The sequence below is a fragment of the Labrus bergylta genome, chromosome 21, assembly GCF_963930695.1.
Source record: "Labrus bergylta chromosome 21, fLabBer1.1, whole genome shotgun sequence".
Classification (NCBI taxonomy): Eukaryota; Metazoa; Chordata; class Actinopteri; order Labriformes; family Labridae; genus Labrus; species Labrus bergylta.
The window spans coordinates 9,835,034-9,907,122 of NC_089215.1; the positions used below are offsets into that span (position 1 = coordinate 9,835,034).

The following is a 72,089-nucleotide window of genomic DNA, read 5'->3' on the forward strand; positions in this document are numbered from 1 at the left end:
CTATGTTTCATTACTTTTGAATGACAGCATGCAGACGTGGTAATTGATGTACAGGAATGACTTCCTCTGGTGCTCTTGGATACTATGACTTATCTGAGAGTAAGGCTAAATAACTACATAACAAGATTATCAAGATGGAAGACAAATAAACTGTACATAGAATCATTTCATGACATTTTGCGAGAGGATGACAAAACAAAGGCTGTATGGAAAACAGGGAAAACTGAGTAATAAGCCTCTCCTTAATAGCTAGAATAGTAAGACATTTTAGAAAATGCTTAATGAAATAGTTATTTTTGAATCATAGAGATATTCTGACAAGTTGAACGATGTTTTGTGTTCAAAGAGGTAATAATGGTCTTGAAAACCGTAAAATATATTGGGCTGAAAAGTGTTTCGCAATGACAACTTCTCCAAACTGGAGCAGACAGAAGTATTGACAGCATGCAGGGTTATTGATTTAGAAAATGTATTTTGTTTTCTTTAATTTTCTTTCAAAGTAGCTGAATAAACATTCAGCTTACAAGTGTGGACCCGAGGATTTATTTTGGTACAGACACAAATATGAGATTGGCAATAGACCTATAAAGTAAACATGAGGTGTGTGCGTTTGGTATACTGTACACACACTCATAGCTTCGGACAGCCATGTGGAGTGCATGTGCGAGAGGTGGCGTTGCTAGGAGCACCAGGTTGTGTGCAGACACCAGTAACAGAGCAGAGACGACGACGGTGGCGGCGGCGGCAGCAGCGGCAGCAGCAGCAGCAGCAGCAGCAGCAGGCTGGCAGTGGAGAAGAAAGGAGTGGAGCAATGCCAAGAAGATTCCCCCTGAGAGAGAGTAGAAAGAGGGAGAAAGAGACAGACAGACAAACGGAGAGGGCACATTCATATGATCATGTGTTTCCCATTGAATCATATAGGAACAATTTACCAACACAAACATCTCATGGCGACTCTGACTTGGATAAAACTCTAAAACGGTCATTAATAAAGAGGGAAAGAACGAGAACATCATGGCATGGATGCAAGCAAATTGTGATGGAACAGCAGGACGGGGGGGGGGAAGATGGTTTACAAGGTTGACTGGAGGGATGAGGAAGAGAAAGAGAGAGAGCGAGAGATGGAGTCAATCTGTTGGGGCTCATGTCACCCATCCGTCAGATAAACTGTTACCCTATCTCCAACCGGCCCCGACGTCACTTCCTCACCTTTGCGCATAACCCCGCTGTGCCTCACCCTCGTCTTTCCATTTGTTGTCTCCTCTCCCTTCCGTCTCCCTCCCGCGCTCTCTCCCTTCCCTTATTCTGTCTTTTAAAAAAAACGGGGCGTCGTGTGAACACGCTATGCAAATGAGATGGTTATTACCCCACTGCTCATCAAGCCGCGCAGAGGAGACATTAATAGGCTGATGAATATGCATGTGAATTTGTTAATTAAGTTAATTATTCTGCTGAAAATGCATTCGTCTTCCAAGGACATCTTCCCCAGGATTTCAACCTGCTCCACTCATTAGTCATGCGATATTTCATACACAGAGTAAGGAAGAAGAGAGGGAGGCAGACAGTGGGAGGGAGAATGAAGGGCGGTGGGTGGGTGTGTGTGTGGGTGGGTGGGGGCATGGCATTTTTGGAAAGTGGGTGCCATGAACAGTTGGGGTTGTTAAAGAGCGGGGTAAAAATAATGTATTTTAATGTCATCAGTGCTCACAATGGGATGCAGAGTAACAACCCATAATAGCAAACCACATCCTGCTTTTCAGATATGGCACATTATTCCCAAAGAGCTGGAGTTTACACTTTCAGTTTCCTCTATCTTTTTTTCCTGTGCTTGCTTCTACCTCACTGGTTACTTCCCCCTAATTGCTTATTAAAACCCTCTTAAATGAACTTTTTGTGCCAACTTTCCAACACATTAATTAATTGTTGTAGCCAATTAAGTGCCGTTGTGCAAATGAGCCTCATCACAAATGGTCCTATAGGGCCGACCCCTCCTTTCTCTCTCTCTCGGTCTTCCTCCCTCCACCACCCTCCCAGCTAGTCTTCCCAGCTGCCCTTGCACTTCAAGGCACTCGGCTGCCAAAGAAGCAGAAACTGTGTCCTGATAATGCTTCACTGTTTTTCTGGACCGCTTCCAGCCTGCAGGCTCACTGATCTCAAACTTGTATGAGAGGTGAAAAGCAAAAAAAAAAAAAAAAAAGGCTCAGTCTATTCCTTTTGTTTGGCTCATTTATACGAGCCACGGCTTAATAAAACTGCTTGTAAACCAACCGCACAAACCATATAGCAAATCTGTTATTTGTATTGCCTGTTTAATTCGTCTAGCACCCGTGGATTGCCAAGGAGGCATGTATGCATCAAATAGGCTCGGTTTTTTTCACAGCAGGTAAAATGCAAGTTCACCTAGAGAGATGGTGAAAAAGGGGAGGGTAGTCAACTTCAAAGCCCTCAATAAGGTTGCCAAGCTTTTCGCACACCTCAATCTCGTGTTAGAACTGAAACCATGCAGAGGAAATCAAATACATGTGTTTATGGACATTTAATTGTCAACTCAATGATATTTTGATAATAGAAGAAAGGAAAAGGAATTCGAAAGAATAGATTTCTTGGTCATGCGTTTTAAAATGTACTGTATATGTACTGTTATATAACACAGGAGTTTAACTCTTTGTAATATTCCTTGTATGTTTTTAGTCTGAATAAGAAAGAGGGCACCAAGTGAATTGATATCGCTGATAAATTTCTATAATTTCTCATCTGCCGCTTTAGATGAGTCTGGAATGAAAACCTGTGGACTGACAGTCTTCTATAGATAGTACACAAACGTCTTCCTTCGGTGTTGAAAAACGAACTATAATTTTACATTTAAAAAAAAACATTTAAGGGGTTGAAGATGAGACTGATAAATAATATCACAAGAATGCGACGTGATAAAAGAGAAAGAAATGTCTGCCATCGCTGACTCAAGCGAAAGTTTACCGAGTTGAGATTCAACTCCAAACTGGAGAAGACCGAAGCATTGACAGCAGGCTGTTTTATTGATTTGAATGATTGTCTTTTATTTTCTTTCAACACGGAAAAGAATGAACATTTGGCTTATGTGTAGACAGAGACAATAAAGATTGGGATAAAGACGAGTACGATCACACATCTTTCTTATATACTCAAGCGTGTACTGTATTTATCTATGATTGTGTATAGGGTTTATATGTGCGAGTATGCATGTTCCTATCGTACATACAAGTATATGACTAACCAGGTTAACATAAAAATGTAAATATGTAGAGAAGTTTATTTCATTTTAACAGACTTGAATACATTATTTCAAAATATGACAGAAATGTGCCTCTGTTAAACCAAATTGTGCAACATTAACTAGCCTAATATGCTTATTCATATGGAATTATTTTTTTACTTAATGTATGAATCAATATACAATGTATCAATATGTTTCTTTTGAAATAAATGATATTGATAACTTAAGGAAAGATGGACGTTATAGAAATAGCTTCGGGCGCTTCATGGCATTGCCGACAAGATGTTGGTAATGATTGATAAATCATGGAAAGGGATTTGGTCCAGGCAACTGCAATAAGAATATAAAGAGTATTAGTCCACTTGTTTTTCCAGTATGACCGTATTGTGTTATTACAGTAACATCTGTAATTTAACCTCTTTTTTTCCAATCTGTTACATTCACTTTCCCTTTTCATCTAGGGAATAGTGTATATTTTGTGCCAAATTGAATGATTAACTAAAATGCAATGTTTGTTATAATTGATTATGGCTCAAAAATATTCTTAGAAACAAATATTTAATTTGGCCCAAAATGTGCTGGACGAATCAGCGATATTCTGTTCAAGTTTTTCCAAAAAGACTACTAAGAATGTACGGGTCACAGAATGAGCAGATAGTCTTTCTAGTAAATAAGAATCTGTGCTATGTTTCAATACTTAGTTGAAATAAACCTAACATTTACAGGCTGCATAGCGATGTTAACACCAGGCAGTGACACCACTCTCTCAGAACGGGAGCTGAACTTTCTTTTCTTTCCCCAGCGTCTGGCTCCATCCACCCTCCTGCCATTCGGACGTGGCACATATACACCCACCAGGAGGATTAGGAAAGGTTTAGCAACTGTGCCAGCCTCGCTCCCTGTGCCACCCCTTCCCTCGGCACAGAGGGGGGTCCCGCTTGGCATGGCAAGGTGAACTAGCCTCTGATTGATGGGCATGGTTTCAGCCCCGCTACTGTGCTCCCCAAGGCCCGTGCCTCCCTTTTCCCTTTCTCTGACTGCTGTCTTGGCAGCGGTGCCCATCTCCTCTTCAATGCCAGGCAGCCAGCTAAAGCTCCTGGTGGGCACATCAATTACATAGCAGCACCTCCCCTCTTTTCTCATGTCTATCTGTGGGTCTGTCTACTGTCTAAGATGATGCCAATCTGGTCCCTCGCCATCTTCGCTGCTGTCTATACCTATTTGTTGTGTAGTTGTATGTGATTTTATATACCAGGGTCTGAAATATAGCTATCTCTGCAGATATGCACAAATGCACATGTATTCATGCACACACACTCCTGCCCCCTTTCTCAGGCAGGTCATAATGGTTGGTGGGAAAATCCTCCCCAGAGAGCCCTCATTGCCACAGGCTCAGCTGTACAAAAGGCTCAGGTGTGTGTGTGTGTGTGTTTGGCTGTGCAGGCGCATGGCTGCTTATAATGTCTTTATATACTGATTCGTTGTCTATTGTTTTGTAAAGAGTAATTATAAACCAGGGTGTGGAAAGTAAAAATAGAAAAGTAGGAACAATCATCATGTCAAGACCGAAGATTATTCTGTTTCTGAAGTCGATTAACTTGAATATTTCAACCTTCCTTTGGATTTTGGCTGTAAACTGCTCTTGGCAAATCATGAATCATTTACTCGCGGCGATTGTACGCCATCTGGAGTCTCGATCAGATATTGTCTCTTATTTCAAGCTAGAGAATGAATGGGTTTCAATTGGTTTAACGCAATTAATACACTGGATTTTGATTATGTCATGCTAATAAAAAAATGTATTGTATTTTTTTTTTTTTTTTTTTTTTTACGAATATCAGTAAGTGCCAAATCAAACCTGTCTTCACTTGTTTCTTTTAAAAACACTGTCCTGCTAAATTGTTTTCAGTTTTAAAACGTTATAACTACAGAATAGATTATTCACTACATTAAGAAAAAAAAAAAAAAAAAAAACACGTCAGAAATACAAAAAAAAAACAAATTTCCAAAATAAAAGCATTTTCTTGCACCGGTTTGGTTTGGTGGTGTGGAACAATGAGTACGGAAGCCCAGATGGGGGAAGCAGAGAAAGTCGAAGCGGCGAAACCGAAACAGCAAAACCGGGTTACAATGGCGGCGGGGCCTGGTGTTTCTATGCAGAGCGGTAGCCCTGCGAGAGAACTTACTCTCTCTGTTCAACCAGGAGGGACTCAGTCACATGGAGATAGACTAAAACCCGAGGAGATTACAGGTAGGAATCCCGGTATTTAATTTATTTGCTTATTTTTTTAAAAGGTGTAATGGAGAGGCTTCTCGGACAAGACGGCTGAAGCTAACAACGGCTAACCGCTAGCATTTCGCTAACTTTTAAGAAACAGTCAAAACTAATTTCAGGGGCTGCACAAATCTACTCAAAGCTCATTTTCGGCATTGTACAACTTCGCCTCGTTTTGAACAGAAGTGAAAGTCGGGCCACTTACCAAATAGGAGGCAAAAGCTGTGGGACTGAGGCAAATGATTATGACAGATAATGATAACAAAACGTTGTGTGGTGCTTCATTGACATGTTTGTTTCACCAAACAGAGAAAAAAAAAACGCAGGTGAGGCTGATTTTATATTTTTTCCCAGCATGTCACATGACTTGATTGATTAACTTCGCAATGTTTTGTATCAGTTATATTGATGCCCACCCACTAATTCACTTAAAAAACGGTGAAATTAAATCAATCTGTATGAAAACTGGTGCATTAGTTTTAGTAAATTAAGACAGAAATCCGTCCAAAATCTGTTATGATATATTGTGAATAACGCTGACATTAATGCAGAATAGTTAGAATACAATGGATATTTCTGGCTCTTGGTTTCCTTTTATTGTAACCGTGAGATACACACATCTGCACCTGAGAGCAGAACATCTTTCAAGGCAAATATTTACAAAAAATTGATTTATTTCTGGAATAACCTTGTGGGTTAAACTTGTAAAATTCAATACACAGATACAGCTATACACGAGTCCTTTCATAGTGTAATGTATGTTGTCATTTAGTTTAGAGGTGTTGATTCCACTCATTGATCCATTCAGAGGATGTAGTTTGAAGTTGACCCAGTAAAACATCTACTCGTCTGCAGCTGACAAGTAAAACAAACAAGGAAAAAAAAAATCTTTATACAAAAGAGTTATGAGAGTGCATTCGTGTTTACCTTGTAATTTGTTTTGGCCACATGCAAACTTAAACACTGGCGTGTCAGGCATTTATAATCTTCCTTCCCAGGACCTTTTCTTTCTGTCTGGTGAACTGGTTGAAAGGGGCGTTTAAGTTTGCCACTCCCTTTACTTGGAAACAAATTACATAAAGACCTGAAACTTAACGAGCTGGTCTCATTGGATGATTTTAAGAGGATGTTAAATGACTTGGAGGTAGACGAATCTGGCTGTAGATGTTCCGCCTGATATATATTCATGTTTATGGTTTATGTTCACAAATATTTGCTGTTTTAATTTGTTATTTTTTTTGTTTTTTTTATTGTTATGTATCATTATGATATGTTTATGTTAGGCTGCTCTTTGTTTGTCAGAAACTCTGTTAATTGTGCTGCCACCTGTCTTAGCTAGGTAACTCTTGAAAAATAGATTTTTAATGCCAACAAGTTTTTCCCTGGTGAAATAAAACCAAATAGTGGGGGGGGGGGGGGGGTCCTGTGGTTGAAGAATGCATGTTGTTATATTGCGGTGTTGTGGTTTAAGCCTTTTTTGGATTTTCAGATATTTTGAAGATGTTTGAAACATATGACAGTCCAATATATTAATTCATAGTTTTTATGACGCTATACTGTACAAAAGCTCTGAGCCATGCTGATAATCCATCCAAGTTCTGAAAAGTACAGTGAGGACATGGAATCAGTTGTCAGGCTGTGAATATCCTTAACAATTAGGGACCTAACTTCATGCTTGTTTTTATGCTGAACTCATACGTTGTTTTATAGAGGCCGAGAAGCAGAGTCGCATGGCTACTTTGCTGGAGAGGCTTCATGCAAAACACAATGCTTCACGGCCATGGCAGGAGACCTCCAAGGTTGTGCGTCAGGCCATGGTAAGAGAAACATATCTTTAACTGCCTAAGAGTCAAAATTATTTAAGTATCTATTTAAACCAGTGACAGCCTTCAATATAAAAGGTTGCCTTTAGGTTCAGCATGAGCAGAAGTGGGCCTGGTGACTATGTTTTACTGCGTACTCTGTTTAGAAATGAACTGACAAGTCGAAATTCTGCAAGGGCAGATAGTGTGAGAATAATGTGGTCATAGGTTTGCAAGAACAAGTTACCAAAAAGATGCTTTCTTTTTCTATTCCTTCTTTACAAGTAAAAGCTAAGCAACAGTTGAAACAATCATTGATTAAAGAATTGGAATATCTGTAGTTATTCAAGTCTTAGTAATTTCCTCAACAAATTCCACACATTCTCACCTGAACAATGTGTGAGGTATAATACTACTACTATCAATAATGATATTTGCTGAGCATTCTTCTAAACTCAAATTACAGAGTGCTTGTCCCACATGTCAAAGTTTTGTCAGATTAAGGATCTATTTATGATGGACCTTACTCTGCAGTGAAGATAATGAGTTAGTTTTGTACCTGTTTAGTTAAGTGATAACATTTTAAACAAGCAACCTTGAAAAAACACATAGAAACATTCAATACTCATAATGAGTGCCAGCCTTTAGTATTTGACAATCCAAACAATAGATAGAGAACAACAATAGAGAACATTTAATAATTAGATTTTAATACATTTCTTGTAATTAATGACTTAGTTCCACAGTTTTACTTTAATAACATCCCAGAGGGTAGAGTAGTGACCTTTAAATGTCTAAACTATTGTGCTGGCTAAGCAAGTTTAAAAACAAACCTGGAAAGTCAATTCGTGTGGACGAAGCACTTTTATCTCTTTCCATGATTTTCTTATTGTTGTTTTTCTTCACGCTGTGTCTCAGGAGAAACGTGGTGTTATGAACGCAGCAGGTCACCAGCTATTGCTCACCTGCTTGGAGACCCTGCAGAGAGCGCTGAAAGGTGAGACAGTTAACACGAAGGACAGGAACACAAGGGACAGAAGGGCAGCATTTTTCATTACAGTGTTTCCTTTCCATCATGTGGACTGAAATTAACTGTTGAATATTCTAGTTTATGTTAATGAAAAGTGCAAATGTTACTGACATTCCGAACGGGGCAAAATAATAATGTGATGTCCTATAACGTCAACCTTGTCGGTTTAAGTGCACAGTAGAAGCATTGGGAAACATTTATATAACAGTATTTTAATATGATTTTAACATGGGTTCTCTGTCTGCCTTTTTTCAGTCTCATCCTTGCCCTCGATGACAGATCGTCTAGAATCCATCGCCCGGCAAAACATGTGAGTTGCCCTCCTTTTGTCCATGTTTTCTTGATGTAAACCAACTTTGATTTAGGAGGTATCCCTTTAAGACAGGAAGTAGAGACTCGTGGAGGATATAAGGTTGAAGGATTGTTGATAAGATTACTTTTTTTCTGTTTAGAATAAAATGGGGATCTTGTCTTCCTTGTTCATTGTAGACTAGCAGTAACTCATTAATATAAAATTTATATCCTCTTCACCCTCATTTTCTTTCTGTAATTGTCTGAGTAGGCTGGGCTCACACCTCAGTACCTCAGGGACAGAGTGTTACATCACATCAGACATGTTTTATGTGGAGGTGCAGCTGGACACCATTGGGCAGCTAGTGGACGTAAAGGTGGCTCATCAAGGAGAAAACCCCACGGTAAGTTTGTTCTTATTGCTTAAATAACTTCAGCCAAATAAGAGTCAGGTTGATCATTGTGTATTGGGATTTCTATGCTTGTGTACCACAATTTATCCTTTGAGTTGAGTGAAGCTATTTACCTTTCATTCCTTTATGTGATTCTATTCTTGGCCTTTGAAGGAGATAATGCCCCATTAGTGTATTGTAATGTTTGTTTGTTTTCCTGTGTTATTGGCGACAGAGTTGTCCTGAGCTGATTCAGCATCTAAGGTGAGTAAAAACCAAATATTCCACTGAAGGCTCCCATAGTGTCCATAATGTAGATACTTGTGAGAAATATGGTTTTATCCTGAAAGCTGTCTAATCCACCTCTCTCATGCTTCACATCAGGGAGAAGAACTTTGAAGAGTTTTCCAAGCATCTCAAAGGACTGGTAGAACTTTACAAGCTCCCTGGAGACAAGTAAGTACGAATAAGCCAAAAGGAAGGCTGGTTTTAAGTCAGATAAAATGACTTTTCCCACGCAAATTATAGATGGATGTTGCATGTTGAAGCCAATTTCCCTATTTGTTCTTGGTATAAAGTTCTTTGAGGCATCATCAAAGTATATTTCATGTAGAGCACCAGTCTTTTCCAGATTATACATTTTATTAAACACTGGTGCCCCAGATGTATGTCCTTGTTTTGTTTATTTGGAAAGTATTTTCATATAATGTCATTGATTTTATGTGTTCCAGTAAGCTAAAAACCAAGATGTACATTGCGCTGCAGTCTTTGGAGCTTGACCTGACCAAGATGATGCACATGTTTAGGTAAGCTCCTGTGCACTGTTTTTGTGCTGTAAGGGCTTGGCAAAAAGTGGGAGGCCTTTCTTTTCATGTTTTGAGCTTGTGGGGTTGGATTGTAAGAGCTTTAAGAATCAATTTGTTTCTGGCTTGTCATAAGGCCATAATGTGAAAAGAACAGTGAAAGCAACTTGGGGGTCATGTCATTGTCTGATTTGCAGTTTTTATTAGGTGTATGGGAAACAACCCCACAATATCTGGTTTTAAAATACTAAAGCAGAATGTGTGCTTGAACTGTAGTATTAATTATTAATTTTTAGTCTTATTTGAGAATGTATCTTTTTGACTCAATTATTCTTGAATTTGTGATTTTTAGGCTAGCAACTAGTGCTAACTCAGTGGAGACAATCCTTCATGGCAGTGTGGGCTTGCTAACAGCAAGGAGTGGTGGCCATCTTGTAACTCTTCAGTGTTACGTTTCCCCCTATGACATTTTTGAGGAGGGAATGGACACACAGCTCAACTTAACAGATAACAATAGTAAGTGCATAGAGAAAGTGTGTGAATTCATTCAAAGTGAATTGATAATTTGTCAAAGTATTTGACTATAGAGGTCTGACTTCTTACTCTTGTCTCTCTGTGTGGACACTTGGATAATATTTGTAGTTCCACGATCTTTGGGTGTGAGTGTTTCGGTGACAATTGAGGGAACTTCTGCGGTGTATAAGCTCCCCATCGCTCCACTCATCACTGGATCCCACCCATTGGACAACAAGGGGTAAGAGATTTGTAACTTGCTTTTTCAGGTACCTTGTCAAATCCTGCGGGGGTTTTCTTTTATCATGTTTACATTACAAGCATGCAAAAGATAATTGAGATTTATCAAAATATGCTTGGCAGTCTATTTGATATAAACAACTGTCGTATGATTGCCTAGTCTGAGAGTTGAGGCAGCTGATTTTTTTCTTGTCTGTATTTCAGGACACCTTCCTTTTCTAATGTTACCAACTCCAACTGTGTGGACCTGCCAGCTTGTTTTTTCCTAAAGATGAACCGGCCCATGCCTTTCTCACTGTCCTTTATTCAAAGGATGGGCAATGCTACATGTGAGTCAATCTCATAAACACTATATGCTGATGTCAAGTACTTGGAGGAGGATTCTTGTGTTAATTGATGATTTATACTTAAATTTCTTTCCATTTTTTCACAGCCATCCCAGTGTTTGAAAGCTCCCCCAGCCTCTCACCTCTCTACCAGTTAATTGTTCAGAGCCAGCGACAGCTTCTGGAGGAGGGCAGCTCCACACCACTGCTTCCACAAAATATGCATTTCTATTCTGTGAGAAGACATGAAATACCTAAACTCAAAACATCAAAGTTGACTTTCATTGAGTACTTGTATTGAATTTGTTAGTAGATTCGACTTGTGCCAAAGGGTTAATTATTGTCCTGTGGTTACAGCAATGTTGTACATATTTGGTCACCTACTTAACAAAAAAAAAAACCTGCGCTACTTTTGGCTTGTTGTGAGCAACTACAAAAGTCATTAATTCTATCTGTCTTTATTTCCACAGGTGTTGCCTGATCAGCAGCACTGCTACTTTCTGAATGGTGATGCCCCAGTCCAAGACGGTCATTCACTTCAAGGAACACTGGTGTCCAAGATCCCCTTCCGTCACCCAGCACAAGTGCCGACCCTGTTGGATATCATTAGGCACCAAGCAGCTTATAACAACTTGATTGGCAGCTGTGTGAAACGAACTTCCATCAAAGAAGGTATCTGGGTTCTTATTAACTGTTTAAACACAGATACTCTGTTTACCATGCATATTTTTAGTGTAATATATTTTCTGTTTTAGACAGTGCAGGTCTTCTGCAGTTTGAAGTATGTCCTTTGACAGATTCAAGTTTCAGCGTCTCTTTCCAGCATCCAGTTAATGAGTCATTAGTCTGTGGTAAGCACTACATTTATAATATCTTACTAAATCACCATATATAGGTAGTAACAAAAAATATTCTCGAGCAATTGTGATTAATTAATATATTAACTGTGGTATCAGTTGCAATATCTTTCTTTTGCTAATGAGTTTTCTGTCCAATCTGGCCTCCTTCCTGTAGTGGTAATGGAGGTGATTGACTCAAGACAGGTATCCTGCAAACTGTATAAAGGACTTTCAGATGCTCTGATCTGCACTGATGAATTCATAACCAAAGTGGTCCAGAGGTGAGATTGTTTATTCTTCCTGAATTCATGACTTGATGTGCACAGTACTTTTACTAAGTAAATGTTTTCTAAACCTCCTAGATGCATGTCCATCCCAGTGACCATGCGGGCCATTCGAAGGAAAGCAGAGACCATCCAGGCAGACACTCCGGCCCTCTCACTAATTGCTCAAACAGTGGAAATTATGGTGAAGAATAATCTGCCACCCTCTGGTAGTCCAACCTACAACATGGCTACAGGCGAAGGAGCCAACCCTATGGGACTGCCTGGGCTTACTGGGGGCAACACACCCACTGGAGGAGGACCCCCTGGGGGACCCAATTTTGCGGGTTCAATTCCTTCCATATTTGGAATATCCAGACCTGAAAGGCAAAGCCAAGGAGGAGAGTGTCCAACCCAAGGAGGGGTAGTTAGCCAGCAACAGTTGCAGCAACAACAGGCTGGTCAAGGCAACACAGATGACTACAACAAAGTGACCCAGAATCCAATTCTGACAAGTCTGTTACAGATAACTGGTGCGGGTTCCAGTCCCAGCTCCCAGAATGCACCACCACCCCACCAGACGCCACCCCCAACATCCTCCCCTGCCAGCAATACCAAAAATCATCCCATGCTAATGAACTTGTTGAAAGATAACCCTACACAAGATTTTGCAGCACTGTATAGTTCAAGTCCGTTGGAGAGGCAGAATTCTTCATCTGGCTCCCCAAGGACAGAAAGTATGAGCGCTGGAGGTACCTGCCCTACAGGTACAACAAAATTAAAGAAAAAGCGTCTAAGGGGGACTGAAAAAGGTGGCGTGTTGCCAGGTACTGCTGCAGGTACTGGTGGAGGTGCTGGTTTGGGTAAACAGGCATCTTCAATGCCACTACACCACCAGCACCATCAAGTTACACATGAGGACGACTTCCATCGTGAGCTCCTCTCTATGGATGTGGACGCATCTCAGAATTCTATCTTTGATGTTAACCTGGCCGGTGATGGACTAGATACTCCCCATAGTATCACTCCAGCGCCTAGCCAATGTGGAACACCACCCTCTGGCCCTGGCATGCCTTATTCACAGTCTCATGTCCAGTCCCAGCAACAGCATTCACAGAATACCGTACCACCCCGTATGGTCCGTCTCTCTAGCTCTGACAGCATCGGACCTGATATCACAGAAATATTGTCAGATTTGCCAGAGCAGACTGGGAAAGGCAGCCATGGGCAGCACCCCATGGGCAGTGGAGGGGATGATGGAGGCCCATTAGGTACTCCAATCCGTGACTCTTCCAGCTCAGGGCAGGGCAGTGCAGTGTTCGACTCTGCAGACATTTTTAATACCAACAGCAATGAGAATCCTTTCCCTGATCCTGCTGACCTGATTGCTGAGGCAGCCGCAACTGCTGCCACTCCTACCAGTGATTCTTCTTCGACTAACTTCTTTCCTGATGCTGCTGATTTCAACCCTGACCTTCTGACCTCAGGCCAGGGCTTCTCCCAGAACTACTTTGATGACAGCTCCCCAAGTGCAGATGGAGACATGGACCTGGTCAAGAGTTTTGGGGGAAGTAGCCAGCAGAATACCCCATCAGGAACACCGCAGAACCCAACTCCACATGGACAGAGCACCCCAGAGCCCTCACTGAAGGACCCTTTTGATATGGGGATAGTCTTTGGAGGAAACAGTGGTGGTGGTAAACCACTTCTTGGGCAAGCTCCTGATTTAGGAGATGCACATGGTGGAGGTTCTCAGAGCCCACTCATTATGGGTCTTGGTGACTTTAAAAGCACAGAACCCAAGAATAAACAGCAACAGGGACTCGTGCGGCCAAAGGATGAGAATGGTGGAAGCGGAGGGAGCAGTTCTGGGATGGGGGTGGGAAGTAGTTCCACAGAGGGCAAACAGGTCAAACGTAGCAGAACTCCATCCAGTGAGGGAAAGTCCAAAGAAAAGCCTCCTAAACGCAAAAAGCTGGACCCTGATGGGAAATCTCCCTCTCATAGCTCAGGGGGGAGATCATATACACCCCCTAGTGGTGGCTCAGGCTCTGGTGGAAGCATAAGTGGAGGTGGCTCCAAGTCTCCGGGTAGTTCAGGACGGTCACAAACTCCTCCTGGTGGTGCCACACCTCCCATTCCAAAAATCACTATTCAGATTGCAAAGGGGACCATAACTGGGGGAAAAACATCATCCCATAGTGGGTACACATCAAGCAGCTCAGCCTCAAGCAGCACAGGAGGAGCAGGGGGGACCAGTAGCAGCAAAAGCCATCACTCTCACTCATCTTCCTCTGGGAAGATTAAGTCCAAGGAAGGTTCAACAACACAAGGTGGCAGCTCCAAGCCAGGTAGTGCAGGAATAGGAGGTGGACCTTCTCAGTCTAAAGGCTCGTCCCAGGGAATGGGGGTTGGGAAACCAGGATCATCTCCTATCACAAAACATGGACTGTCGGGCCCTGGAGTTAGTGGAGGTGGAATTGGAAGTAATAAAATGAAGCCACAAGGGGGCAAGCCTCCTGGGTCTCTAATGAATCCAAACATAAAGCCCAACATATCCCCTTCGCACTCCCGTTCTGGTAGCTCTGGAGATAAATTGTCCTCCCCTATGAAAATGCAGCAGTCACAGGTCCCAGGAACCCCTCCTTCCTCAAAGGCTAAATCCCCAATGGGCTCTGGAGGTGGCAGCTCTGGAGGGTCAAAGTCTTCATCTGGTGGAGGTATGAGCTCCCAGAAGCCAATGGGTGGGAGCTCCTCCTCTGGTTCCACATCTTCCTCATCATCCTCCAGCTCCTCCTCGTCCTCTGGTTCCATGAACTTCTCAGGAGGCTCCCAGTCTCAGTACGGGGGTGGAGGTGGTGGTGGAGGGCCAGGAGGAGGAAGTGGAGGCAGTGGTGGAGGGAGTGGGGGCGGAGGTGGTGGAAGTCAGAATAATGCGAATAACCCCAACGCTAAAGGGAAGTCTCCCAGCCGCAACAAGAAACCCTCTCTCACAGCAGTTATAGACAAACTGAAGAGTGTTGGTGGGGGAGGGGTCGGGGAGGATGGGTGTGAGGGAGGGCCACCAGTAGGTGGATCTGGTTCAGGATCTGCTCCTGGTGGTGTTGGACCTGGAAATGTTCCGAGCAGTGGACCATCAAACATGGGCCAGTCCAAGCATGCCTCATCTTCTCAAAGTGGGGAGTATAAGCGGGAGAAGTCTGATAAAGAGACAAAGGCCAAAGTTTCTGTGTCAGGGGGCAACAGCGGGGATAAAAAGATGATGGACTCTAAAACAGGAGGGGTGAGTGCGACTGGCCTGGCCAAAATTATCATTAGCAAACCCGATGGTGGCTCACCAAGCATAAAGGCCAAAGTGACCCTTCAGAAAGGAGGGGAAGGATCTGGGGACTCTATGCGGCCCCAGATTTCTAGCCTCAAAGCATCCCCCCTCTTTAGCGGCTCTACTCCCAAACATGACCGCTCCTCCCCGAGCCACAGCCGCTCTCCAGGATACACCCCACTTAACCACGACAGCGAGAGTGAGTCCGGCAGCAGCTCTGTGGCCGAGAAGTCCCACCAGAACAGCCCAAGTTCAGATGATGACCAGGCCATTCGCCCACTTCCCCCCCAGGACTACATGAGCTCCATTCCACTCAGCTCTGGCGAGAAGCACAAGAAACACAAGAAGGAGAAGAAGAAGGCAAAAGAAAGGGAGCGGGAGAGGGACAGAGACCGGGAACGGGACAGGGACAAAGAGAAGAAGAAGTCCTCTATGTCCATAGGGCAGTCCTCGCATCAGATAAAAGCAGACAGCTGGTCTCGGTCGCCCATATCTGCTTCAGATTCATCTTTGTCCATGCTGGGCTCAGAGCGTCCATCCAGGCCTAGTCCAATGTACATGAGAAATGAAGATGATGACCTCATGGACTCTGCACTAACTGGCAACCTTTAATTTCATTAAAAAAAACTTTGTTTACTCTTTTCTTTTACCCCAACTATTTTAACATGCCTTTTAACATACAAAAGAAAAGTGTATTTATTTAACTAGATAAGAAAAATTTGGCATTTTGGTCATCGTTTTTATGTATTTCAAGTACATTTTACTGACTGGATACGTTATTGTTTAATGATATACATGATTGGGATGCCAGTTTTATTTGACGGTGGTTGCTACAGTATCATGTATATAACCCCAAATTTCAAGCATCTTCAACTCTTGTTGAAGTACATGTTAAGGAAAAAAATAAATGTATTGTCCCTCCCATCACGTTAGACTTTATTATCAGTGAATTTCATTTTACTTTTACCTTTCAGACATAAGCTGCTGCTGATGTGAAAATACCATAACTTTATGTTGTCAAAAATATGTATATCATCTGTTATGATAATGGAGTATGGTAAAGCAGGAAGGGTACAATGTAAGGTTGCCTTGTTTTTTCTTAATGAAGGGGTATTTTCTTTTTAGATTTTGATACATTTTTAACTGTCGCTTTGACTTGTAAAAAAGACTGCAATGCTGATGAGGGGAATGATGAAAATGGAGGTAAAGTGAGAGCTGGTAATTTTTTAACTGTTAAAGTTTTGGAAGCTTGGAATAAACATTTCACTTCTTGAAAAATCTCATTGTTGCATTTCTGTTTTTGCTTGTTTATGTAGCAACAGTAGCAGAGGCTCATTTAGATTGTTTTCCCCATGATAATCTAGAGTAAAAGTAATAACCTGTAAACAAGACACGTTTAATATGACTTAATTTCACTTCCAAACTGAGTCTGAATGAATCAGTTAATATGTCAAAAACAGATAACAGTGCAGTTCATTTATCTTTGAGGAAGAGTTAACAGCTAGTCTGGAAACCTACACTAGGTGGCAGCAGTGGTTTAAGCTGTTCAATTACTGACAGCAACTGGTTTGTTATATTTTACACTGAGCTGCTCGCTTCCAGGCATGATGGTTAGAAGTTAAATGAAATGTCAAAGCTTTCACAGGTATTTCAGAAGTAAAAATGTAAAATCAGGACGCAACTAGGGGAGTTGAAAAAGCCAAAGACACTTGAAAGAAACATCTCAAACAAAGGTCACAAGGACAGTTGGCATCAATAAAATAAAACAAAAGGATAAAAATATCACATGCATAAAACAGAGAATTTCTCTGACACAAGGACTTAAATACAACATGTTTATAAAAGGTGACTTCAAACTTAAAGCACAATCACAGCTATTAGAGGCAGGTCAGTCTGTATGCATGTTGTCAAACAACTAAAAGAAGTATCACCCTGGTGGCTGGATTCAATTTGATTAAAAAGCATCAAAATTGTTTATGTTAAGTGGAAGTCTAGAAGATCATTTAAAAGTATGATCTTTTTTAGACAACCCTAATGGCGATATTGTGTATTATTGGCATGCAATTTTTTTAAATACAGTTGCATTTGTAATTTAAATGTATGAAATTTAGAGAGTATTTTTTTCCATTCCTTTTGTATTTTGGTAACATTTTGCAGATACACTTTTCAGTCTTATCTAATCCCTTAAGTAAGCAAATTTGGTGGATAAGTATTACAAAATACACAGAATTCGTTGGAGCACATAGATATTTTCTGCTTCCTGAGAGGGTGACGACTTTTTGTTTTTAGTACATAGACCCCCTTAGTGTAGAGAAAAAAAATGCCAGCAAGCAGCAAATTGTAAATCAATAGAAGTTATTCCTGTTAGGACAAAACAAAAGAAGTAACCTTTGTCACCTTTTTTGTTGCATGTGACACCATCCAAGACCCCAAGGTCCCCAGTCAACTGATCTTCTGACCGATCACCTCCCTTTTCTCCATCTCTGCTGACTGGTCTGGGTTTTTTTTTCCCCAGAAGCTCTACTAAACTGCCAAGCTCACATTAATAAATAGAGTCTCTGTATATTAAAACAATTTTTCATCATGGAGCGAGCTGCTCTGAAATAACATGACAGTCAGCTCAAACTGCTTTGGTATGTCGTCAGCTATGTAAACTTTAATAGGCAGAAGCTTCCTTAGGGCTGCTGTTTAATAGTTTTTTGGAATCGCATTGCAAGCAGGGTCCCATAGACTAGCCACTGAAGAGCCACTTAGCAAGGTCATCTACCCCATTGTTTTGTGTATGTATCAATTTAATTTATGCTGAAAAGTATCATATTCAGCTAAATGTGACACAACATTGGTGCTTAAAGTTTCTTGCATGTCATCACTTACCGTTTTTGTTTACTCTGTCCTTGTAAATACACCAAATTTGTTCCTGCCATTGAGCTCTAGCCTGCCGCTTAAAGGTCTCAGCTTTAAAAACCCTGATTAGTGTTTACCTCACCTTATCTCATAATTGGGGGGTTTGCAGACAGACTAATGACACGTTACTGCTAGAAAAAAATGGTAAAGTATATTTTGCATAATACGTGACCTTTAAACTGCTTATGTAACTTGCATTTAATACCACACTTATCAAACAATTTTGATGTTTGTTTGCTTTTTAAATAAGCTCAACTTACTGGTTCTAAAATATTTTGAACATTGGGGGATCAGGTGCGAGTCAACACCTACCACATCATCAGTGTCTTTTTTTTTTTTCTGCTTGGGGACAACCCAGTCCTAAAACAGTCCAAGAAACAAGCTAAAACACAGCAACCTGCACCAAGATCCAAATTTCAGACTTAATCAATAATTCACACACGTTTTAATTTGCCCTCCTCCTTCAGCTACAGGAGTGGAATGATTTGAGCTTAAAGGGCCTCAGGAGGGGAAAAATACACAAGACAGAAGTGCTCCAAAACATTGATGCAATGTCTTTCACTGTAAACTCTAGTAAACATGGTTTGCAATATATATAGTATGGTTTGATTTGAATACTGTATATCCAGCCTTTAGCCATTAAGGAACCTTCAGTTTTTAAAATGTTTTGATTTTTAGGGTTATAGGCTTCTTTCTCCCCACAAGTACACATTCAGATACCACCAACATCTTCATCACAGTGAGTTCATTCAGTCAGTTAATTTTCGCAACGCTTTCCAACCAATTTGTCAAATTCCAGGAAAATAAAAGAAACTCTGAAACTGCCATGTCCTCTCAGCCAAGCATCTCCCCTCCTTTTCCCTGTCAACCTTTTCAAAGTGCTGATCCAGCTTTTCCTCAGCACGGCTTATTTCTCTATTGTCGACCCTGCCACTCAAATACTATGCCTGGCTTCAAACTCACTCTTATGCTGCCTGGTAAATATCCCCATTATTCCTCTTTCCTCATCCTTTCATCGTGTGCATACCCTGTTATTGTTTCCAAACACAATACTGAGGTCAACTGCATGTTTGAGAAGTTACTAAGCAGTTTCTTATCTGCTCTGCTAATATAAATGTTGCGTTTGAATACCTTCCTTATATTAAGTCCTTTCATTTACACTCAGTTACGTTAAATACTGACATTATAATTGTCTGCCCCACTCTGCCTCAAACAATCTACAGAGTATGTCAATGTTTTTTTCCGCTGTTTTTATTAGCTTTAACATAATTGTTTTAGCGTTCTAGCTGCACAGTTCTAGCAGTCAGTTTGAAACTTTGGTCTAGAATATAAAATATCCCAACGACTGTTCAATGGACTTCATTTAACTTTAAATATCGTGAGCGTTCTTAGGTTATGGACTTCTCTCTAGCACCACCAGCCGGTCAACTTAAAGTTCTTTACATTAATATTGTCACTGCAAAAGCATGTTAGCATGACGATGTTAGCGTTTCACTCCAAGTATAACAGCTTCAGGGCTGCTAGCATCACCGCTTCTCTTATTGTCTTATCATTCAAAAGTCACTTCAGCCACAACATGCCAAGGGTTATCATTAAAATAGCTAAGTCATTTATTTTCTTTTTACAATGTCTCACGTTTCCCTTTTTTTGAAAAAGCTTACCTAAATGCTGGCCAATTATGTACAGCTGATTCTCCTTAGTCCCATGTTATTCAAAGGTCAATTTTTCTTTCCAACGTAGCAATCTGATTGAACAAGTGGCATACCAAGAGTGCTGATATAGACTTAAACAGCACTTGGACTTTTCACTATGCACATCCCTCCGCCTAAGGTGTTCTGAACGAAGTTTGTTAACATTAAAGTAAAAGTTCAGTATCTAGATTGATCAAGCTGGTACCTACTAATCACACAGACCATTAAAACCGAAAAATGTATTTATAGGTCTGCTTTAATACTGTATAAGGGAAATATAGTAAATGGTAAATGGACTCAATCTTATTACTTTTCTAGCTTTCTGTCTTCTCCAAGCCAATACAAATATTCCACCAGACTGTACTGAATATCGGTGTGCTGTGAATATCAGCCTGTGAGCTTGTGCCTCTGATGGTCTGATCCACCTCATTTACTGCCAGTTCCCTCTTTTACTTTCTCGTGTGCCCCTCTTTTAGCTTTCTTTTCTCTTTTTTTTGGAATCACCAATTTTGCACCACAGAGTCTGTTTGAACTCACTGTCCATCTGAGTTCAAAAGGTACAAGTTGGCGATAACAGGATGAAAACCATGCCCGTCTTTTTCATTAGATGGAGTCTCATAACTTCTACAATCACTGAGTTTATGTGGTGTACAGATTAATTTCAGCACGTGAGACATAAAAGAAGCAGACAGCGGGATGGGATTTGCAAATTGCCATCTCCCCTGCACTGCATAAGGAAGAGCAGCAGTTCAGGACTGCTGAGGAGCTTTATGGCATAGAAATAACCTCCCAGCTTATCCTGTTGATAAGCAAGCAAGAGGAGGCGTTTTTTTTGCCAGTTAGTTAAGCTTTATTGCTGCACATAGTTAGCTTGGAAAGCAAATGAAGTAGTGGAGGGGAGAAAAGAAGAAAAAAGGCAGAAGAGGGAGGGAGGAGGAGATGTATTTTCAGCCTGTGTGCTACACCCTGAACTAAGGATATTATTATCATCGCAAGAGATTCTCAGACAAACCCCCAGCTATGCTCTCAGGAGAAAGGCAGCAGGGAGTGCTGCATTTGATCTTTCCTCGAAGGGTTGCTGTCAGAGCAAATTCAGTTTTCCTCATCAGCCAGAGAAATGCAATTGTGTCACTGTGCCAGGATTGTGTCTTTTTGTGTGCATGGTCATGTAGATCAGCAGTATGCTCTGCTATTTCTTTTTCCTTTTTTTTTTTTACTGAGACATGTTCTTTTCTGACAAGAAACAACCACAGCTGAAAGGATTGACACTGAAATTTAATTTAGCCCAACTTTTTCATTACAAGTTTCTGGAAGTGAACCAAGGAAATCAAAATGAATTTGTTGATGTTAAATTGAATTGCTTTTGTCAGTTTATCAGCTGAGTCATTCCTGTTCATTCTTACTGAACTAGAGAGAAAAATGCAAGTATATCCAATCTCCCTTCAGAGCTTTAAATGCTTTGCGGAAGGAGTTTTTAGTTGGGTTTTCATGGCTTTGCAGATCTATTCAAATGCTGTGTTTAGACAAGTTATTCCTAATTGTACCAATCTTAGGAGTTATGATAAAGAAAAGGTGAAGTAAGTGGCTATAACCCTGGAGAAATCATTAGCAACACTCAAGGAGTGAGGGTACACCTCAGTTTTTTATGGTTACTTGTTTTTGACCATTTCTGTAGTTTCCCTTTTGTTTCAACACTCTGATGTTCAAATCACTTTACAATCACAAATGGAACACCAAACGTGACATGAACAAACACTTAGATGCATAGCTGCAGTAATGATGTTTTGTTTTAGCATCTCGTTTTTTTCCTTACATTGCATGACGCCAGCATGACCTCAGCACAAAAAAGATCAACACATCTCCCCAACTGTAAACCACATTGATGATATATAATGTTTGAATTGGCTGATCAAGATACCATTTTATTATTTCACAATTATTTCTTAAATGATGTGATGAAAAACACAATTAAACATTGATTGTGCATGACAGTTCCAAGGTGATCTTAGATGTTCTGATCAGTTCTAATCATTAAAGTTCCTCTGCCTTCCTTTTTTTTTTTTTTTTTTTGCTTCCTCAGCAAATAAGTTTGCTTTAATCTAAAGAAAATTAGCAAATGCGATCAGCTCCATTGTGTATAAAACAGGTTAGTGCACAGTTTTGGGATTTATTTTTATTAACCACATAAAACGGGTTTGGGTAGCTCTGTCAGGTCATTTCATGCTGGTACTAAAACCATAAGCCATGCGGAAATCCTTCATTTCCAGTTTTATTACTTTAAAACTCTCCACTGGCTTTTTTGTCTCGTTGGAGAAAGTCAAGGAACGGAACCTAAATTACAATTACTTCATGTCCCAAAGTGATACAGCATGTCATGTCAAATCACAAGAGATATATTTCATCTGCAGTGAGAATGTGGTGTCCCCATTACATGCGCCACCTACACCAAACGCTGTGTGCAGCATGTTAAACAAAAGGGCTACAGTACCTATCCTAACATTTATGTATTCATTAGGTCTGTGCCTTTCAATCGTTTCTCATATAAGTAGCCATATTTCTGCACCGTGAATTGTCTGTAAGGCTATAACAGATCATTCACCCTTTAATCCCTGTGGGGCCGCAGTGTGAGTCAGCAAATGGCATTGCCAACCCCCTTTTGACAAATCCTACACAAACCCCAATGTCATTCTGGCCATCCACCCTTTCCCTCTTCATTCACGTCACCCTGTCATTCACATAGTAACTGCTGCTAATTATTCTTTTTTCTCCACTCACTGAAAAAACATCACTGTACTGCTCCTGTAGACATATATGAACTTATATTGCTGATTATCATCCCAACATCATCCCAACGTCAGGGTTTTGACGTCAGCCCAATGTTAGGATCTGATGTAAGCTCGACATCATGTGTTTCGACGTTAGCTTTTGGGTTTTGATTTCTGCCCAACGTTGGGTTCTGATGTCAGCTTAACATCCGGTTTTGCCTTAGCCCATTGCAGGATTTGACTTTATCCCAATCTAGGGTTTTCATATCAGACAAAAAACGGGATCTGACATCAGCACGATGTCAGGTTTGATGTCAACTCAATGTCGGGGTATGAAGTCCAAAGTCTGCAGCCTGACGTCAGGTTTTGAAGAAAGCCTAATAACTGTATTTGATCTGATGGCCTTACAAACATTAATAGTCTGTTGCCTAATGTGATAAATTTGAAAGAAATGTAATGATCTTAAATAGTCTAAATTACCAGTTAGTTGCGCATTTCTCCAGTTTTCTCAAATACATCTCCATTTGTTCATTGCCTTCTGCCTTTAAAACTGTTTCTGTTGCATATGAATCTCTCGCTGATATTTTTTCTCCCTGACACCCTTGTACACACATCTTTGTGTGATACCTCACACCTTTATACATTTCATAATTCACAGCCAACCTGGTGGCAAAGGTCTAAAGTCAGCTGTGCATGGGGACTCAGTTTTCACATTGTCATCAGCTTCTATTACAGAGCAAAGTCTTTCTTTATTGTCATAAACATAGAGAAACAAACAAGAAAATTTGAATGTTGGCAACATGGATGCACCACACATGTACAAATCAAGTAGACACAGAAAAGAAAACTGGGCCATGTATTCCATAAGGATCATACTCACGGTGAAAAAGCCTTCAAAGTGATAAATAAAAAACAAGGTTGTCTCGCACATGAGCAAACGTTTGCTTGTTACATCATGAAAGAGATTTGTCTCCCATCAGGAATTAGTAGGTTAACGTTTGACCCAGATACAGCAGGGATCTGTGGATGTTCATTACATCAAACAGTTTAAATTAAGCATATTCATTTAAATAGAAAAGGATCTTTAATTTAATACTTACCTCACCTAATGGTCTTACAATTCTAAGCTAGTTTGTAGCTCTTTATGTTGTCAGGAGAAAACACATATAAGCAGTTTATCCTAATCTTTTCTCTGAGTGTTCATTTTCTCTCTTATCTTTAAATTTCAGTTTCCCTTAAAAAACCGACTGGGCCATAATATCCAGCTTGATTATTTTTGACAACTTAAAAGTGTGCAAAGGCCAATCAATGAACATTCAACTTTTCCTTCAGAGGATGACAGCTACTGTTTGGCTTTGTTGGGTTTTCTAAACCAGCACCAACTTCAGAACTGAGCATAGATCTGGTTCAGTAAAGAGAGTTCAAGTGATGCGTGCTCTGACTGTGCCAAGGTGGAGTTTGGATTTGAAAGATTTGCATCCTTTATCCTGCAGCACACAAGATAACAGGCATCTCCCCTTCATGGTCTTTTTTTTCACAGCAATAAGCTCGAAAGGATATTGAAAATGAGGATAGCCAGATAATCACGATTTGATTTCGGCTCTGTGTTTCAGATGTAAGTGACATGTGGTAATGAACGGAATATGTTTTGTTTTTTGTGGAAGAAATCTACAAAATTATCATCACATTCTAGTAATGTCCAAATCATGATGGAGATTCTCTTTCCTTGTTACAACCTGGAAACTACAGTACGTTATCCAAAGTTCAAATCAATGGCCAACATTTTGGGATCCATCTGAATCCACATACATATTTCCTACCACATTCTCAAACAGTGTGTGATGCCTAACTGGACTGCTGGTGTGATGTGAGCAACATACTAATCTGCAGGTCACGTGATCAAACACAGATTTTTCTGTACAAACTACATCGGATAAACTAGGACACTAGCACCTGGCCAGCAGCCAGTCGCCTTTGCCAACATTTGGTACGCAGAGCATCTGGTGAAGTTTTAGCCTTCCCAATCCTCTTTATGAAAGGAATTTGCAAATTAATCATGGAAATCATTGTCTTTTCACATGCTTTTGAAAATGGGTGGAATCACCGTCCTCTTTAACCTTCGGCAATTAATGCTCGGTGTAAAATGAACAGTCAATACGACTTTATTCTCACAAAATCAACCCAAGACTTGAATCAACTACATGTACAATTTGAAACTTAGAATTTGCAATGTTAATCTATTTTATTTATGAAATAATTCTTGCAAAAAATTATGACTTTAATCTCATAATTTTACAACTTTATTCTCATAAAAGTATCAATAATCTTGTTATTTTACTACTTTAATGTCATCATTTTACAATTTGAATTTCGTAATATTACGACTTTCTTCTCTCACAAGTTTCTTCTCGTAATATTACAACTTAAATCTCTAAAATCTTCCATTTTATTCTTTTATGTGGCCCTAATAGTCCATCGTCGGATGTTCAGGATGTCGAAGTGTAGCATGATTGCTACTTCTGATTCCAAACCCAAAAATTGATCAATTCTGAAAGCTGACTCAAGTTACATTACTTGAGCCTCCCTTGAGCCAAATAGGAGCTTTAATTTCGTCGTACCCTCCAAGTATTGCAAGCAATCTTTGATGTATAAATATTTGCAACCACACCTAACTATTACAAACAACTTTATGCTCAACACTGCTCTATTCAGGCCTTATTAGTCAAAGGTGGATTTTTACACTTACATTCTTATTCTGTTAAAATTGGTGTGATAAAATTTGAGGAAGTATTTGAAACCTAAGATGCATTATCTGAGGTTTGTGAAAATAAAGAAGACTTTATCTATTGCACTTATTCAGTCCTTTTGTTTGCTGCAGCCATTCTGATAAAGTATCTTTGTAATATTTTCTTTTCACATACATTCATCCACCCATATATCCTTTTAGGCAAGTATTGTTGGTCATTTTTTCCACTTAGACTGACAATGTTAGCAATTGACTAATACATTTTATTACTAGATAAAATGATCCTGCTGAATCCTCTTGTATAATGTAGTTTCATAAAATCTTCTGGCACCATGCTGGTTAGATCTTCTGTGTTGTGTTAGATCTCTTCCCTGCACTTCCTTTTGAAGTTGGGAAAAAATGACAGAGATAACATTTGATTTAGCAAGGTCATTTCCTGGTATCATATTCTAATTATGGCCAAGATGACCCTTTCAGAGGAGTGTGTGTGCATAAAATGAGAAAGACTAAAGCATACAGATTGTGCTGGGGCACAAGAGCAATGCACCAAGGTTAACTTACCTGTGTTATGATTTGTTTTTATTGTTCAAAGATTAAGATAATGGTGAAATGAGCAGTATTTGCATGCATAATGAATTGAGATAATTGGTTAAGAGTCTTTTTTTAGAGGCAGCTATAGCAATGATTGCACAAACACCATAAAAAGAAGACAGTCAACTACTAATGGGAACATGTCAGGCTCCATATAAACCACAAACCAAGCTGAGCCTAACCAAGCCACCCCACTGCAATAACAAAAATCTCTGGCCACCCTGCGCTGAGAAACAGCTGACATCAGCTGTCTCACTGGGCTGCCTGCTGCGAGATGGCTCCTCTCTTCACTGGAAACAGATAAGAAACAAAGTTGGCTTGGGTGAGGGCATGATAACGAGCAAACAGTGGGAGAAATTGTAAAGTGGTTTTAAAACGGTAGAGGAGAAGAAGAGGGGGGGGGGAGAAAGTAGGGAATGGAGAGAAAAAGGGTTATGCTAATTTGAGTGGATGGGGAGATTAAATGGAGTCATATCAGGTCATGTGCCTTCCAGAGACGGGACCCTAATCCTGCTCTCTTGTTCCTTACAGCATTATTTGTAAATGAGTCTTTTACAAGTCTTGCATGGAAATGTGTTCCCATTTAATAAGCTGTGTTTGTATTGAACCAGTTTTTATTACTGTCTTGCAGAGTTTTTTGTTTCTCTCAAATGAACAAAGTGTCCTTTGTGTACAGGTTTTAGTATACATGTGTGTAACTGTCTGCATGCGTAACAAAAACAGAATGAGATCGAGGTCAGCGTATCGTTGGTAGAGCAGAAAAAGAAGTTCCCCAGAGCAGTTAATAAAAGATGATGCTGCAAAATAGACACCAACTACTACTCTGACATGGCATGGGAGAACAGAGTACTACTGTTTTGTCTTCATTTTATTTGTCTTCCTCGTGTTTTCCTATGGAAGATTGATGTTGTTTGTAGAGGATTTGTCAGAGGTGGACAGTTATAAAACATGGATGCATAAAACATAACTGGCCAAATGGGCAATGAGAGATTAAAAAGAGAGTAATTTTGTAATGCAAAATAAGCAAAAACAGACCTGTGGCCTACAAACAAAACAATACCATGATAGTGTAAAACATCATGAAATAAGTGTATGTAAAGTTTCAACTGTGAAGACATTCAGTGTGATATAATGTTATGTTATATGCAGTAAGGTCACTTAATTCAAATGTGAAGCTGATTATAGCCCCGCCTGAGACACACATGAGTACACTGAATGGCTGTTGAAGGGCTCTTATTAGCTTTTGCATGCATTTACGCAAAATAACATGTTCTTTCATTTGCATAATGAAATGAGAAGGGCAGGAGCTCTTAAGTGCATAGTCAAGCTGCTCAAAACAGACGATTGTTGCAGACAACCGCCACTAAAAACTAGGACATGGTGTACAGATCTACATTACCTCTGAGAGTATGTCTCTCAACAGAGATAGATAGATAGATAGATAGATAGATAGATCCCTTGCTTTGTGCATTATACCTAAATGTTAGCAAAATCCAGCCCCAAATGCAGAATCTTCAATGGACCTTTACGTATCCAGCATCTGGCCTGTTAATTACAGAGCCACAATTGTCCTGCTGACTTAACTTATCTGCCCGAGCAAGAGCAGAAGTTGTTAGTAGTCTGTGCCATTCCTTTGTTCTGAATTCCTTCTATTCTTAGCCCGATGTTGAGGAGAAAGTATGCCTCATACTGTTCACATGCTGTTAATTCATAAAAGAAACTCGATCAGTGACAGAAATACAACACAAACAGCATGAAACCACACAAGCTTAAATGCATATAGGGCTAATAATTTGGTGTAACACATACAGGCAGACAAGAAAGCAGAGCGGAGCTGTCCTTGGTGCTGAATCAGCCACCCATGCTTGGCTGCGGATGCTCCCAGTGGACTGCTGCTGTCTGGTGGCCTGTGGCTCTCGGCCATTGTGTTACACCCAACACTGTTTGCTTGTTTTACAGTGTGCTGCATTCTATTTTGATCCTCATTTCAGCACTAGTGTGGAAGGTTAATATTTGCTTTCATTCTTTGATCTTATCCATGCATATTTAGTTCTTGGTTTAGTGAAAACCTTTAACTCATGGTTTCAGGTACTGCAGGTAGGAGCCATGATTTCTTTGTACAATTGTCTGCTTGTTCACCAAAGATGAGTAAACCTAAAGAAAATAACGAAAACCCTTGTAAGGAAAATTTGTTACTTGTCTGTGTGCCATTCATTATGAATATGGTCTCTGTGTCTCTAGTATTGGTAGCCTGATCTAAAAAATAAAAAAAAATGCTGCAACAGGGGTCCTAAAAAAGAACTTTAAATTATATGACAATGTCATATTTTTGTTTTCATGATCGTTCATTAAAGTGACTAAAATTTAATTTGAATGCAAAGACTATGCATTAAAATAGTTGTCACTGAAATGAGGGAAGTTTGGCCTAACGTTGTTTGAAATAGACTATCTCATGCAACCTTATGGTATAGCCTACATAGCCTACGTTATGAGTGCATTTTGCCATAGTTATTTCGCCCATGTAAGCCCCCCCCCCAAAGAAAACCCCCCAAAAAACCAACAACATACAATTGATAATTCCCTCATCATGAAAATGAAAGAGGTAAAGGTAAAATGGCGTTTATAAAACTGTAAAAGAAAGCACAAATCAATTTCGATTCTTGAGACCTACCTCCCACCACTTGCAGCGGGGCATAATTTCTCAACCAATCACGTCGCGTTCCATACGTCCCCGTGGTGTATTTTACTGTGATGAACCAATCAGAGCGAGTGTAGCACTTTGCCACGGCGAAATCAAAGTTGTTGTAAGAGCGCGCGCGCGCGCGCGCGCGTGTGTGTGTGTGCACGAGGGGAGAAGAACTGGCCGGCGGACGAGACTGAAGCGAGTCAGCAGAGAGAAGTAGCCTAGACAAACATTTCCACTGACAGTGGCTACTGGATTCTGTACTCCACCGTATCGTCTTTAACAGTCTAACCTGCGCAAATTAAACCACACACCAAGAAGCACCTCGTCCCAGGAATACCGCGGCTTAGTTCAAAGCAGATTCCCAGGTGGACGTTCCCGTTGAAAGATGAGTTGACAGTTCAAACAAGCTCTACCTCCTTGTGAAAGACACTGTAACGATGTGTAAACCTCTGTTGGCGTAGCTTTCTACATTCCTTCTGTCACTGTGGACTTGGCAAATTTGTTTCTGCTCTGCCGTCGAAGAAACATTTTCACAAACGTGATGACGGAAATCAGCGAAAAGGAGAATGAACCGCAACACCTCCACCGACCACATCATGCTACCGTGCCGAGCCAACCTGAATCAAAGGTAACAACAAACCTGTGTTAGACTTGACTATATGGCATTTTCACCATTAAACAGACAACATTACAAAACGGTAAAGGTTTTATGAAGTTCGAGTGCCCTCTATACCCAATGTAACATTTAAATGACTTTCAGCCAAATGTAGGCAAGTCTTTATTAATGCTGAGGACTTATTAAGCCATCTTTAAAATGTTTAAGTTGTTTGTATTGCAGCTGATAATCTGCTGTAGGTGCAGGTCTTGCATAACAACGCTAAGCCGCTTTAACTCCTCTAACTACCTCCTAGATGTCAAAGGCAGAGTTTACGTTAAGGTACAGAATAGACCGTCTTTTCCTTGTACTATGATGATTAATGATGAAGTATAAAAATGGCTTCAGGTCGAGGCAAGTTATGAAAGATGCTCCGAGATAGTGTTTTCTTCACTTGAACCACAACAATGTGTTTATGCAATTAATGGGCGAGTTATAGGTCCAAGCTGAGTTATGAACCTTAACCTTTTCGGGGGCTTTGCAATGGCACTGTCACAAGACACCAAAACAACAACTTACTATTTGCCCCTTGTCCCCTCTTCACCAAACAGTCATCCCTTTCTGGGTAATGTACAATTCAAATTCATTCTAGACAGTAAACATTTCTTCGAACCGAGATGCCCCACTTTGTAAACTAAGTAAACATACATTTAAATCCATCATGGAAGACAAACTGTATGCCTACTGGATCCTAACATACAGACACATATGAAAGAAAGCCTTTGTTTTCTAACCCAGCCACCGGTGTCTCAGACAGTCCTCCTTAAAACATTGATTAATGTCTTATTCGGATCAAGATGTAGGCAAAGTAAAAGTTTACTAAAATTGAAGCACAACCCAAATAATTAAAGTTATGAAGAAAGAGTTTGACTGTCTTTAAGAAAATAAAAACCTCCCTCTTGATGCACTGACTGTGGTTTCGTTCAGGAAACTATTTTCCTGAAGCTCTCAGGACCACTGGAGTCCCTCGGCCCCAGCAGTCGCCTGTTTGAATGCTTGTTAGCGATCAAGACTTGTGTGATCTTGCAGCATATCTAATGAGAGGAATTTGTCGTATCTGGTTGCTCTTTCTCTGTTCTTAGCCAATTTAAACTTACTGACTTGACCTGAATCTCTTCAATTATATTTTTGTAACAATATAAACAAGCTTTCAGTTTGACTTTAACTGCAGCAAATATGAAAACAAATCCCTTTTGATCCGTCATAACAGTGTTGACCTGCAACAAGCATGGCAGGATGGGTCTTTTGTTGTTGTTGTTTCTGTTTGACCACAGACAACACACAATGGATGGTGGGCGTTGAGGTGCTGCGTAAATTTATGAGCCAATCAGCTAGCAGATGTTTGCTGTTTCTTGCGAAGGGCTGGGCCATAATTCACACAAATGGCCATCCAGACAAAACAGAACTGGGAGGAAACAATCCTCCGGGCTGCGTCAGAGGTGGAGCTCTGTGTTTGCCAAGCTCCTTGGCAGCACCGACCACTCCACATCCCGCCAAAGAACAACGGTGGTGGGAAGAAGGAGGGAAAGATTAAGCGTGTGTTACAACCGGGGTCTCTTTCAATTTGGTCTGCTAGAGGGTATTTCTGCAGCGTCATTTGTTTCTCAACATAAATTTCCATACTTTATTTTATTTCTCCATAACTATTTCCCTTTTTTTTAACTTTCCCTCCTCTTCTTTCTTCTCTTTCTCACTTCCTCTAACGTCCCTCTCTGCAGTCTTTCTCATCACATAATCAGCTCTTGCTCCTCTATCCCTCCCTCTTGATTCCCTCTCCACTGTCCCTCAGCTCTCAGAGTATTTATTGCAGTGCTAAGTGGGCACAGCAGCTTCCTAGAGTGCTTCTAATAGAGGCTGTGACAGAGAATGACTAGTTATTCCACCTCCTCCACCTACGGGCAAGGTGATGGCTCCTAAAATATTATTATTCCTCTTTAATCACTTTGAGCACACGCCATTCAAGTGTCTTGCATTTTCCGACGTGCAGCACTGTATAGTGGATGACGAGTAAAGTTAAGGCTGTGTAAAGAAATAGCAATATTCAAAAAGAAGATTAATGTCATGCTCGTGTTGTTTTGCTCAAATTCCAGATAAAACAAGAGTATCTGCTGTCTCGTGACATATCTCTGAGTCATATAGAAAAGGAAGCTGTACATAAAATTTGCAGGAAAATGATTTGATTGGAGGAAAAACTGGCCCTTTATAACAAATATGGAGAAATACAGTAAATCAGAGTTGGATGAGTATCTCTCAAAGAAAGGAAAACAGATGATTGTATGTTCCATGTTGCTGCAGCATTACTGTGAAGCAAAACGTGGTTATTATGGTACTTTGGGGAAACAGAACAATGTTACGTTTTGCTGACATGGTTGTACGTCTATCAATTAATCAATCATCAATGTATCATTATCATGGCTGCTAGCCCATAAGTCAAATTCAACTATCATAGGACAGGACGGCCCTTTGTGATTAAACGTGTCAGTATACCAACTGTTATAGCTGTAATGCCAGAGATTACTTTTCCCCTTAAAGAGGTCTAGGAGGAATGCTCCTCCTTTTGTTCAGTATCCGACAACTAAATTACTGTGTTCACGGTGTCAATAATAGTGTATAAAAGATGAGTACGTTGATTGTGCTAAAGCTGAATTCATCTTTTCCCTGATGAAAACATCTATTCTGCTTGAACCAGACTGTAAATAAGTGATGCATGAAATTTCAGGACAATTGAGGGTTAGTTTATCTTACCATTAAGACTTGAAAAAGAAAGGGAAACATATCTGGCTCTATCCAAAGGCAACAACACTCTCTCCCTCTCATTTGTTTAATCCATAGCTGAAGTCTTAAAAAGCGATTTGCCGATTCTTGGTGCTTATGTGCCGGAATAATTCTTGACTGCCTTTGGAGCCAGACAAACAGCAGAGGAATAATCCATCATATAACCACCATTAACTAGTTCAACCAATATTAAGACTGCCATGTTTGTATGGATTAAATTAATTGCACAAATGTATTGAGCTTAAGAGGTTGTTGTAGGCGGATTTTGTCACCTTTTGACTGAGCCCCGGCTAGCAGCTTCCCCCTGCTTAGTTAGAATGCTAAGCTTTGCTATCTGGATGATAGTTGTTGCTTCCTTTTCGTAATACTTGCCTCAAAGTTGTATTGATCTCCTACACCTTCTGGGAATGAGCGCAAACAAAACCATTTCAAAAACTGTCATCCTATTCCTCTAAACTCTACGCTGTTCATTAGGTGAGGGTGTGAGAGCTGTGCTCGGGATCAGCAGCTTCATAAAGTTTATATTAACAAAATACAACTGGTGTAGCAGTGATAATGCAAAGGTCTGCAGGGTCTCACACAGCCTATTGCTCTCTCAGCAAACACAAGGACGTTATTATGAAGGGAAATAATTGGCAACTGTTTCTCCTGACTTTGCCCTTCAGAATCACTTTCTCACCTATCGCCTCCTTTCTCCTGTTCTAACTTCCTTATCAGGCTGTAAAACTAATTAATTTCATTTTCTCCACCTAAGGGTAGGCATTTCATTTCTCTCTCCATATTGACCATGGCTTGTTGAAATGAAATCCAAAACCTTGCTTTTTTTCCCCACCTGCACATCACCTATCCTCATCACCTATCCTCATCTTTCAGCCTTAATCTCTCCCCTCTCTCTTTTCTCCCCTTTTCTGCATTGTCCACTTCACCCATATCTCTGAGTGACTTGCCGGTGATGGGTAGCCTTAGTGCTTTGGAGGACTGGAGGACAAGAATAGCTCTGCAAGGAATAAGAGAAAAGACAGAAAGGGAAGAAGAGTGAAGTAGAGGTTTGAGGAGGGAAGCAAGAATAAGGACACAAAAACTGTCAAAACAATAAGTTAAGCAAGACTAAACAGAAGAGGCAGGTGTTGTGGAAAACTGGAAACAATATTTTATTTAATTCATTATGGAGGACTTTTGACAGTGCAGACTTTTTCAAATTTAGAATTTCCTGTGTCAAGAGCCAACTAAACTCCTTTAATGAGCTTTTCCTATCAAGTCTGAATCATTCGTATGATTTGAATGTGTTCATGACAAGGCGTGCCGCGTCTCCTTGTGCTTGTATCATCTGTGACACTGTTAGCAGGACAGTACATCACTCTACCGTCTGACTTCTGACAGGCCATGATATGTTTGTGTTTCTGCTGCCAGAATGATTGACAGGCGCTGCTGACCTTTGAAACAAAACTATAGTGTGCACAGGAACGGGTGGCTCAGAGGGAGACAGAGACGAAATGGCAGATACAGGGAGAAACAGAAAACCAACAAAGAATAGGACATCAAGAAAGGATGCAAACCCAGCTCTGTTTTGATTAATGATGAAGTCACTGAATTACTGTCCTTGATTGAGTTCTAAAATGCTGCTGATTCAGCAGAGTCCTCTTTGCAGTGTCAAGCATAGAGCATAGAGGGGACTTGGTGTAGTCCTTTGTTATGCACCGACCTTAGGCTTTCTCTTTTAAAACAGTGAACCTTTGAAGTAACCTTTTTCTAAAAGACAGAGCTGTTGATTTAATGGAGAGTGGGGAAAAATGAAGTTTTATAAATAATAGATAGTTCTGCTCTCCAGTTCTGAAAGACAGACTCTCCGTGAAGAACACTGAAGACAGCAGATGATGATGAAACACTTTCATCAACTTTTCAAAAGCATACCGCACGTTAGTCACTGGCATTGAAATACTTTTCAGTTATTCAAAACAAATATATATTTATTGATGTTGTCTCCAAGTTCAAGACTTTGGTTTTGAGTTGATCTGTCTAACTTGTCATAGTAAAGATCCCCGAAAACACATTAAAGTCGATGAAGAAGATTATTCCTTAAACACATATGATGCACTCCCTCTCTTTGTATTTGAAGAGAAGCACAAGGAATTATAAAGGCAGTTTGGGTTGTACCATAAAAAATACAGTCCAACAACTTGGCTCAATAAAAAAAGAAAACAAGATGCTACTATGTGTTCATCTTACTGGATGGTAATTGTTAAACTGCTGATAGGTCAATTCAAATAAAAAAAAATCACGGCCAATACTTTAGATTTACCAAGTGTTTAATCCAGAGGATTGCAGTTTAATCTCTTTATCCATGTTTAATGTAAATTGATTAAGCTCTATTTGCTAATCAAAGGATGACCAACTTTTAATGGGCACCCCAATGAGTGTTGTTGGTTTACCATTGCGTGAAAATCAAAGAGCCACGGTGGCAGTCACCTAATGCTAACTGCTAAAGCTCCTTGTGGAGTTAAGCCTTTTAAATGTCTGGATTTGGAAATACAAGCTGCTTTTGTTGCACACTCATGCTGGCTGTCGTGAGCTGGCAAACACATTGCTAGCGAGAGACTCACGGATCACTAAAAATCAGCCCTTCAAACAACGGCCGGGTGTTGTTTGAAGCAACACACAGAGCTGTGATTGTGACAATGAGAGGGAGATAGAAAAGAAGTTCACCTTGGTTCACATACAGTTTTTTTTTCTGTATGAAATTTAGTTAGAGTTAAACTGATTATAATGACAGTATCTTATTAGAGAATACAGTGGAAATCATTGGAGAGATATGTATGCAAAAGATGAACCTTAAAACTGTAATGAAAAGATAATGTGTCAAGATCATTTTTTTTTACATGCCTTTTGTTCTTCACTATGTTTTTTTTTTCTCAAAGACAGAACCAAAAATAATATAATAAGTCAAGAGTACATTTTAAATGCTGCTAATTCTTCATGATGCCTTTTAAATCCTTTATAACGCATTTTATGCATAGAGATGACAAGAGCATCTACTGTTAGAGTTGCACTGCTCTGGAAGTTATCACAGCATGTAGCACAAGCTGTAATTGAGGCATTACAACTATCCATTTGCACAAAAGGTTGTTTCAGTAGGTGCACTTTCTACCTAACAGGGTCCAGCTGGAGCATTGCCTAATGAGGTCATCTTTAATTCAAAGCTCGGGTCCCTGCAAGAAAAATGCCAAACTTAATCAGGATCCTGTGCGTAATAGTTTGAATATCACAAGTAGGCGGATATGTCCGGGTAAAAGCTCTGCAGTGGGAATGCACTGTGCAAAAGAGTTGACAGTGCTCACCTGTGTCCCGACTAAAGATTTGTATTGAATAGACTTAGGGTGCACTCACACTGGGCAATTTGTACCGTGCCTAAGCATGCTTCATCCCCAAAGTCTAGTTCATTTGACTAGTGTGAGTGCTCTATTCATGCTCAAGCACGGTGCACGGTACGGCAATCATACTTAAGCACGGGAAAACTGGTTCTAGTGTGAGTGCACCCTAAAACTGGTGGTACCTAAGAGTACTTTCATACTTTACTTAACTTCTACTACACATTGACTTACTGGCATCCTAAGTTATTTACAGGGCTAACATTAAGTTATAAACATGTAAATAACTAGTTGAAAACTCTTAACATAGCAACATCTTGAAAAAAAACAACTGGATTTGATCTTGTGTCATTAAGCAATATGCTGCGTCATGGCCTCTGATGAATAAAATCAGATAGGCAATCTGTATCATTTGGGTTTGGCACTGTTAAAGATATACAGGTTCAACTCTATATAAAACCAACCATCCAAGCCATCGGCTTATAAACCTAATGTAGTTGGTGCTTTGAAGACAACATTTTTACGACTTAAAGCATTAAGTTTTGTGTGTCTGCAGACAGCTTACCAAGGACTGATTCATTGTTGGGCCCAGATGAGATGTGACCAAGCAAAAAATGAATTTTATCTATGTCTAAAAATGTCATTATGGAGTATTATGTGCTGGCACTTTTTGGTCAGAGTTGTAAAGTGGTTGCATGTTTATTTGTCATACATTTTTCCATGTAGTTAGCTACCAAGTTAGTAATTTTACTTGCCGTCTGTGCTAATTGTTCTCCAAAACAACACACTAAGTATAATTGCTGTGCTTTTTTGTTAGATTTTGGAACTTGGGAATTACATAATGACCTGTAAATTATGATACTATGTTTCCTCTTGTCAGGATGGACCAATTGACTACCTTTGTGAGTCTTATTTCTTTTAAGGCTTTATATGCGATTTTTCACACTTAAATATAATAGAAATCAAGTATATCCTCTGAAAATAACTCTGTGAGTAATGACTGTCTACAATGGGTGTAACACCCGAGTTTCACTGTCTGTGATGTTTTATTTTCAGTTTGTTTATAGTGCCGGGACGGCCGGCTGACTCCTCCCCTCGCAAATAAAAGTAGTTTAATTGAGGGACTAGAGAAAAGAAGAATAACATACTGTACTCACTGCTTAACTGTGTTTCTAGATCACGCTCATTTCAGGTACATTTACTTGCAGTGTGAAGATACGAGCATAATAAAGATCGCTAGCATTAGCATGCTAACACAACAATGCACCGCAAGTTGTTTTGGTTTCATGCTGGTGCTCAAGGGCGACATCTGCTAGATCAAAAAATCGCATATAAAGCCTTTAAAACATAAATTTCAAAGGCAGTCTGCCGTCTCCAACCTTTAGTTTAATGCCTAGCTGTGCTCTGACACGCACAGTGGGGAGGAAGAAGAGAAACATGGTGTTCAGTTAGAGAAAGTTTAATCCTCTTTCCTGAAGACTGCACGTTAACGTGCCACACACACAGCTAATATGTGTATGTACTTCATGACATAACATACCCACAAATAACTGCAGTTTGATAGGCTAGCTACAATATTTGTAAATGTTGGACTCTTAGCTGAGATTTGGTCTTTAATTACCTCGGCCCTTTCCAATAGCATCATTTTATTACCTCTGTGCTGTAAAAAATAAAAATATAGCATAAAAGAACATCACAGCAGGATGGGTTTGTGCCTTTTTAAAGGCATCTCTTGTGTGAGTCCTCCCCCCCTCTTCTTAATCATTAATTTATCCGAGCGTACCTCACAACAGTCTATTTTTAGAACCATCCACCAAACATCCCTGTGCTCATTTTTAAATCGCTATAGAACAAGACTGTGAAAACTGCTTTGTCTGTCTGAGGTGTGAAAGAAAAAAGGGACCTCATGCATCCTGGTATGGTGTTTTCTGTCCATCTCTTCTCTACATGTGCTATTTTTACCCATTCTTCCTTCTGTTTTTACCTGCTCCTTTTCCCTTTATTTGTCACTGCAGGCATACTTTACTTTCATTCTTCACTTCATCTTCTTTCTCAAACCACAGTCGGTTCTAGTACACTACACTGCTGGCACTGTGATGAGCTAATTGCTGCCAGTAGTTCAGAGTTTGATGGGTCCCCAGTTCTGAAATCTATAAATAGACTTTTCAAAACGTTACACAGAGACACAAGAGTGCCATGGAGAGACACAGAGATTCGCATTCATCAGAACTGTGCTATTAATTTCTGTTCTGTTTTTAGGGGAGAATGTTAAGTAATATGAGAAGACACAAGACACTATCTGTCTCACACCAGCTGCGATAGTATCATAAATTATGCAAGCCAACACATAAATATAAAAAAAATGGAACAATGAGAGATGGAAGATAATCAGGATGGTGATGCATGTCCAACGTGATGTCTGCTGCTGCTCCAAAATTTGAGATGTAATAACATTTTATCCTTGCCAATAGAATAAAAAGGAAAAACTGGATGAATCTAATGCTACTCTTAATAAAACTGTCTTTATGCGTATGTATGTATTGAAGAGATCAGGTTAAATCGTTGTTTATTGAACAGAATCCTCTCACAGTCATTACATGTTCTTTAGACTGATTATCTTCTTTCTCTCCATTGGCTGTAAAGCAAATTGCCCCTTGGGGATAATAAAGTTTACCTTGACCTTAGACACTTACATTTGTATACATCTGTTAAGCCAATCAGAGTTTTCCTACTATAACTTCTAGAATATTCTTATTATTCAATACTTGCAAACTATAGTGGATAGTTGTGTGCCTATTAGAAGACACAAAGTTGTTTAATAGATCGAATTTCTCCTTAATGAGCAACTGTCAGAATCAGACACTGTGTAAGTATTTGGACAATCGAGATATAAGAACTTTTTTTTTTTAGATTATTGATTGTTTTACACCTAATGCTACAAAGTTATTTTTTATTTTATTTTATTTTGTGTTTTTCAACTGGTGGAGTCCAAAATGCCTCTGGAAATACCTAGACCCCATCAGACTAACAGAATGTGAAACAAAGTGATTGGCTGCTTGAATTTTCACCCTTCATGATTTAGTAGCCAACACAGTTACCATTTGTATGTGTGCATCTAATTTGTTTAATACTGCTTCATAATCCATTCAGAAAGAGCCACCTTAGTAGAAGTGTTATATGTTGCTAAGGATCATTTCTCATTGGAGATATCCTGAACACTTAGATTTGCCCCATATTATACAAATGCCAGCTATTTGACTCAACCAGAGCACCTTGGTTGGAAATGTGTTGAAACAAGAAAATGTAAAATATGCATGTTCCAGAGTAAATTAAATATTTCACTTTCAGATCCCTATGGTTTCATCGATGGTTGTAAATCCCTCACCCTTCAAACTTCCCCCTAGAATAGCTATGTCCCTATCTTCTGGCCATTTAATGTTCTTCAGCCTTTGCCTTAGATGGACTTTAAAAGTGTCCGGAGCAGTTGCCAAATTGCAAATCTACATTGCATCTTTTTAGCTTTAGAGAACCGTCGTAAAACACTCTGTCTGGACTTTAAAGAAGCGGATAAATGGGAACGTGTAAAGGAACTGCTGAATAATAGATGCACCAATGAATTATGTGAAACCATCCAATTTAATTTGTTTAACAAATATTTATTGCTTTCATTAATGCATGTCCGTTGGTGGTAAAGGGTTTTAACGAAAGTTATAACTCATGAAAGTGGATTTTTCTTTAACTTAGCAACTTTAAACCACACTAAGCATTTAACTATCTTTTATGCTTTTATGTTCAGATAAGTCTTTTTTTCACTGTGCAAAAGAGTTGACAGTGCTCACCTGTGTCCCAACTAAAGATTTGTATTGAATAGACTTAGGGTGCACCCACACTGGGCAATTTGTACCGTGCCTAAGCATGCTTCATCCCCAAAGTCTAGTTCATTTGACTAGTGTCTATCTGTTTTATTTCATTATATCTTTCTTAAAACTCAGGGAGATATTTTCAGATATTGATTTTTCAGTCTTGTGTTAGCTGCTTTGTAACTTAAAGAAATTGCTCCTTTTCCTCTGAACCTGTTTAAAGACTTGTCTTCACCACCGAGAAGATTAACAAAGTCAGACAAGTTAAAAAATCTAATAGAGAGGAACATCCATTACTGAATGGGCCACCGGTCGAGCCAAGAAAAGGCTATTAAGGAAAGCATGGACTCAGCTCCCTGTAGAAAACATTTACGAGATGCACTCACTAATGAGTCAGTGGAGAGGACTCTTTTCATCACTCAAACTAATTGGCATCTGTGAATCTGTAGCTTAAAGAAGTAAAAGAGGAACCTGCTCGATGGAATTGATCGAATCTTCTGCAAAGCAGAGGAATGGGTGATGCAGTGAATTTCAAAGCTCAGAGGTGCAATAGACATGATGAGGACGGTACCACATCACATAGGAACATAAAGAAACAGGTATACATAAAACATGCATCATAGTTTGTGGGTTTAGGAATGAAATAAAAACATGAACTTTGAAGCTCAACCCTGTCGTTAACAATGACAGCTAATATGCTCTTTGTAAATGGAAGTGGTAGTCCTCAGTAATGGGAACCTATTATCCTTCTTGCCCTCTTTCTCCAGGCCATTCTCTTGATGTACGAGTCCATAGCTGTTATTATTTCCGTATAGTAGATCCTATCACTCCTAACTCCTGTAATTGATTGTCATTATCAGTTCCCCCTTTGTCGTAGCCAAGAACACCAGATTTGTAAGCATGCAGGAGATGGAGGCATCCGACAGAGCCAAAGATAAACACATTGTTTGCAGTGCATCACCGACTGCGTGAATCGTGAAGATGCAGGCCGCTCGATAAAGCTAATGAAACGTGAATTTTAAGGGGTATTGACGAGCAGGGATTAATGAGGGATGGCGATTTTGTGAACTCAGGAAAAAGCTGAAGATGGAACATCACACACCATGTAGACAGGGCAAGGGCAGTCAGAGGGTAAAGCTAACAGACTGCTGTTTGACAGACTGATTCATTTCAACTATCATTTCACCTCCGGCTGGAATCGTTCTTTTTTTTCATGACAAATTTAATGGCAATTACCATTGTTCATACTTTAAATTGAAACTACTGCTGTAATTATTGTGACAATGAATGAAAAGGATTGATCCGTCAGGTTCTCAGGAAGTAATCAATAATCCCTGTGGGATTTTTATGACATTAGATTCTCAGAAGTAGACAGCAACAACCTTTTTTTTTTTTTTTGCTTTATGAATTGTTCAACATATAACGTTGCTTATTTGTGCCATCAGAACTCTGTTGGTGTGGTTTAGTCAAATTTGAAAGCAATTATGGAGATGGAAATTAGATATTTTGATCGTATAGTCTGATAAATAATCACAGTTTCATGATTAACATGATTATTATGCATTAATGAAATGAAATGAAATGTTTCAAATCCCAACAGATGGTATTTATTGGTGCCTATTAAAACATAAATGACACAGTAATAAAATAATATAGCTAAAAAAATAAATACATACTGACTGATGCAATCATTCTTTGCACGGTATTCTTCTTATTTGTTATTCTAAAAATTACACAAAGTTGGACTTGATTGATCCCCAGGGGGAAATGTTCCTATTCTTGGTTTTAAACTGAAGTGTAATTGTTATTAACTTTCATACATAATCTATTTTTAATAATTAATTTAATCTTACCTTGTCAGCTGAAAAATTGTCTATAATTGTTTTGTGTTAAAAGTTTTGGAGCATTAATTTTAAATATATACCATCTCATGCAGTATTATTAATAACTGAATTGCAGTTAATGGATCCCGTTGTATAGTGCTGGAAGTCCAAGCTCCTGATGTTATTTCAGCTTTTTACACCTGTTATATTAACCTGCATGCTTAATGTTTATTCCACACAGAAGGTTGGGCTTTCAGTGAAATGATTGCTTTACACTGAAAGCCCAACTTTCACAGAGATACCCCCCTGATTGTAAGTGACACATTCATATTTAAAAACAGTTTGACTCAATATATTGTCAAGTAACTTACCACTAATGATATTATGTACTACCTTTACTTTAGGGTAAAGTGCTGTGTGGTGACCTGCAGATGCTTCAGGATGTGTTTGCACATAAGCCACAGCTTTTTTCTCAGTCGGATTTGCAGACAGGGGGTTCTCATTCGTCTTGAATAAGTCCCGGCTGGTCATTCTTGTTGTACCCAATATGCACCCACACTGCCGACTTGGTGTAGCTGAGCCTTTGCAAGTAATTATCCGTGACGGTTTAATCCGCGGGTTAATTGTGTAACAGGTGAACCGCTACATGGCTAATTGCAATTAGCCTGGAAACAAGAGGAAAAAAAATCCCGTCAGACATTTTTCTTAATGTGATTTAAATGTTGTCGAGTCTTGATTTGTGTACATGACATCACGTTTTCTATGTAAGCCCTGCACACTTGTATTTAGTGAGAGGACAGACAAAAACACATTTAAAACAAGACTGGTGTAATAACAAAAATATTTCTTTCTTTTAGAATTTGTTGTGTCTATATGAAAACGTATTCGTCACAGAGTTGTCAAAATTCAAAATGCGACCTTAAACTTCTCACAATTCAGTATACGTGTGTTCTACTCTTACTTTCCTCTGCGTTTTGTGATCATCTAATGAACAGAAACACAGTTTTTTTTAGACGGTTTGTAATTTGATGTGTCTTTTGTTTGTTTTTGTTTTGTGTCTTGCAGTTGCAGCGGTTGAAGCGCTCTCTGTCCTTCAAATCTGTCATGCGCAGCAAAAGCATGGACAACTTTTTCCAGCGCAGCAACGGGGATTCTCGGCCTCCCACAGCCCTCATCACCGTTCCTCCACCTCCACCATCTCCTCCCCCCTTTACCGAATCCCCCCTGGCCTATGAGCGTTCTCCCCCTCAGTCGCCGTCCGTCAGTCCCAACGCCTCATTGTCCTCACACTCACCGTCCATCAGTCCCTCGTTGTCAGTGACCTCAAAAGGCCAGCCAAAGTCTCAGGCCCAGCCGGTCAAGACCCACTGTTTCCAGGAGCATGTCTTCCGTAGACCCACCAGCTGCCAGAGGTGTAAACATATGATCCAAGGTAGGTCAACAACAACATAGCTTTCATGGGAGAGCTGCAGCCCTGTCACACTGAATTGTGTAACATTAACCAGGATCAGAGGCAATAAGTGTTTTCTGAGGGGTGAATTTCCCCAAAATTACAAGAATAAGCAGTTTAATCGGTGTTGGAAAATTCTGAGTAATACAGTCTATTATTTTACAAGTTGCTCCTCACCGATGTGGAAAGAAATCAGTTTAAAATGGCCCAGGCGTAACATATTCTTCAAAGGGTTAGTTCACACAAATCACACATTCTCTCTCTAAGTACTTGCGGTAAGACTGTGGTTTGTGGTTCTCACAGGGTTTAAGATCATTACTCAGGATTATCCACAAATCTTCTTGTGTGACATTTTGCAATGGGTCTATTTCTTTAGAAGCAAATTGTCTTCATTCAAACTATTGACAGTAAGCTTGGTGGTCCAATCTTGTTTCCATGCCTCCTCTGGGGGTTATATAGATTTACCTTGTTGACAATTCTTAGCTGTACAAGTCAGCACTCTTTTTAAGTATTAAGCCAGAGTTTACAACCAGCTTTCCACAATCTGTTTCCAAACATTAAAGCTAAAACATATTCTAACTAAAACTTGAGACATATTAATAAATCAGGTTTTTTTTTGGATCTCTGGTCTAGAATTTATTTCCAACAGTATTTTACATGCTTCTCTGATACCAAAGAAACTGCAGCTCATTCAGAATCTGCTGTAGAAAGAACCTCGGTGTAAAACTGTGGATGACGTCAGCCTGTGTCAGTCCTCTTTCTGCCTGTAAATCAGGATCAATTCAGGATTGTGATGATTGAGTACAGGGGACCCACTTGTGTTCTCTGAATGTTTGATTGCTGGACTGTAATGTGGCCTTCTGACCAGTCTTAAGAACACATTGATCAGTCCAATCCAAGGCCAGGGCATATTCTCTGCTTTCATTGCTGTTGCTCACATCTGTAGATAAGACTTTGCATTATTAAACATGTGCATTAAATGTGATCTGAACGGCACCTTTTATTACAGACATTACAACCCAAAGAAGGCTTTTGAATACCAGTTTTGAAAAAATTAGAATGTTGTCTCCCTTATTTATTCCCTCATTTCTGTTACGCTACCTTTAACACAACTGATAATTGCCATTTTCCGTGGTCTGAACCTGTTTCTGAAATCAGATGTGGTCACAACTGCCTTTTGCCTTCGTCTATAGCTTTGTGTTGCAGTGATTTGTTTGTCTCTGCAGGGAACTCCAAGCAGGGGCTGCGTTGTAAAGCGTGTAAGATGGCTGCCCACCTCTGGTGCTCGTCTGAGCTCTCCCAGCAGCCCTGTAATGGCAAGGTAAGATGTTTTCATAACTAGGTCCTACCTCGAGGAACTTTGAATCTTTTCATGAAACCAACAGTGACACCATAAAGTCAAAACATATGTATTACAACACACATTTCTCTCTCAACACACAAGTGTCTCATCCTTTTCTGGCAGATATAACACCTTCTGTACATACTGTATAAGAGGTCATCTTATGTTCACACCGAGTGAAACTCCCAAAAGTATCTGAAATTAACACCTGGACAGTGAGGAAGCAGCAGGAATATACTGTATCATATAAAATATGTTAAAATTGTGATTTTTGAATACTTTTGGGTTACTCACTTTTTACTAATATGTTATAATAATTCATTCATACAACATTTAATTCACAGATATTTATTTAACCGTTTCTTAAGAATTTTGAGTTCTTAAGTTGTTTATAAAAACCACAAAATGTTATTTTCTGACTCTCTTGACACCTGCCCTTGACATTTGAAATTTAAAATCAGTGCTCTTGTGTTTCTTTGTTCATTTGCTCTAGTTCTCTGTGAGTAACACGGATAACCACTCGCAACAATCTTTCTTACATAGCTAATGACATGTTTCCATATTTGTTTGTGACTGGAAATGCAGGAGCTCTCCACAGGCCAGAAACTAACCAAGAATGCATTGTGTCAGCAGAATTCAACAGCATCTGGATGCTATAATTGTCTCCCTCAGTCAGTTGGCATAGCCTGTAGTCCTGGTAATATGCTTAGCCTCAGAGCCCCCGCCTTGTTTAAAGAGGATAAAGCCATTTTCAAACCAGCAGAGACAAAAAGGTGGAGGTTATAAATGGAATGGGGATTGACCGGGGCTTTGCAAAGTCGACTAAGACAGTTGGAACCGTGTGAAAGGGAAGCAGCACGATACAATTACCTCCTATTTCTAAATGCCACGAGAGGGAAAAGGACTGGTGAGGAAGGCACGGGAGATGTTAAAGTGGCCAGGTCCCAACATTTTTCCACTTGGCCTTTTTGTCCTTCTTCGCTGCATGTGCTGCTGACGTCCTCTCTTCCTCCTTCTCTTCCTCCTTCTCTTCCTCCTTCTCTTCCTCTTCCTCCCTCTTGTCTGGATGCTACATACACTTCCTCCCCTCTCGACTCTGTTGAAAAATCAATATCTCCCTGTACCAGCTGGTCTGGCTAATTCACTGTGAAATTCAGTGTTTTTGAGGCGCACACAATCCCTCGAGGATATGACATGGCAGGCTCTCGACACAGCCTGCAGCAGTGTCCTTTTCGATCACTGCACACTCATCAGAGCAAGGATCGAGCATTTTACTGTATCAGGATGGAGTTTAAGGCCACTTCGTATACATCTACATAAGCCGACATGGGTCCAAAGCTTTTGCTTGCTAATAGATCACCTGTGACGTTTTCCTGTTTTTGCGTTGGTTTCATTATTTTTTACTTTCAGGTTTGGTCATTCCCCATTAACATTTGAATGAACGTATATGTTGGAAAGACAGGAATATAGAGCAGATTTTAGCCAGCAATGTGCTTTTGTGATAAATAATTAGTCTGACGTATCAATCGATTGGGAGGTAAACTGAAGTTTTTAGAGTTAAAAATGGCAGTCTCACTCTTGTAATGTCTTGAGGCCAGACCGAGTAGTTGTTCTGTCTCTGCAGGGAGAGGAGAGCAAAGTGTCTTTTAGCAGCAGCAGCAGGAGGAGCCGGCCACCCAAGTGTAACTAATAATGAATATCAATTCAAGTGCTGCAGGGAGCTGACACATTCACAAAGATGGTGGGCAACCAAGTTCACGCAAGTAATGTACCTTACTGTAACCATCTCAGGTATTTGTACTTTCCCATTATTTTATTTCTAGCTTACCTTATTTTATATCTATATCACATTTATTCAGCTGACACTTTCATCCAAACCCTCTGTGAGTGTGTTCAAGCACAAGATTCAAGAATGATGCAAGTACATCATCTTAAATAAACTGGACTGCTTCAGTGCAAAGCAGGAAATGAATAGAATAAAATTGTTTATTTGATATGTACATTTATTGGTGAGTCTTAACACAAGAGCTTTCACTCTCTTTCCTCTTGAACGACTTCTCCTTTACGTTTCAAAGGGACATAGAACCCAGAGGTGTAGAAATCCTAGCCAAGGCCAGTAGTCCAATATTACTCTTTGTTTGTCAGCTGTTGTCCAAATAATAATGGGCCCTCTCCTTGCCCTCTCTTGACCCCTAGGCCGGGTCTTTGTAACATAACAATGAGTAAGGTCTTTTTACCTGCTCTTTTGTAATGTTAACAGACAAAGAGTAAGGTATTTTACCTGCTTTCTGTAAAGTGTCTTGAGATAACACTTGTTATGAGTTGACGCTATACAAAATAAATTGAATTGAATTGAATTGAATACGTTATACTTGGAAATTGTGCCAGTATTTTCCATAATTGCCACTACAAGGTGAAGAAAACATAACCTCTTTGGCAAAATACTATTTTCTATTCAAGAGCTGCTTTTCCCTATTGTCAAGATTCTCACACTTATCTGAAGATAGCTCTCGCAACACATTGATATTTAGACGTAACAGGTGGAATTAGTCCAATTAGACTCACAGATTTTTTTAATTGAGAAAAAAATAGTGATTCATAATTTTAAGTTTTGGCAAAAATCTGTGATCAACCTATAAAATAGTTAAGTTACTAACACACGACCACTGACTTAACAGTCAATTACAAAAATTGAATCAGACACAGCTTGACAAGTTCATGTAAAGAAGTTAAATCAGAGTGAGGATTGTCAATAGCTGGCATCTATCTGGCTCTCGCTCATTTCTTCAGTGCTCCCAGATTTGTCCAAAGTTTAAATTACAACAATGACAACCATTTGCTTATCGATGTTAATTGAACTTAAAGATGTATTGCAGTTTGATTAAATAAAAAGGCCTGCTGGGCACTGCAGAAAGTAATTGCTTCTGCAGGATAGATTTATACAAAGAGACGCACACACATACTCTCTCTCTCTCTCTCACACACACACACACACACATACACTCTCTCTCTCTCTCTCTCTCTCTCTCTCTCTCTCTCTCTCTCTCTCTCTCTCTCTCTCTCACGCACACACACACACATCCTAATCTGAAATATAGTGTCCTCTGAGCAAAGTGTAAAATTTCTGCTTGCTTGCTCTTTAAAACTTCTATAAATCCAAGACTGTCCAGTCATGCTTCACAGTCACCATTGCAGATTCACTTATGTGTGATAGAGGTTGTTTCTGTCGATTGGCTTTTAAAGGAAGATTTCAAACACTGAGGACATTATTTATCATCATCAATTTCTTAGTATGTTGCTCTGTTTCAATTTGTCAACTGTCAGAGGAGATGATGCAAATTGCCACTCATTAAAAAGCATAAACTTACAGTAACATAGCATTTGTCAAGTTTGTTTACTGAGAGCTCTTTTTGTATTTCTGTGTTTCCTTGAAAGTACATAGTGAGATTAAAAAAAAAAAAGCATCACAAACATGGGTGGAGCTTAACTTATATGTTTCTATAAACTACAGCAAAATGTAAATTTTTGATAGAAAATTCTTCAACGATAAATATTCGCAAATTTACAGGAAAGGGAATCTCTACATCTCTTTGGATGTCCATCCAAAGCTTATCTCAAGATCTTACAGACTGTTGGATCTGACAGGGATAGTTTCTTGCTGTGAGGTGGTTGGCCTTGTGTTGATCTCGAGTGGTACAGAGGCTGTCATCCTCTAAGCGGACGGCCCAGGTTCGACTTCCACCCTCCGTTTCTTTTCCTCATGTCAGTCTCCATTCTCTTCACCTGATTTACTACTCTATCCACCGCCCTGTCCTCTAAAATGAAGGCATCAAAAGCCAAATATTTAAAAAAAAAAAAAAAAAAAAAAAAAAAAAAAAGAAGAGGACCCAATGCGGGAGAATTTGTCATTGTCAGTATTGCAGCAGTCATCTCAATCCCTCAGAAGCTTAAAGCCATGTCTCACTTTCAGAGGACTTTTGTACTTTTAAGAAGGTCGACACCCACAGGATCTGTTGACATGTCAGGGCAGTCCTTTTTGATTTCTTTTTATGATAATAAGTCATCTTACTTAAAGACACACGCATTCCAGATGTATTCAAAACCTCAAATGTTATCTTGTGGTAGATTTTTAATCATAACCTCTAACTTGAAACATGATAAGACATTGTATCTCAGAGAAACATTTCCATTAAAAACAGCAGAATATGTTGATATAAAGGAAGTTCAGCCACTGAAAGTCCCACTGAATGACAAAAAAATGTCTTTGATTCAGGTTAAAAGGGATGCAGGGATTGAAAAATGCTATATTTAAAAACGGTTTCTATTTGAAGACAAGCACATCAGAGCCTCTGCTCAAAACAGCCCTTTGTATGTGTACCTCTTCAGTTGATGAGTGAAATACTGTAGCTCAACATGTTTCATGCGCTAAATAAAGAAACAGTCAGATATCAGAGTTGTACAGTAGAACATCTGCACTGTCTAACCATGTACAGTTTGACAGACACCACATGGATAAATTAGCTCAAAGACAGAAAGAGGTTCAGTCATGATCCATTTGGTATAGAGAGGCGAGTGTAGTATTGGCACCATCAGTGGGCAATAATAGAGTTGCAATGTAGCAAGAAATCACATTACTGAATCTAGCTATAAGGGTCCAGTAAGAAGAGAGAGTCAAATGGTGTCTTTTGGTCTTTAATCTAAAACACAGTTTCTATGTTATTATGTCAAACTGATCTTTTAATCATTAGATATGAGTACGGAACCACACATGGTAATACATTAAAACATGAATTCTGCCTCCTGTAGCCCATTAACTGAAGTGCTTCAATGGAAAAACCAATGTGTCCACATATATATATTTTTTTGTAGGTACCTGACTTGGGACTAGTGGTGAAATGTTGATATCGTGCTATCAAACAAGTCCTGTATTCACACTGTTTTTTCCACTACTGGTCAGTGTTGACTTTTGTACATGCAAAAAGTAAATCTGTGAAGACGAATGTTGAAAAAAATATCTGCACACCCTAATGTGTGACAGGTGCAGTGGAGGAGGTTAAAACTTACAGACAATGAGAAAGGCTCCCGCACACTGTGTTGCTTTAAGCTGACATGTTTATTTGAGCATACAACATTTTGATCTAACCAACCTTCATCAGGTACATTACACCAGATGAAGGTTGGTTGGACTGAAACGTTTTATTTACAAGTAAATCTGTGTACAAATATCTTTGGGGGACCTTATTAGAAAGCTGGTAGTAGAGGGACATGTACTAAAGCTCAACAGCTAGTTAATGTTGGCAGTAAAAGTATTTAAGACATGTTAAACAAGAGAGCTGTTGTACTAGCTCAACCCTACAGTCCTCTATTGTGTCATGTTTTAAGAATTAATATACAGGGTAAGATTATGTTTATAGTGCTCTGTTTTTTTATACCTTTAAATAAGATGTTTAGATTTTTTACCAGAAAGTGTGTCTGAAAAGTGTCAGTGTCAAAGTTAGTTGAAGGAGTTATCAGGCTCAGAGAGCACAAAGACTGATATTTCCTCGCACATGTTGAGATACTCAGGTTTCATTGCATGTTCTGCAGGTCAATCTTCCACTTGTGAAAGCACACCAAAGTATTGTCTTACAGCTTACAGTATATCACATAAACACATCTCAGCTTCAAGTGACATTTCTCCTTCTACTGTCCTTCCTCGCCTGTCTCCTCATGTCTCTGTTGGCCTCAGACGGGAGCGTTCAAGAGAAACTTCAGCTCACCTCTGCTCACAACTGATCAGCTGGGTGTGGTTAGAGAGGCTCCGGCTGCACAGGGTGAGTGATGGAAACCTCGCCTGATTTGTAGCAGCACTAAACAACTGTAATCTCAAGATGACTGATGACCATGTCTGTGGCCTTCAGTCCTTGATGCCTGACAGGTTACTGTGTGTTTATGTGTGTGTGTGTGTGTGTGTGTGTGTGTTGGAAGTGTCAGGTATAAAACTGCACGTGTTGCTTTGTTCCTTCTTGTCTGGCGGTGTGCAGAGGCAGATAATAGCATTCTTGACCCTGTGTATGAGGCACTGCGCTATGGGACGTCACTTGCTCAGATGAGTCGCTCCAGCTTCAGCAGTATCTCAGAGTCACCGTGTCATGAGGTATAAAACTACACATGAATTACACAGACCACCCCTGTCAACCCCTATACCTTTAATGTTGACATAAATCATACAAAGAATATTGTTGACTTTGCTACCCCACGTCTCTTTCTTTTATTACAGGCAGAGGAAAATCCAGATAAAGTAGAAAACCAGCCAATAGCTGAAGAGGAACAAATACCGGGAAGTAAGTTAAATCTATTTTTAATTTGTGGTTACACCTGAAAGTTGGTTGTTCAAGCAAAATAATGATAGCATAAGCAGTCACCGAACCACAACAATTAATTCCATAAATGTCTCTCTGTCATTTGTTAAACTGTTTTTGTAGTAATTCTAAAAATCATGATTAAAACTAACCCAGATATGAACTTTAGTGGTGTTGGTACGTGGATTTTTTTCACTTAACTCTAGCTTCATATTTACCTTATAGACATGACAGTTTAAAATGTTAAAGTATTCATTTAAATATCATCGTATTAAGTAATTCACTTATCACACTTGAATACTCTTGAAATGTGAATTCTAACATTTAAATTCTGCAAAAATGTTGTTTATTTGTGGGAGATCCAGAAGAGGGGTACATTTGATTTCTAAAGGTATATGAAATGTAGATGTTGAGATTCTTTCAACAATGAAACTTACTCGTGGCAAAGATCATATTCTATCTTACTGTCAGGATTTCAGAGCATACGTTAATATAAGACATAGTACTCTATAGGAGTGCTCTGTGCATGTTCTCTTTGCAGTACTTTAACCTCTCTGTCTTTGGTCCCTGGAGACGGGATTATCTCTGTTTGTACCGCTGCCACTTTGCAGTCAATGACCTTGTCTTCAGCCTTCCTTCTGTTTGCTGCAAAGTGACAAGACCTCTCTCTCTGTATCCCTCCCTTTTTCTATCCTTTTTCACCCCAAACTTTTTCTCTGCTTTACACATGACCCAACTCTCCGTCATCATATTCTCTTTTCTCTTATTTCTCCTCTCCCTCGCCCTCTCTTTGTCGCTTTGTGTTTCTGCGTCTGTCTCTCCAGTGCTCACCCCTCCTGAAAGCGAGAAGGCTGATTCAGAAGACAGGGTCAGCCTGAAGGTGTGTAGTCAGCATTCCTCTCTTCTTTCCTTTTTCGGGGTGAAAATGCACTCTGTCAGCCCCTTCAAGAGTCATATTCTCTCCTCTCAGTTTCAGACATTCAAATGAGCAACGCTGAGACTTTAACACTTTATTTTTTTTCTCTCTCTTTTTCTACTTTGTCTTTCTCAGACTCCAAAGAGAGTCGAGGTTCACTCCATCCACACCTACGTGGCTCTCTACAAGTTTCTGCCTCAGGAGAAGAACGATTTGGAGCTACAGTTAGTCAATTGTCTTTTCATATTGTACAAAGGTGTAAATGAGAGATTGGATGACAGAAGAGGAAGAGTGTACCTGGCCATAATATTACAAACGTTTGCACACCATCTGCCTACTCAGCAGGATGATGGTAGGGGGTTTCAGGATTTTTTTTTTTATGGGGAGGAGGACATGCTGGGAGGCCAGGAAGGACAGACAGCTACATTGAATATGTGACATTTAGAAAATAATGATTTCATTGTATGTTAGTAGAACCAGGAAACTGCTGAGTGTGGTATGACACCAACCACTAACCTGAAGGATTCGTATATGTGTAAGATGACACTAAAGCCATTTTCACATAATGCACTCCGGAAAATATCTAGATCACTTTAGGAGGACTGCTCCAGATATTCTCCTGACGTGGGGAAAAAACATTCTGCTGTTTGCGTTAACACATACAGCTCCTCCTGGCAAATATCAGGACTTTTCAGGAGTTTTCTGCAATTGTGAAAGCCCTATAACATTAGGACAATATTTAGTAGTGCAATATATATTTTTTTAAATGTGGACATTTATAGTTTTGTGCACACAACAAGTAAAGCCGATTTTTTTGCGTCACCACATTGAGTGTCTAAGAGAAAAACTGAGCGTGAAACTGAGTTTGTTCTACAGGAACGAGCGCTTTATCTTCTTTGATCGATAGAAAGAAACTTGTCCAAGCAACATTTCTTTCAGTGATTGACTATGCTGATAATATTTATAGGCATGCTACCTCATGGTCACTGAAAATGACATAACCATGCTGCATTACGAGATTTTCTCTGGTTTGGATTTGGTACACATCAGTACACATTGTGTATGAGCCAAAGGAGGGAGCATTGCTACATTTTTCTTTATATGGCAATACTACATGAACAGCTATCTTATGTACGTTCTCTGCTGATTTCTAAAACTCTGAGCAGCTGTAGCCTTCAATCCGATGGACTCATCATGTATGTCATACCACACACTCGCTCTGTATTTGGTCAGAGTGCTTTTTATTGTGTTTTGTTGTTTTGTTACTTTAAAAATATCTTGATATCAATCTGTGAAAATGCTAAAGCAGTATACTCTGGCCTTAGTCGGTACATTTCACTTACTCTTTGTAACATTACAGGAGAGTGTTTCTGGTAAAGGCATCATTTGGGGATATATACATTTTGTATACATGCAATTTGAGAATATATCACAACTTTCTTATATTTTTACATGATTTATTTATTTATACATGAGTTATTAGCTGATTATTCTTCCAATTGACCAGCACCCTGCCAGCTGCCATCAGGATGTGCATTAATGGGTGAATTAGCCACAAAAACCTTTTAACCTTGTAACCTCAGGTAAAATCATTACATAGCAATACACCATTCAATAAAGCATTTTGTTTCCCCTCCAGGCCTGGTGACAGAGTTCAAGTTACAGATGACTCCAACGAGGATTGGTGGAAGGTGAGCTTTATAAAACAAAAATCTATTCAACAGCACTGCACTGATGGGACCATTGAACATTATGAAAATGATCCCATTTCTCTCTATCTTTCTACTAAGCCAGTGCTTAGGGAGATTACAAATCTTCATTAGAATATATCTGACTTGCCTTTTAAAATATAATACAATAACACACGCACAAAGAAGAGACCGTAGGACTACAGAGCTGGTGGCTGTGCTTGAAGGAGGCAGATGCTTTGCTAGCATGAACTGGAAAAAGAGGAAGAAGACAGATTGCAGATCGTGTTTAATGAGGCAGCTGTAGATCTTAACCTTTACCTGCTGAAGGACAGATAAGCGTTTGCATAATGAAACGCAGAGGACAAGTATTAGATATCCACTTTCATGAAATAGCAGCAGAGTAATCAAGTTTGTATTGCTTAGATGCTCTGTATTAAAGTCAAAGAGCCATGATGGGCTCATTTACAACATACGTAGCCTTAAAAGAGGCTGTCAAGTATTTACTGGAATGTTCGTCATGAGGCAACAAGTTTGTCATTTTGTAAAAAGTATGATTTGATTGTTCTTCAATCGTAAAGCTAAATTTCATACAGCTCTATCATTGTCCTGAGAGTAATGTCCATGCAAACCACATTGTGTTGCAGAAATGACAATTAAACTCCTCTTTCCTACCACTGTTGTGTTAAAATGCCTTTTCTAAATGTCAACATCCAGACATCAACAAAATGACTTTGTGGCCACCCATGGGTCCACGTGTGCCTGTTTGCCAGAGCATCTGGAAGAAGTAGTGGGCACGAGAGCGCCTTGAATTACAGATGCTTTTTTTTTTTACTAGAGTTTCTTATTAGAAAATAAAAAACGTCTTATGCCCATTTTTCTGCTTATTGTCACAACTTATTTAAATCCCATATAAATTGTATGCATATTTAGGCAGCTGGTCAAGCAAACTATAGTGAAGACACAAAGGGATCTAATTGGATATGCTCAGCCAAGGACTGTCAAGGACTGTATTGGAGGCTGACTGTGTTGGATTTGCTGTTTGTGTTGAATTGTCAGCAGGAGGATGATTGAAATGCGGCAGTTTTGTTTTTTGGCAATAAGGCAGCAAATTGTGGCGGCATAGAGGAGAAATATTACTGAATACAAGAGGAGTCAGCATCATGGATTTTTCTACTACAAGCAATTCAAACCGCTCAGAACAGGACATCAAATATCTATTTATATCTTTCAAAGACTAACAGACTGTGTGTGTGTGTGTGTGTGTGTGTGTGTGTGTGTGTGTGTGTGTGTGTGTGTGTGTGTGTGTGTGTGTGTGTGTGTGTGTGTGTGTGTGTGTGTGTGTGTGTGTGTGTGTGTGTGTGTGTGTGTGTGTGTGTGTGTGTGTGTGTGTGTGTGTGTGTGTGTGTGTGTGTGTGTGTGTGTGTGTGTGTGTGTGTGTGTGTGTGTGTGTGTGTGTGTGTGTGTGTGTGTGTGTGTGTGTGTGTGTGTGTTTACCAGGGGAAAAGCAGAGACAAGGTGGGATTGTTCCCGGCCAACTTTGTGCAGCGGGTCCGTCCTGGTGAGCGGGCGTGGAAGGTCACGGATGGTTTCCACGGCAACCGAGACAAAGGCCAGATGACTGTGAAAGAGGCCCAGGTGGAAACGCACATAAATTACACACACTTTTTTTCTTACACACACACACTGAATAAACATATGTAAATTCATGCAGAAGAGTGCTGAGATTACAGAGGACAGCATGTTATGGCCTCTGTTGCTGCTCATTTTTTTTTCCCCCTTAGTCCATAAACTCCCTAACATTACTGAATGTCATGTGCTCCTCCTCTTGTTCAATACTCCCCCCTCCTCACCCCACCCCCCCTCCCCACCCCCCATCTCTCCCACTGCAGATCTGTGTTGGTAAAAACGAGGAGATTGACGGTTTCCTCCGGCTGAGCAGTGGGAAAAAGAGAGGCTTGGTCCCTGTGAAGTGTCTGCTAGAAATATGATGTCGGCCCTCTTCACCTTGACCCCCAGCTTCGGAAAGAAGTTCACAATGATGGAGGAATACTCAGAGGAGTGTTTGCCCAGCACCCTCACTGACCACCAACCAAAAACACCTCCACCCCTCCGAAACGTGGCAGTGAATAAGCAGCTTGAGTGGATGACGACCCACAACTTTGCTTTTTCTCTGTGGAAGAGTTTAAAGGTTAAAGGAAGGACAGGAGGGGCTTCTTCAAAGTTCTTCAGAGCTACTTTTCTCGTAGCACAACTTGACTTTGTGTGGGTTTTATACACAATAACAACAGCTATGTAGCATCATGTTGAAGATGATAGTACACAGGAAGTCTGGCTACCTCACTAGCCATTTCCATTGGCCATTTGTATGCGAAAAAATGGGGACTACTTTACTATGATGTCATGGCCTGTAAAGGGACTTAATGTGCAAACTGTCTTCATTTTACTGTTTGTGTAGCAAAAACAAGACAAAAGAGATTGTGAATGATTCTAGCTGTTTGTTCTAGTGGCCTCTGCAATTACCTGATTTGGCTCAACTAAGAGTGTAAACTACAAAGATCCAACTCCGATGAGCACTTTTAGATCCATGATGTGCATACGTCTCCCTCCTGATCTGGCTAGAAAAGGATTCAGGTATAACATTGCGTTTTTTCTAAAAAAAAAGGTTTAAAACAGAGTCTTCTCCTCCACATATTGGTCAAATGAAAGTCATTATGCACCACCACACACACTCTCTCTCTCTCTCTCTCTGGGTATTACAGTACATTTGTGCTTTTCACAGCTCCGATGTGACAAATGCTTTGCGTGCACCTGAGGGAGCTTCTTTCTCAGTACGCCCTTCAATCACACTCCCTTTACGCGCACTCACACACATCGATTTAATATTTATAGCGCCGCTTTGTTCCATGTTACTCTCAAGTTAGCCACAAGGTTCTACTTCCTGTCATTATCTTCTCTACGTTGTTTATGACACGTATGTTATGTCCTGTGATATTTGCTGTCATATCTGGTTGTGATCTAGAGGACGTGTGGACTTTGCTGATGTTCTTACCTTTCTCGCATGGAAGAGCAGAGCAAAGTTTTGCTGTATTTAAGGTTGATGGGGTAAAAAAACAAAAAAAAACTCAGTGTTTTTATCATAAACGTAGGTGGAGGTTGTCAAACGTTCAGTCTCATGTTCCTAAATTCAGCCAGCAAAAAAAAAAAAAATGTGCTGAAGTTTTGAAAAATGATTGTTTCTCCCAGCACACACATGATTTTCCTTTAAGTCACTCTGAGACACTGTTTATGTTGCTGTTGTTGAAAGTGATAAAAGGAAAATTTAGCGCACACCACTTGATTTATTGCTCCGTCATTATAAACTATAAGGCAATGACAAACTGCATTTGTTGCGGCAATAAATGTAAATAAGAAACATGACAGACTTTGTAAATAGCCTTATAAAGAAACTGTATATATACTGGCTCTGAATTGCATTCTGTCCTCGAGGTTTGCAGCTTTCCAGTAGCCAACTAAGGGCATTAACTTCACAGCAAGAGATTATTATTTATTATCCCACTTAATGGTGTATGCATCCCTACGCTCAATTAACACTTAGCCCTGTCAGCACAAATCTTTCCAAGTACTATGCACAACAGTTCTAGTCACTTCACATTATTTTGTACTCAGCTTGTTTTCCAGCGTATAGCCATACAAACACACACACACACAGACACACACAATTCAGGAAAAAAACCTGTGCTTCTGCTAAGATTTGAAAAATAGACTTCAGCTCTGGGAGTTTTCATTGTCCATCTAGGATCAGTCTGCAACATCTCAAACATCTTCTCTGACTAGAACCCAGGCTGGCTCAGGATCAGTTTTACCCAGGTGAATTATCTCTCACACGGCCAGGCTAGTTCTTTGCATGGCTAGCTGCCCTTTGACCCTCACATCTCTCAATAAAGTCAGATGAACTGTCAAATTGTGTCCTCGTTTATTTGAAAATGAATTCATTCTTTGCTCCGTGGCTTTATGCTTGGATTTGTCGTTGCAGCTATAAGTCAGTGCTACAACTTGAAGTCTTGAAGTCTAAAGGTCTTCTGTGGCTTTCATAAAATTTGGCACAAAAAAAGACTAATTTCCTTTTTGCCTTCTCAACAGCACTCCTGTGTGTATGTCTGCATTTCATGAAAATAAAGAACAGAAGCTCATTTATTAATGCTAGAATTTAGAGAGCCAGCGCTGGAAGAAGTGTTTATGCATTTAAAAAAAAAAAAAAAAAAAGCAATGGTTTAAGCAACATGAACTGAGAGTATTAAAAGTCAAGGGTCCTTAAGTGACCTTCCACAACTCTATAAATACCTTTTGCATAACTCACTCTGGTTTGGGCTCATACTGGGAGACTGGGGACAGACTCACTGACGAAGCATGTACATCTGTGCCTCTGTCACTGCTATTTTTAATCCCCTCATAGGGTTGAGCTATGTTCTGTCCAGTCACCAGTCTGTTCTACTTTGACACCAATCAGACAGTGACCCTGACATTAATTAGTAACACTGTCACCCACGCTTCTTCATGAGCTGACCTGATAAATGACAGCAGGATTGGCTAACATATTTCATTATTTAATCAGCTTGCTGAAGGGTCAAACCTGAACAGTGATGACCAACAACAGCAACCGCAGTTTTGTGAGGATGTGCTTTAGACAGTACCTCTGAGAGCTTAACTCAAAAAGGAATGACGTGCCTATATATTTGTTGATTTGACAACACAATACCAGGATTTGAAATATAACCTGAAAATACAGGAAACAAAAAACAAAAGTCAGTCCAACCTAATGGACAAAACATCATCATATATAAACAAGAAGATACAGATGAAGCATTTAAATATGAAAACACAGCGAAATGCTCACAACACAACCACATGAACAGCCCGGCCAAACGTGTCAACATAAACATGTAAAAATGATATTAATACATTTCATTTGTAAAGGTACCCAATGCCCCTGCACATCAGTCTACATCATAGTTGTAAAATAGACCAGTTGTTCCCAAACTTTTCAGCTCGTGGCTCAGCAAAATTAGGCAGCTGGAGGGGGTTAAGGCGTGGAACAGAGCGCACTAATAAGCACATCAAAACACTGGTAACATACTGATATAGACAACACAAACAAAAATAACTGCCAAATATATAGACAACACAGCCAACAACAAAACTAAATGCAGCAACACTACCAAATAGAAAACACATACTTAAAACAAATCCAACTAATAGAAAACAAATGAATACTGAGCAGAAGCAGAAGCAAACACTATCATAACCAAGAATAACAACGCAACCAAATACAAGAACACAGCCATATACAGGCAACACAGCCCAAAACAACAACAAATAAACAAAATTACGAAACAGAAGTATTGACTACACATCCAAACAGGACACAACCAAATCCTGACACAAACAGCACTTAGCTTGCAAGTCCTAGCTCTGTTCAAAACTCTCAGAAAAAAAAGAAATTGCTGCCACTTGCAGCACGTTTGTGTTTTTGGTCGCATTTTCAGAATTTGATTCATAAAAAAATATCCACTGAATCCAACAAAATGTCTGCTTCCTTTGCCACAGAGTTTCACCGAGTTCTTTCATTTTAGTCGACAGTGAAGAGACTGAGAGGACTTCTTGTTCTTAATGACCATAAATAATGTGATTAACTCCAAATCAAATTAATTGGCAATGGAGGAGCTGCTGGCAGGCCGTGGACTAAGCTGGCAAAGACGGTTCTAGTGTGTGTGTGTGTGTGTGTGTGTGAGTGTGTGTGTGTGTGTGTGTGTGTGCGTGTGTGCGTGTGTGTGTGTGTGCGTGTGTGCGTGTCCCTGCTGTGGTGTGAGGAACATTTCTCAAATCATGACCCAGTTCTGTTATCAAATTGGATCAAATGTGATTTTCCACTTTGTAGAGAGAGAGACAGAAATGTGTGCAACCGGCAGTACAACAAGCTACTTGTACATTTCATAAAAGTGCAGAGTGTGCCGCTCAGGAAAGCTCCCTTTACTCAACAACTAAGCTCTTCACGTGTCTGTCTGTCATGAGAGAGCAGAGGAAGTTGAAATCCTCGGAAATTCTTCTCTGTGGCTCAAACGCCAGTGATAAGCAGAAAATGTAAGACTGAGTAACCGTCTCTCCCTCAGAAAATCACTTTCACTCCTCTGTCACGCCACATCCATCAACATCACGACGAGACGCTGAAGTGTGTAGTTCGGGGCAACAAATCCTCACAGAGAGCATCAAAGAGACTGGTCCATGAGCATATCATGCCCGCCTGTGGTAAAAATGAAGTAAAATGGCTCATTAAACGTGTGATTTGTTGCACAATCATCTCCCTTCCTATAATGTTCACACTTACTTCTCTGCATCTTTTGAAGCTGAGCCACAGCTGCTGGACAGACTCGCAGTATGGGTGATGATCGCAGCAAAAGGGTGCAAACAGGCAGCAAGGAATAAAGCAAAAATGCAAAAATCTAGAGGAAAATTCTTGCTCAGAATAGCTCCTGATTATAGAGGCAGGTAAAAGAAGAGGGAAGTACTGGTAGAGGAAAATATAGCTTTCTGCTGCATGCTGAACAAAATGAATAAAATGAATCAAACACATGCAAAAAAAGATGATCTTCTATGCCTCCTCTCCTCTTATAGCCTGTTTAATTTAGTGTAGCTACGACACTAAAGAGGATATGTTGTGAATTGACCAAAAACGTGGGGCCTAAGGTTTAAAACCCTGGTTCTAGATTGGGTTCAGTTACATGCTACAGGTAGACAAGTGTACAGGAGGTTCTGCAAATTATTAGTGCAGCCTCATAGCATCTACAAATGGAGTCATGTATATTCTCAGGATTGCTACAGTTTTGGTAATGGATACCTTCACAGTTCAAATTGCAAAACAATGGAGACAGAAGTTGCAAATGTCTGAGTGGTAAAGTCTGTTCAACCACTTTGGAGATTGAGTCTCAAGTCAAGAAAACCAGCCTCAGTTATAAGCTTATCAAAAAGTCGAGAGAGTGTCTGCCTCCAGCACACAAACTGGAAGATGATGCAGGAGGGGCTTGAGAATTGAATGCTCTGTCTCCCGTACTACTTTTGAAAACTTCAACATATGGGTGCCTGTTAGACCAAAACAAATAGCTGAAAGACACTTCTGAAAAGCATTTTGCTAAATTGAGAAGAGTTGTTGCTGCTCCCCTGGTTTTTAGTTGTGATTTTTTTTTTTTAAACTCACAATACATTTTTGTCAATATTCTTGCATTGATGTGTATTAATGGAATTGCATGAGTTTTTTAAGGCATCCAACCAACTTAAAGTCACAAGTCACCCTAAAAGAACTGTAAATATTCATTTTTTTCAAACAGATATCAGCATGTCATGCTCAAGCTGAAGTCCCTGATGAGAACACCTGAAGTTTGGATATTTTCCTCCTCCATGTCTTAGGTTGTCACCCTCCTCAGATTCCGGTTGTGTTGACGATCTTCCAGACCCCTGGCCAACTGGACCATTAAAAATGAACAAGGTACACAGAGATGGCATGTTTAATGCATGGTCTCATCTCCTGACGCTGAGGCTACTACCGCTTGCTCAGGAAGCTACTTGCAAAAACACACTTTTTGTGACAAGTATGAGCACCGCATGGCGCACTGAGTCCAGAGGTAAAAGATGGTACACAGTGTTCCAGGGCTTTGAGCCTGAATAATGAGAAGTCAGCGTATATCCTCTGAGCTGATCTTAGAGGTTGAACAGGACAGAGAAAATAGGCCCCAGGGTTGACACATGAAAGTTGTCTTTGAAGCATGCTACACTGGGAATGATAGATTTGAGGAAGTGCATATGCTTCTTTTGCCTCTGTAGAAACAGTATTTTAGGGGAGGCCTGGGGGTGATTTAGTTTGTATACTCACACACAATAAAAAGAGATCAAGAAAGTTTTATTTATGAGGATGGATTAGCCTCCAACTATTGTCATTTGAACAGTTTCCAAAAACTTCAATCATAAAAAGCTTTGTCCAAAGGATAAAACATTCATGAAAAAAATATTTATTGCAATTAAAAAAAAAAAGAATAGAGCTCTGCAGCAACGTACAATCATTCATCTCTTTATTCTCCTTCATACTTAGTCATAAATAAAGGTCAGATTAGGGTAATAATCAAGCAGCATAAAACAAGGCTGATAAATGAAGCTCACGCCCAAGTGCAATAAACTGCAGTTCCCACAATAGCCACTTGAGGCTGGCTCAAAAAATAAGTCAATCCCTACAGACCTCCTTATTTAAATGCCTATTACAGCATTTAACAAAAAACATACAAATTGTAAACTAGTAGATGCCATTGCTGGGAGTCGTCTCATCTTAGCAACTTGAACTCTCCGCCTTGTTTGTGGTAGTGGACATATTTTGTTCTGGCACATATCAGGCCAGTTATATCTCATGTTGTGATGTTTATTTGACTAACATACCAACCAGATCCTCGAAGTAGATACCGAGATCATTTATATAAATCGTGGTATGTAGGCAGGCGTCTTCAATATGTAATGCAAACGAGAAGTAAAACCTGTAGTTTTAAAATGGCTAAGATTGAACCCATGAAATTTTGCTATAGTCAGATTTGTGTGAAAGAGTAAAAAAAAAAGCAATAATTGGCTGTGACAAAAACTATGCCATAATCTTCTCCTTATAAACAGAGGTAAATCTCTACACAGGAAGTTGTCCAGATGGTTGATCGTTGGTAAATACAGATGTTTCTTTGGATTAAGCCCATGACATCTTGTGAAAACACAACATGTTCCAGTCTTGCACACTGAACCCACCTCCACACCTGCTCTTTACTTTCTCTCCTCCCTTTTGATAGGATTTAACTCAACAACACTTCACCTAACACAGCCTTTCATCAGCAACCACCACTTACATGATTTTCTTTGGCCATTAGGAAGCTTTGATGCAATGAGGACCTCTTGATTTAGGCCTCAAGAGGAAAATCAAAGAAGGTCGAGAAGCACAATTAAGGCACAAGGTCATGAGGACGTGGCTCTTGGGTGGAGAGGAGAGTGTTCTTAATGTTTATCCCAGATGGCTTTTGTTCATCTCTAAGGTCAGGGTTTGAAAAGGTTGTGTTCGTGTTTGTGTCCTCTGTCTAATCATGATTTATCTGCACGTAAAGCTAAAAGACAGTTTCTATCTCCTTAATGATTGAGTAAACACACTTTTTGTCATGTAAGCATCCTGGTTCCTTAGTTATTTACTGCTTTGTTGTAACATATTTACTTCATCTGGCACACAAGTACTGCACCCTCTAGGGTTGTTACGTGGTTGCATAAAGTCAACATGATCAAGATTGGGTTATTTTTATGTTTACTGCCCGACAACAGAGAGACCCGTTAGCCAAACTGTGAAACAAATATTGTAAAACCAAGTTAATTTCATTAACCCCTCTAATGTGAAAGAAAGTTGCACAAACCTTTTGTGTTAGCGGGTCAAATTTGACCCATGATTTAAATCAGCCTAAAATACTCTAAAAACAATCATTTTCATCCAATATTGTTTTTCACCTTATAACTAAGTTATTATGCAATCATATCCATGCAAAGACTGGTTTAAATTGAATTTGTAGGGTCCCATGGAACTTTAAACTTGCTATATACCACTCGTTTTCAATTAAAATTGTATTGAATATAAGTATATAGGTATTTATGTTATCTGACTGTAATAGACTAATACTAGAGCAAACTTTCTAGAATGAATTACTTGTGATTGTTTTAAAAATGTATATTTTTAACCATAGTAACATCTGTGGTGTTAGGGGTCAAAATTGACCCATATAGATTTATGTTAGAAAGAAGGTAAAAAGCCATTTATTTTATATACAGTAGTTCTTCTGTTTCATTTGGGCCCACTTCTTCATCAGATGAATCTTCATCGTGTTCAAGCTCATACTCAACAGCATCCTCATCCTCAGACACATCTTCCTCAATTTCAGACTGTCCTCTGTCCTCTGTATCACTCTCATGACCAAAGATATGGTCAATGGCCTCATAGATAGTCAACCTCTTGCTCATGATGAAATACACTGCATGCTACAGCACAATGAAATTCATAATAACTCAAACAAGCCTTATAGATACCAATTGCGCGAGAATTCTGTATAATGTTGTTCATGCCCCTCCTTTTCAAGATGACACCTGGCTACGAGAAAAGAAAAAATTGTGGAGCAAAAGAAAGTGTGTGCAGCATGTGTTTGTGTGTTTTTGTGTGTGTGCGTGAAACACTGATGTTCAGTTTTGGTTGACATGTTTCAATTTTCTGTGGAAAAAGTTGTGTTCCTGCGGGGGTGGAGGGTGCCAGGTGGATTGAGAGTACAAGTCCATACTACGGGAAAATAATTGTTCCCACCAAAGGAGGGAGGGGTGGGGGAGGTGTGCAGAGTCAAATATGAATCTTCTTTGAGCCAGATTTGATCCATAGAGCTACCCACAACTTAAAGGATGCATGCAACAGCCACTTTTTTCTGCCGGGTCATATTTGACCCGTAGCACCACAGATGTCACTTTTTTGTTAAGAGACCTTCAGAATTTACTTAAACGGTAAAAAAATACACCCTGTCATTTCTCCTCCCTCCCTTCCTTCTGTGACTTAGGTTGGTGCATAATGAGTGAGTGGTTGAGGGAGTGAGAGACAGAGCGGTGAATGTGAGCGGAGTAGTAGGAAAGGTGACCCTTGAAGATGACAATCTGTAAAAGGAGGTTTACATTTAAAAACATGTTCAGTGGGTACAATCCAAACATTTGGGGCTAAAGCCAGTGCTGCCTATAAAGCATGTGTCTTCAGCACACAATGTGCCTGATTTTAGGGAATGCTGTGACACAATGTATCTTAATTGCTTCTGAGTAAAGTACTCTGATGACATGTACTGTGTTGCCATGTTTGCCAGTCTGAACCACTGGGAAAATACCTTAAATAACATATATGTGTTTTTGTCATGACTATATATAACTTATTATTACTTCATCTCCAAGACGTGTTTGACCCTGGGAGACTGTAGTGATATTATTTGAATATTATTGAATCTCGGCCATGGCTTACTGAGTGCACTCATGAATTTCAAAGAGACTGTTTGAAGAAATGAGTGGAAATGGGGAAAAACAGTTGACAAGTATTTTATTAAATCTGGAAAAACACAATGAAAAACTATCGAAGGCCAGTTAAAGACGAGGAGCATCATTTATTGAAATCATTGTAACTGCAGGACTTTACTCAAGGATTGAGAATTTATAATCATGTCATGTCTCTGTCATTTTTTTGCAGATGTCTCATAAGATTCAACCTCATTTTTTAAGGTTTTCGCTAAATGGATGAAATTGGGTTTTGGCTTTCTAGGAGATACACAGAAGTCAGTGACTAACTAAAAACACTGACATTGTTTCCTCTCAGTGGTACGTGTATGATCAATTGTCTTCTTTATGCCTTAACTCCCCCAATCTCAGCTCTCCCTGTCTTTGTATGGTTTCAGAATGCAACCTGCTACAAAATCTTCAGAAGCAAACTTCAAACTCCATTAAGTCTGAGAAAAGGTAAATCCATGAACACGGGTTTTTCTTTGCGCTCTCTCTCCCACCACAGCTCATACTACAGTGTATTTGTGGACCGCAGTTATTAATCTTTCAGCTACCCCGCTTCAGCTCTTTTCTCTGTCCTTATATAAAACTCTGTATATATTTAGATACACAGATACAATTCACATTCCAGCAATCTATTGTGATAGCCTCTATTCAGTTACGTCCTAAATTCAGTCTTCTTCCCATAAAGACCCTTCTAAAATGTCCTGATACGAAGATGATGGACAAAAAACTAATCTATTCAATTTGAGTTGTGTCAGAGATTTCAGGGTTCCTGCCTCCGAGGCGCAGGCATTAAAGGATAATTGTGTCTTTTTCGGTTTCACCAAAGATGCTTTCCTTGTTATCAGCAGAAGCTACTTTTTCCCTCTTGCCTCTGAAGAATCAGCAAGACAGGGACTCGCGTTTGTAATAAGTCTTGCCTTGCTGTATGCTTTCACAAAGGGAAGTGCAAGCTTTTGAGAAAGAGGCGAGAGGATGACAGGAAGGAGAAAACAAAAAATGCAAAAACAAGAGAGAACAGGGAGATAAAGACAGTATCAAATGCTAGGGGAAAAGGTTTATCTTCTTCAGTAGTGTTACTGATGAAAGTGTCTGCATTGCATAAAATGGAATAACAATATGCCCAAACAACTGACAGCATGTGAGTAGAATCACAGCTTAAAGGGCACATTCAAGCTAGTCTAAACATCCTCGTTCTTAAAGCTGCAGCCACTGTTAAGATTTCACATTTCTTGAACCTTGACCTTGCTGCTGACTTACCTGAAAGAGAGTTTTGTTCTGTAATATTCTTCCCAGTTTAAACAGTTCAGCAGTTAGTGAATTAGACACAAATTATGATTTCAAGATGTTGAGTAATTGGACCCAAATTTTGTTTTTTGACTGTCAATCCACACAAAATGTTTTATTTCATGTTGAAGTAGCCTATATCTCAAGTCTGCACCACTAAAGCCTTGAGGGTGTCAGTCGATAAGCGAAAAAGGAAGAGTGTCGTTGGATAGGCCACCAAAGTGTATCCAAAAGACTGGGGTTTGTGCGCTGTTAGAAAAAAAGTTAAAGTGATTTTTAACTGAAATGACATGTGTAAGGAGATCTAACATCCTTTCCTTTTGGTATCAGAAGTACCTCTCATTAACAGAAGATTATTTACTAGTTAAAACGGTAGCAGTTAGGTTAGGTTTAGGTGACATGCTGACTGAACCAAATGTTGTTTTATTGTAGTAAACAAGTAAAGATTGCATTAAAATAAATAGGTTTAGTTTTTTTTATTTGAGCTGCCTGGTTTTTAAAAAGGTTAAATGTGGGTGAGAGAGACTGAGAAGGTAAGATAAACTCCAGCTGGACTTTTCTTCAACTTTTGCCCAACTTTCACCTGTTAGAGGCTTGCTTTCTTTATCTTGTTGTTTTCAGACTTTAAACTGTATCCGATGTTGTTTTTTTTTGCATAAAATGAGGACAGACATAATTCGTGTGTAACATTCACTCGATCCAATCTGTGAAAAGGTATGAACCTGCACAAAGGGTAATTAGTTGAGCATTGGTTGTCGCAGACCAAATCCACTTTAAACTGATTGATTCCTTTTGCATTTTGCAACCAAACACTGAATATATTAATTACATTTCACACTCATCTTGCAAAAAAAAAGTGATAGAATGAGTCATCTGATCATGCTGTAGAAAACAGATTAATTTAACATTTTAATCAGTTATTGATGAATGAGCGTTGCTGACTCATTTATTATGAAATGGAGCGTTTAGTTTACTGATAGATCTCTGGCACTGCTTAAACTGGCTTTATTGATCTGTCTTGTTTGGTGTGCTGTTAGCCTTTTTGTGCTCCTAATGGTGGCTCCAGTAAAAAAAAATGAAATTGTCAGGGTGCAGATGGCATCATGTATAGGTTGCGCCCCATGTACAGAGTTCAAAAGCCCTACAAGTGGGCAGGCCGGGTTCAAGTCCAACCTGTGGCTCCTTTCCTGCATGTCATTACCCAATCTCTCTCTGATTTCCTATCCACTGTCCTATCAAATAAAGGCAAAAAGCCCATAAATAAATCAATTTTTTATTGAAATTGACAAACTGTATTTGTACAGCTTTAGCAGTCATGTAGGAGAAAAAATAAAATCAAAAACCAAGTGAAAACCTCTCGCCAGAGACAGAACCATGTATTTCTTATTGACTCAGACAGGTTGAAAATTAATTAATTTATTAACAGGTTACAATTTATTGACCTATAGTACTGCATTTATCATGAAAATCTTTTAATTTATTTTTTATTTAATCACATATTCACATTTAACAGGGAACTGACAAACTTGCAGTGCAGTAGTTTGAATGTAATTTGCAGCAAATTCCGTCTGTTAATAATGTTCCAATACAAAGGTAATGACTGCAGTTATAGAAGCATGTTCCTTTAACACCACTGAAAGAGCTTCTTTAGTGACTGACAGAATTAAGACTATCAGACTGTGAAAAACTGGCTTGGTAAAAGTCTAACTGATGCATCTTTTTCTCGTATGTACTGTGCATCATGTTTTGTAAAAGATTACAGTGGAGTCTGCACACTGTGGTGCCTGCTGCCTGCTCACTGGACACGTGAGTACTCCAGGAGGCACATGTAATTCTACACCAAGACTGATACAGCAGGAAAAGCATCTCACTCATGTCGAAGAAGTCGAGTACAGTAAAACAATATTTTTATAGGCATCCTTCTTTTTGCAGAAAATTTGTGCTTTATTGTGTGAAAGTGTTCAATTCATTGGAGCTTGACAAGTTGTTATCCAAACACCATAAATCATCAGTATTTGACCCTGGATCATAGCAGTTATGTCTTATGTATTTCATAACTTATCATCAAATCCATTATTGTACAGCTGCATTAAAGCTCTTGTGCAGGCCATGAAATACATTGAAATTCATATCGGTGCCTCTTACTGAACAGCAAAAGCACATAAAAACCCTTAAAGTCTGTCTATTTCTTTGTACCTATTTCTAGTGCCTGCAAACAGCTCTGGTGGAATAGGTGTCAAACAGAAACACTAACAACATGCTGCAGAAACATCCTTTTTTTACATTATGTAAAGCAAATATTTTCAACAAGGGATTCTGTTTAGAGAAAGCAGGCTGGGATATTTTATTACAAAGCACTAAACTTACGGATGTAAAGGACAAAATCAGAGATAGACAGTTCTGCTTCATCCACAGGGGGCAGAAAAATCAAGACAAACTCAAAGTGAATACACAACACACAAAAGTGTGTGTTGAAACGCTAGGCAGCTTGGAAAAGTCCAAAGATCTCCTTTTGTAAAACCAGTAGACCCTTTTGTAAACTAACTGCTGTTTACTAACTATTACTTGATTTGTTCTGCTGTACTGGCCAGTACACTTTTTTAAAGAAGAGCTTTTAAATCTCAACAAGTTTCTTTCCGGGTTAAATAAAGGTGAAATAAAAGTAATGACGCTCTTGAATCACAAGTAATGAAGTGGCAACCTCAGCTGTTGAAAAATGAAGCCAATGTGAAACTGCAAAATCCTGCAGTTCATCAAGAGTCCGCTTGAGGCTGGATGCAGAAGCACTAGAAGTCACATTTACAACCAGTCCAAAAAAAACAAATTTTTACAGCAGAAATTAAAATGTTTACAGCCTGGTTCAAAAAACTAAATTGGTCTGAAGAGCTTATGGCTCTATCGGCGCACACACTGTACGGGAGGCCCTATTTTTTGATAATTCATCCGTTCTGATTTTATTAGGATAAGCATTTTTCACAATAAGGCCCTTTAATGACCTGTAACAGTTTGTTAAGAGGTTTAAAACCCACCTAAGCTCCAGCTCTCAGTCCATCGTCAAGACAGCATTTGCAAGCATTTCGTGCACCAGGGATGGGACTCCAAAGCCCCCTGCAGTAGCAGATGGGTGACGTCACTCAGGCTTTGTCCATTAATATTTACAGTCTACGTGACTAACCCTCGTTTGAACCATCCCACTAACACCTCAAGACCTCTAAGGACATCTTAAATTTTAGATGTGTTTAAGTGCTGAGCAAGATCTGGGTGCAGATGATGCTGGAAGGTCAGAAAGTGTAAAGATACATGTGCTGTTTTAAAGATGACAGGGCGGAGGTGTTTATCTGGAAGTAATATCTGACAGAGCTGTCTGTTTCACTGATCTGAGATCTCAGATCTGTATCTCTGAGTGCTAAATCCCTCTGCCAATCATTCCAGATTACAAAGAGACAAAGATAAGAGTAAAAAATGAAACCTCTATGATCCTTCAATTTTATGGTGTCATACCTCTCTGTATTTAAAAAAATATATATATATTTTGGGGCTTTTGTGCCTTTATTGGAGAGATAGGACAGTGGACAGAGATGGAAATCAGGGACAGAGAAATCCCCAGAATAGGGGAGCCACAAGTCGGACCCGAACCTGGGCCGCCCGCCTGGGGGACCACAGCCTCCACACATGAGACAAGCGCACTACCCACTGCGCCACCAGTGCCCCCTCTTTGTATTTTTTAACCAAATAAACAAGAAACTAGGCTTGAGAATGGCGGAATGGGATGGGTTAATAGTGTAACTAATGGGAGCAATGTGTAAGAGCTCTACTGTTTTAAATCACAAAATGACCTTACTATATAATCTGACGTTAAGGAAACATGCTCTGTTGAAGTGCTGGCTTCTCTGACAGCAATGCAGCAGCCAGTATATCCTCCTTCTAAATTTTGATTGCGGTCCAGAATGGTTTGTGTTTTTGTTTTGACCAGAAGGTAGGCAGTTTTAAGGCGCCCCCTCACAGCCATTCAGGATGCCCCTCGGTTTGCCAGGCCAACAGCAAACCAAAAGGTGCTGCTGCGGTGGAAGCAGGCAATCTAACTGGTTTAGACAGAACTGATTCTAACCAAGCTGAAAAGCCTCGGCATTTTTCTAATAAGCTCCACAAGCAGAAATGTGGTAAAATAAGAATAGATATTGGAGATGCTTTTGAAAAAGTGGAGAGGAGTTAGAATGCAAAAAGGTTTAAAAAGAAATGATGCAGAGCTGGCTAAACGCTGAAGCTTCCATGACCCACTTGCGCATCGACTCTATGGAGGAAGGAGGCTGGGGTAGACCTGCAGCTCACACTGACAATCCCTGGAAGTTTTCAGGATTTTTGTACATGTGTGAAAAGGGCTTCACGATGATGTACCCCCCCCCCCCCTCCCTCCCCACCGGATTGTTGATGGACGGTCTGCCTCCCCCCACCCCCTTGCTCCCTATCCCTCTTCCTGCATCTTATCCCATCTCTCCCCCTATCCCTTTCCAACCCCGGCGCAGTTTTTTCTTACCACTGTAACTTTTGCTGCTTTGCTAAAGTGCTCAGTGATCAGGGCCGGGTCTTTGTAATATAGCATAAGTAAGGTCTTTTATCTGCTTTTTGTAACATAACAATGAGTAAGGTCTTTTTACCTGCTCTTTTGTAATGTTAACAGACAAAGAGTAAGGTATTTTACCTGCTTTTTGTAAAGTGTCTTGAGATAACACTTGTTATGAGTTGACGCTATACAAATAAAATTGAATTGAATAAAATTGAAAAATTGAATGTAAGGCTAGCCTCAACTCTGACTACCTTGAAGTTGATAAAAATGTTCCTTTTTTAAACTCACTATGTTGAACTACACTCCTCTTGTTTGCACTGATGCTATTGATATTTATTTTACTGGATAATTTCAATTAATTTAAATATTTTAGTCCCACTCTTTTAAATTGTAACTCTGCAACTTGAATTTTGTTTTATTTTTATTCTCTGAGTAGCAAATTGTATTGCCTCGTTGCATTAAATGTGTGATACAAATAAAACTGTCTTGCCTTGCCCTGCCTATGAGAAAAGTAAATGAGTAACCATGAGACAGTGACAGCCCAACACAGAATCTGAAGATGGTCATCAGACTGATTACTAAGGGTTAATTCTTGCACATGTAAGATAACTGTTTACATGTTTAAAAATAACTTCCCCTAATTACCTCCATCACCTCGTCTCAATTGTTATTAAAGATGCCCTGAACTCATGAGCAAGCTCCATTTGTTTCCCTGCGGGTTGAAGGCCAACTGTAATAAAAAGCACTGCTTGGTTTCATCTCATATTCCCCTCCTTATCTAATCCCATTAAGGATCACGCTTCAGGAAATAGGAGTGCCTCCTGGTAATGAAGAAATACATTAACCCAGCTTCAAAATGGCCTTGCTGCACAAAGCCTGTTTTCTCCTTCAGCAGTCCCTTGACATCTCTCTGTCGATGTAGATCACATGCATCTATATGAATGGTTTCACTGTCTATATTTATATGAGGCGGATCCATTTACTTTTATCACTTACATTTAAACAAAAGTATGTGGAGCTACTAGTGTATTAACATTAAATCAGGATGTCAAGGTAAGCAGATGCATTATGCCGCCTTATTCCAGCTCCTCAAGGCCTTTGAAAACCAGATTTTAAACACAAGGGTTCGTCACTGGCAGCCTCTGAAGCTTGGGTGTCCTATTGTTTATGCATGATGGTGCATAATCCTCAGAAAGAAGCTGCTACAACCAGGACTGGAAACTGGGAAAACATCTGCCAGTGAAGAGGAAGTGAGCTCTCTTCGGGGCAAGCTGTTCAGAGGAAATGTACCCATGAGTTTTCAGTTGAAAAAGTCGGCTGTACTTCTAGAGTTCTGTATCCATTAGTATTATATCTGTAAACCACGAGCAAACAGTTCAATCTTAGTGATCAGAACATCACTACCATTCAAACACAATCTGAAATCCTGAGTATAAACTGTTTTGAATAAACCTGAAGAGAAACCCCTGAAATCTCCATCTTACATCACCACACACACTAATCAGGAAGCCTGTCTGCCCATGTTTGCGACGTCTGCATCTGCAAACACTTAAATCAAACACCTTCTCCAGGGAGCGTAACAGACGGGATCCTTCAAGGCCCGAGCAAAAAGTGAGAATGACTGGATGACTGAGGCGTCAGCAGCACAGGTTTGATGTGTCTGACAGCGGTTGTAAGCTGGATGCCGGGCTGATGATGTTTGTGTGAAGGTGTGATATTTGTGGGTTTTTTTGCTTTGGGAAAAGCAAAGTAGAGTAAAATATTTTATTGATGCTCTAATCATTTATTCATAAAACTTGCAACTGGCATTAAATTATAATTGTTTGGGTTCATCTGTGTGTCACCAAGAGAAAAAGTTGATTGTGTTCTTTACCTCAATTGCAATCAGCACAAGATGACTTTAAAGTGACTGATGCCAAATGATTGCTCAGTTAGCTGGATTAATTGATCAGTCATGGATGAAATGCATTCCAACAGCCAGGTACACAACCGATCACAAACACATCTCGGCCGGGGAAATCCAGAGTGCGGCGGCATTTGAAGAAGTACTGTATGTTTCAACCAGATCAATTAAGAACCAAGAGAAGGTGGTGCAAAAGCAAAGCTTTTAAAATGATGAAAGTAAGTGGGTCATTGAATTGAAGTTGTTATCATACTG

General features: G+C 39.7%; 2 protein-coding genes across 2 annotated transcripts; both read left to right on the forward strand.

Annotated features, from left to right (window-relative positions):
• The first annotated feature begins 5,321 nt into the window (after nucleotides 1-5,321).
• med1 (mediator complex subunit 1) lies at nucleotides 5,322-16,632 on the forward strand. Its single transcript, XM_020652110.3, has 16 exons — nucleotides 5,322-5,504; nucleotides 7,239-7,345; nucleotides 8,249-8,327; nucleotides 8,616-8,670; nucleotides 8,923-9,055; nucleotides 9,279-9,307; nucleotides 9,428-9,499; nucleotides 9,775-9,849; nucleotides 10,199-10,362; nucleotides 10,489-10,600; nucleotides 10,804-10,928; nucleotides 11,033-11,160; nucleotides 11,396-11,597; nucleotides 11,681-11,776; nucleotides 11,940-12,045; nucleotides 12,127-16,632. The coding sequence occupies exons 1-16, from the start codon at nucleotides 5,327-5,329 to the stop codon at nucleotides 15,959-15,961; spliced, it is 5,496 nt and encodes a 1,831-aa protein (XP_020507766.3). The 5' UTR covers nucleotides 5,322-5,326; the 3' UTR covers nucleotides 15,962-16,632.
• Nucleotides 16,633-28,879: 12,247 nt separating this feature from the next.
• On the forward strand, nucleotides 28,880-56,911 carry LOC109997571 (SH3 and cysteine-rich domain-containing protein 2). Its single transcript, XM_020652093.2, has 11 exons — nucleotides 28,880-29,360; nucleotides 42,276-42,642; nucleotides 43,887-43,981; nucleotides 49,731-49,815; nucleotides 50,026-50,138; nucleotides 50,262-50,325; nucleotides 51,168-51,223; nucleotides 51,395-51,483; nucleotides 52,899-52,950; nucleotides 54,448-54,585; nucleotides 54,840-56,911. Exons 1-11 carry the CDS (start codon nucleotides 29,274-29,276, stop codon nucleotides 54,936-54,938), a joined length of 1,245 nt encoding a protein of 414 aa, XP_020507749.1. The 5' UTR covers nucleotides 28,880-29,273; the 3' UTR covers nucleotides 54,939-56,911.
• Nucleotides 56,912-72,089: the final 15,178 nt, after the last annotated feature.

Coding starts and splice junctions, on each gene's coding strand:
- LOC109997571 (XM_020652093.2), top strand. CDS start 29,274: ATGACGGAAATCAGCGAAAAGGAGAATGAACCGCAACACCTCCACCGA. Junction 43,982..49,730: donor AGCAGCCCTGTAATGGCAAG/GTAAGATGTTTT, acceptor TGTTGGCCTCAG/ACGGGAGCGTTCAAGAGAAA. Junction 54,586..54,839: donor TGACTGTGAAAGAGGCCCAG/GTGGAAACGCAC, acceptor CTCCCACTGCAG/ATCTGTGTTGGTAAAAACGA.
- med1 (XM_020652110.3), top strand. CDS start 5,327: ATGGGGGAAGCAGAGAAAGTCGAAGCGGCGAAACCGAAACAGCAAAAC. Junction 8,328..8,615: donor CCTGCAGAGAGCGCTGAAAG/GTGAGACAGTTA, acceptor GCCTTTTTTCAG/TCTCATCCTTGCCCTCGATG. Junction 9,500..9,774: donor TACAAGCTCCCTGGAGACAA/GTAAGTACGAAT, acceptor TATGTGTTCCAG/TAAGCTAAAAACCAAGATGT.